Source organism: Anomaloglossus baeobatrachus, chromosome 2, assembly GCF_048569485.1.
Source record: "Anomaloglossus baeobatrachus isolate aAnoBae1 chromosome 2, aAnoBae1.hap1, whole genome shotgun sequence".
NCBI lineage: Eukaryota > Metazoa > Chordata > Amphibia > Anura > Aromobatidae > Anomaloglossus > Anomaloglossus baeobatrachus.
Genome location: NC_134354.1, coordinates 459846697 through 459918785, shown reverse-complemented (window position 1 = coordinate 459918785; position 72089 = coordinate 459846697).

Here is a 72089-nt window from a genome sequence, read left to right as displayed (position 1 = left end):
CCTTACACATAGAGAAAATCTAATTCTTTAACAAGATTTCAAGGTATAAGAAGTATCCAAAATATTCCGTTTGTAAATGTTTAAAGTCACCACAGGGCAATAAAGCATTATACTGTTCACACTGAAATGAGTCGTCAAATTAGTCACTAAATGTGAGGGTCGAAAGGGGAGCGTTCTACTTGCAGAGAGTGCTAAGTCAGCCTAAGGAGACTTATAGGCCATGCAATGCTCCTCTGGTAACTTAAATATACAAACAGCCTCTTCAGAATGGAGAGGACTTTATTTCTAGCGCCACCTATTTGATGTAGTAATTCTAAAAGTCAATATTAACCCTTTAACAAGGCATACTTCAAGAAAGGATAAGAAGCCAAACTAGAAACTCCATTTGCAGTCATTTGTTTTGGGGTGGTTTTTGAAAAGCACCAATAGAAATAAAGTCTCATCTATTCTGAAGACTAGAGATGAGCGAACCGGCCGTGGTTCGGCTCGAGTTCGGTTCGTCGAACGGAGGTCTCGTTCGAGTTCAGTTCGGCGAACGTTCGACGAACCGAACTCGAACCGCATAGGAAACAATGGCAGGCAATCACAAACACATAAAAACACCTAGAAAACACCCTCAAAGGTGTCCAAAAGGTGACAAACAACTCACAACACAAACACATGGGAAAGTGACAAGGACATATACTCATGCGGAAACAAAAGAGCAGGACAAGGAAAAAGAGGAGGAGACACACATATAGGCATGGCACGCCCTTCTAAAATCAGGTAAAACACCACAAGGTGACTCCAAGCGGAGTTCTCTCTTTTTTCCAAAAATTGGGCCACACACACACACACCCACCCCTTCAGTGGCAGCACTTGTGCCCCAGTTGTACACTTCACAGCTAGATTTGCATCAAGCACATTCAAAAATACGCCATACTTAACCGTCCCCAGGATGACCCCGGGGTAGGTAGCAAAGTCTTTCCTGATCCCAGCTCTGTGCATCTTGGATCATTCTTAAAAACAATGTAAGCAAGGGTTACTCCAAGCGGAGTCTTCCTTTTTTCCAAAAATTGGGCCACACAGACACTCACCCCTTCAGTGGCAGCACTTGTGCCCCAGTTGTACACTTCACAGCTAGATTTGCATCAAGCACATTCAAAAATACGCCATACTTAACCGTCCCCAGGAGGACACCGGGGTAGGTAGCTAAGTCTTTCCTGATCCCAGCTCTGTTCATCTTGGCTCCTTTTAAAAAACACAGCAAGCAAGGGTTACTCCAAGCGGAGTCTCCCTTTTTTACAAAAATTGGGCCACACACACACCCACCCCTTCAGTTGCAGCACTTGTGCCCCAGTTGTACACTTCACAGCTAGATTTGCATCAAGCACATTCAAAAATACGCCATACTTAACCGTTCCCAGGATGACCCCGGGGTGGGTAGCAAAGTCTTTGCTGAACCATGACTTGTTCATCTTGGCTCCTTTTAAAAAACACAGCAAGCAAGGGTTACTCCAAGCGGAGTCTCCTTTTTTTTTCCAAAAATTGGGCCCCACACACACCCACCCATTCAGTGGCAGCACTTGTGCCCCAGTTGTACACTTCACAGCTAGATTTGCATCAAGCACATTCAAAAATACGCCATACTTAACCGTTCCCAAGATGACCCCGGGGTGGGTAGCAAAGTCTTTGCTGAACCATGACTTGTTCATCTTGGTTCCTTTTAAAAAACAATGTAAGCAAGGGTTACTCCAAGCGGAGTCTCCCTTTTTTCCAAAAATTGGGCCCCACACACACCCACCCATTCAGTGGCAGCACTTGTGCCCCAGTTGTACACTTCACAGCTAGATTTGCATCAAGCACATTCAAAAATACGACATACTTAACCGTTCCCAGGATGACCCCGGGGTTGGTAGCAAAGTCTTTGCTGAACCATGACTTGTTCATCTTGGCTCCTTTTAAAAAACAATGTAAGCAAGGGTTACTCCAAGTGGAGTCTCCCTTTTTTCCAAAAATTGGGCCGCACACACACCCACCCCTTCAGTGGCAGCACTTGTGCCCCAGTTTTACACTTCACAGCTAGATTTGCATCAAGCACATTCAAAAATACGCCATACTTAACCGTTCCCAGGATGACCCCGGGGTAGGTAGCAAAGTCTTTGCTGAACCATGACTTGTTCATCTTGGCTCCTTTTAAAAAACAATATAAGCAAGGGTTACTCCAAGCGGAGTCTCCCTTTTTTCCAAAAATCGGGCCGCACACACACCCACCCCTTCAGTGGCAGCACTTGTGCCCCAGTTTTACACTTCACAGCTAGATTTGCATCAAGCACATTCAAAAATACGCCATACTTAACCGTTCCCAGGATGACCCCGGGGTAGGTAGCAAAGTCTTTGCTGAACCATGACTTGTTCATCTTGGCTCCTTTTAAAAAACAATGTAAACAAGGGTTACTATAAGCGGAGTCTCCCTTTTTTCCAAAAATTGGGCCCCACACACACCCACCCATTCAGTGGCAGCACTTGTGCCCCAGTTGTACACTTCACAGCTAGATTTGCATCAAGCACATTCAAAAATACGCCATACTTAACCGTTCCCAGGATGACCCCGGGGTAGGTAGCAAAGTCTTTTCTGAACCATGACTTGTTCATCTTGGCTCCTTTTAAAAAACAATGTAAGCAAGGGTTACTCCAAGCGGAGTCTCCCTTTTTTCCAAAAATTGGGCCCCACACACACCCACCCATTCAGTGGCAGCAGTTGTGCCCCAGTTGTTCACTTCACAGGTACATTTGCATCAAGCACATTCAAAAATAGGCCATACTTAACCGTTCCCAGGATGTCCCCGTGGTAGGTAGCAAAGTCTTTGCTGAACCATGACTTGTTCATCTGGGCTCCTTTTAAAAAACACAGCAAGCAAGGGTTACTCCAAGCGGAGTCTCCCTTTTTTCCAAAAATTGGGCCACACACACACACCCACCCCTTCAGTGGCAGCACTTGTGCCCCAGTTGTTCACTTCACAGGTACATTTGCATCAAGCACATTCAAAAATACGCCATACTTAACCGTCCCCAGGATGACCCCGGGGTAGGTAGCAAAGTCTTTGCTGAACCATGACTTGTTCATTTTGGCTCCTTTTAAAAAACACAGCAAGCAAGGGTTACTCCAAGCGGAGTCTCCCTTTTTTTCCAAAAATTGGGCCACACACACACACCCACCCCTTCAGTGGCAGCACTTGTGCCCCAGTTGTTCACTTCACAGGTACATTTGCATCAAGCACATTCAAAAATACGCCACACTTAACCGTCCCCAGGATGACCCCGGGGTAGGTAGCAAAGTCTTTGCTGAACCATGACTTGTTCATCTTGGCTCCTTTTAAAAAACACAGCAAGCAAGGGTTACTCCAAGCGGAGTCTCCCTTTTTTCCAAAAATTGGGCAGCACACACACCCACCCCTTCAGTGGCAGCACTTGTGCCCCAGTTGTACACTTCACAGCTAGATTTGCATCAAGCACATTAAAAAATACGCCATACTTAACCGTTCCCAGGATGACCCCGGGGTAGGTAGCAAAGTCTTTGCTGAACCATGACTTGTTCATCTTGGCTCCTTTTAAAAAACAATATAAGCAAGGGTTACTCCAAGCGGAGTCTCCCTTTTTTCCAAAAATTGGGCCCCACACACACCCACCCATTCAGTGGCAGCAGTTGTGCCCCAGTTGTTCACTTCACAGGTACATTTGCATCAAGCACATTCAAAAATAGGCCATACTTAACCGTTCCCAGGATGACCCCGTGGTAGGTAGCAAAGTCTTTGCTGAACCATGACTTGTTCATCTTGGCTCCTTTTAAAAAACACAGCAAGCAAGGGTTACTCCAAGCGGAGTCTCCCTTTTTTCCAAAAATTGGGCCACACACACACACCCACCCCTTCAGTGGCAGCACTTGTGCCCCAGTTGTTCACTTCACAGGTACATTTGCATCAAGCACATTCAAAAATACGCCATACTTAACCGTCCCCAGGATGACCCCGGGGTAGGTAGCAAAGTCTTTGCTGAACCATGACTTGTTCATCTTGGCTCCTTTTAAAAAACACAGCAAGCAAGGGTTACTCCAAGCGGAGTCTCCCTTTTTTTCCAAAAATTGGGCCACACAGACACCCCATCAGTGGCAGCACTTGTGCCCTAGTTGCAAACAGGATGTTTTGATTTGCATCAAGCACATTCCAAATCCACAAGCATTTGCTCTCCCCAGGAAGACACAGGGGTAGTAAATTCCTTGTGAATCCATGACTTGTTCATTTTGATGAACGTTAGTCTGTCCACATTGTCACTGGACAGACGCGTGCGCTTATCTGTCAGCACACACCCAGCAGCACTGAAGACACGTTCAGAGACAACGCTGGCAGCTGGACATGACAAAATCTCCAAGGCGTAAGTTGAGAGCTCTGCCCATTTTTTAAGATTTGAAGCCCAAAATGAGCAAGGCTCCATTTGCAAAGTCATGGCATCGATGTTCATTTGGAGATACTCCTGTATCATCCTCTCCAGCCGTTGACTATGTGTAAGACTTGTTGTCTCTGGTGGCCTTGCAAAGGACGGTCTAAAAAAATTATGAAAAGATTCCATAAAATTGCTGTTACCAGCACCAGATACGGTGCTACTGGTACGGGTAGACTGTTGAAGATGACGAGACTGTCCCATGTTTGTCAAGTTACAACTGGGAGATTCACTCCCTGCACCTGCATGGTTGTTTGGTGGAAAAGCCGAGCTAAGATCGAGTAACAGCTTCTGCTGATACTCCTTCATAAGTGCGTCCCTTTCTATGGCTGGAATTATGTCACAAAATTTGGACTTGTACCAGGGATCTAATAGTGTGGCAAGCCAGTAGTCATCATCACTTCTAATTTTGACAATACAAGGGTCATGTTGGAGGTAGTACAGCAAGAAGGCGCTCATGTGTCTTGCGCAGCCATGCGGACCAAGTCCACGCTGTGTTTGTGGCATAGAGGTGCTAACCGTTCTTTCTTCCTCTGACATCTCCCCCCAACCTCTTTCAACTGAAATTTGACCAAGGTCTCCCTCATCCGCTGAGTCTTCCATGTCCATGGACAGTTCGTCCTCCATTTCTTCGTGTTCTCCTGCACCTTCCTCAACATTTCGCCTGCTACCATGCGCCCTTGTTGATCCCTGTCCCCCATGGCCCCATGCCTGCCGCGTTGGTGATGATGAACATCTGGACCTTGGTGATGTTGCTGTGTCTTGCACATATGAATCCTCCTGTAGTTCCTCCCCTTCCTGTTGTCCCACCCCCTGACTCCGAATAGTGTTTAGCGTGTGCTCCAGCATGTAAATGACTGGAATTGTCATGCTGATAATGGCATTGTCAGCGCTAAACATATTTGTCGCCATGTCAAAACTGTGCAGAAGGGTGCATAGGTCCTTTATCTGAGACCACTCCATCAGGGTGATCTGCCCCACCTCTGCATCTCGTTGGCCCAGGCTATACGTCATGACGTATTGCACCAGGGCTCGGCGGTGCTGCCACAGTCGCTGTAACATGTGGAGAGTCGAATTCCAGCGTGTCGCCACATCGCATTTCAGGCAATGAACCGGCAGGCCGAAAGACTTCTGGAGCAATGCAAGTCGCTCAGCTGCGGCGGTTGAACGGCGGAAGTGAGCAGACAGTTTTCGTGCCCTGGTCAGAAGGCCATCTAGGCCGGGATAGTGTGTTAAAAATTGCTGGACAACAAGGTTCAACACGTGAGCCATACAAGGCACGTGTGTCACCTTGCCCAGGCGAAGGGCCGTACCCAGGTTTGCAGCATTGTCGCACATGGCCTTACCAGGCTGCAGGTTGAGTGGAGACAACCATTTATTAAACTCAGTCTCCAGAGCTGCCCACAACTCAGCCGCTGTGTGACTCCTATTTCCAAGACATGTCAAGCTAAAGACCGCCTGATACCGTTGCGCTCTGCTGCCAGCATAGTAATGAGGGGTGCGTGATTCCTTCTGCGCAGTGAGAATGCTGGTGGCCTGACCAGGCAGGTTTGGGGCAGAGGTGGAGGACCCAGATGAGGTGGAGGAGGCAGAAGCAGTGGCGGAACTTTGACAGACAGAGGATTGACAAACAAGTCGTGGGGACGGCAAGACTTGTGCAGCAGACCCTTCACCATCTATCACCATAGTTACCCAGTGCCCAGTCAGCGACATGTAACGTCCCTGTCCATGCTTACTGGTCCAAGTATCGGTGGTGAAATGCACCCGTTCACACACAGAGTTTCTCAAGGAAGCGGTGATGTTGTGTGCGACATGCTGGTGTAGTGCGGGCACACCTTTCTTAGAGAAGTAGTGGCGACTGGGCATCTGGTACTGGGGCACAGCGACAGACATAAGGTCTCTAAAACCCTGTGTGTCCACCAGGCGGAAAGCAGCATTTCGGTAGCGAAGAGCTTACAGAGGGATAAAGTCAACGTCTTAGCTTTGTCATGGGTCGCAGGAAATGGCCTTTTATTTGTCCACATCTGAGGGACAGAGATCTGGCTGCTGTGTGTAGACGGTGTTGAGTAGGGTGTCCCTGGAAAAATGCAGGTTTGTGAGGAAAGTGCAGGCGTAGACATGATGTCGCCTTCATCCAACGTTGGTGCTATCGATGTCTGAGAGAGCTGTACACACTCACTTGTTTCCCCTTCCAAACCAACTGACGACCTACCAAGCAAACTGCCTGTTGTGGTTACAGTGGTGGAAGTTGTGCGTGGAAAACCAGGTGTGACAGCTGTCCCCACAGTCCTAGAAGATGAAGAGCGCGCGGATGCACTGGAAGGGGCAGGCGGTGGATGGTTCGCTCGGCTAGTCCGCATTGCAGCACGGTGAGCTTCCCACTGGGACATATGATATTTATTCATGTGACGATTCATGGAAGAAGTTGTCAAACTGCTGAGGTTTTGCCCTCTACTAACAGAATCACGACAAATTTTACAGATCACATAATTTCGGCGATCTTTTGCTATGTCAAAAAAGGACCAAGCTAGGCAAGGCTTAGAGGGTATGCGACCTGCTGAGCCCCCCCCGACTAGTGCTCAGAGGCAAAGTGGTGGCTGAGGATGCAGTTGTAGACGTGCTACCAGTGCTCCGACTCTGTCCAGGAAAGCGCAAGGTAACTTTGTCGTCAGTTGCATCCTCCTCCACCGCCTCTGTTGACCTCCTCGAGTGCCTGACTGTGGGTTGACAGTAGGTGGGATCTAGAACTTCCTCATCAATTGTTGTGTTTGCACTCCCCTCACCCTCAGACCGAGCCTCTTTTTGCCCTGACCGAATAATTAAGTTATCATCCCAATCTGGTATCTGCGTCTCATCGTCATCAGTATGTTCCTCATTGTCTATAACAACAGGTGTTACAGTTTGTGAAAAAGGGTCAACATTATGCTCAGAAACTTGGTCCTCACGGCCTGAATCAGAGTCACAAAGGTTCTGGGCATCACTGCAGACCATTTCCTGGCCTGTACTCACTGTAGCTTGGGAGCAGACTTCTGATTCCCAGGCTATAGTGTGACTGAACAGCTCTGCAGACTCAGCCATCTCAGTTCCACCATACTGTGCAGGGCTGATGGAGACTTCAGAGCTGGGAGAATGCAAGTGTGATTGGGCTGACAACTCAGAGGACTGGTGTTTTTTGGATGCAGTAGTTGAGGTGGCGGAGAGGGCACTTGTTGGACCACTTGAGATCCATTCAAGCATTTTCCTTTTTTGGCCATCATCTACCTTTGTTCCAGTTGTTCGTGTCCGTAAAAAAGGGAGCACATCGGATTGTCCACGGTAAGTAGTAGACATCTTACTTTTGCTGGAAGATGGTCTATCTTCAGCAGATGTTAATGGAGCTTTGCCACCTTCCCCACGGACAAACCCTTTTTTTCCTTTTAAAACACGCCTCTTCCCCTTTCCACCAGCATCTGTCATTTTGCCACTCATTTTGATTGCGACAAGATTGTGCACTTAAAATGTGGTAGTAAAAATTGAGAGGTGGTGTAGATTTCAGCGGTGGTCTAGCTTTATTAACAGCAGAATAAACAACAATAATTATCCCAGACAATGCAACTACGGCCCTTAAACTGGCAGCATAGTTTGCTAGTATAATGGCTTAGTAACAATGAGTTTGAGTGTGCAATGCAGGCAGACGTGCTGAAAATATCTTTGCACTAGTGGGACAATACAGAAGTCCAACAGCCACGTTTAGGATGCCACTAAGTTTCCTCAGTGTTTGCTAGTATAATGGCTTAGTAACAAATGAGTTTGAGTGTGCAATGCAGGCAGACGTGCTGCAAATATCTTTGCACTAGTGGGACAATACAGAAGTCCAACAGCCACTTTTAGGATGCCACTAAGTTTCCTCAGTGTTTGCTAGTATAATGGCTTAGTAACAATGAGTTGGAGTGTGCAATGCAGGCAGACGTGCTGCAAATATCTTTGCACTAGTGGGACAATACAGAAGTCCAACAGCCACTTTTAGGATGCCACTAAGTTTCCTCAGTGTTTGCTAGTATAATGGCTTAGTAACAATGAGTTTGAGTGTGCAATGCAGGCAGACGTGCTGCAAATATCTTTGCACTAGTGGGACAATACAGAAGTCCAACAGTCACTTTTAGGATGCCACTAAGTTTCTTCAGTATTTGCTAGTATAATGGCTTAGTAACAATGAGTTTGAGTGTGCAATGCAGGCAGACGTGCTGCAAATATCTTTGCACTAGTGGGACAATACAGAAGTCCAACAGCCACGTTTAGGGTGCCACTAAGTTTCCTCAGTGCTTGCTAGTATAATGGCTTAGTAACAATGAGTTTGAGTGGGCAAAGGGCAGGAGGGTACAGTGGCAGGGTTGTGGGTCTGGGTACAGGAAAGGAAGCCTCCCTTTCTATCCCTCCTAATGGGGAAATGCAGCGAGGAAATCCCTGACCTTAGCTACACAGACGCTGTCATCTTGTGTAGCTGTTAAAATCTGTTTTCACGGCCCTGACTGTCACCTATGGCTCTGACCCTGCTGGTATTAGCCCTTAAAAGGACTAATAGAAACTTCTATCCCTATTCTGTACAGCGCTGTGTATGGAGCGTACACAGCAGTATCGGAGACAGGAGCTACGCCAGCGGTGACTGACACCCAGACGCAGAAGAGATAATGGCGTCTGGACGGGCAGATACTCCTTTTTATAATGCAGAGACATGTGACATGGACATCCTATCACACATGCCGTTGCTTCTCTGGCTAAAAGTCCACTTAGCTGTGTGTGTGTCGCCATTATCCAAACAGCAGTGATCTGAATGCGCTGTTCCCGCACACTATACACTGAAATTTCATAATAGTGTGAGTTACAGAGTGACTTACACTATTACAGCGGAAAGCCAGCTAGTAATTAGCTTGTCTTTTTGCTGCTAGAACCGTTCTCGAACGTATCTAGAACTATCGAGCTTTAGCAAAAAGCTCGGGTTCTAGTTCGATCTAGAACAGCCCCCAAAATTACTAGAGCCGCGAACTGGAGAACCGCGAACCGCGCTCAACTCTACTGAAGACGGCATTAGCATATTTAAATTTCCAGAGAAGCATTGTATGACCTATCAGTCTCCTTGGCATTCTCCACAAGGAAAAATGTTCCCCTTTAGATTTTTAGTAGTGTTGAGCGAGTAATTAACTATTCGTACTCGCTTTGCTGTTAGAGAGTACTGTCCGCTACTCGCATATTCGTTACAAGTAGCGGGCACAATGTAAGTCAATGGGAAATACTCGCTAAGTAACGAGTAACCCAAAACCCGTACTTTTCGTGCAAGTAGCAAATAGTACGGCTTTTGGGTTACTCATTACTTAGCGAGTATTTCCCTTTGACTTTGACGAATATGCGAGCAGCGGACAGTACTCGCTAAAAGCATAGTGAGTACGAATAGTTAACTACTCGCTGAAGACTAATTTTTAGTTAAAGTTCTACTACTTAGCCAAATCAGATCTCCTGCTTTTCATGTAGGAAATACAACAGTCTGAAACACATTTGGAATTGGAATTTCTAGCTCGGCTTCCTATCTTAAGTTACATCACAAGGTTTGTTAATTGGTCGATATTGACTTGTAGGAATACTACATCTGATAGGTTGCATTAAAAAATGTGAGTAATTTTTCAATAAGCAGAGCGAGAGGCGCTTATAGCCACTTTTGTGTTCTAGTTTATTGATGATAATATCCCTGAAGAACGGGTTCTACTCTCGACATATCTATAGTTGCCTATAAACGTTTCTAAAATTGGACTAATGAAACCAGACAATTCCATTAAAGGTCAAAACCATGATCTATGGTATCTTTATAACTACTAAAATGGCAAAACCTTTTAACATAATGGTGGTCCCATAATTATTACAAATTGGTGGTATTTTATGATTCAAATAGTATAGTAAACAGCATAATTGGCCCTATATTTTACTTTTCATATAAAACAATTACACATACATTGTAGTTAAACACAACATAAACATTTACACTGCAAGGCTACTTAGTTATTGAGAAAGAATCTTCATACATTGATGGCTTATATTTATTCTTTCATGTTTCAATGAAAGTCATAAGAGTTAAACTAGATTTTTCAAAATAATCAATTTAATTGATAATGATAATAGTTAACTTAAATTATTTATTCTTAAACTAAGTCCTCTTGGTGACCCAAGTCTCTGTTACATAAAATTTCAAGTTAAGGCATGTGGTTTTCACATGAATTTTTATGCAATTAAACCAGATAGTTATATCACAAAAAATAGTTCATAAAAAACATTTCCCATGTGTCTACTTTACACCAGCACAATTTTTGGAAACTATTTTTGTTGTTTTTAAGTTAGAAGGGTTAACAGTCTATCAGCAATTTGTTCTTTTTCCATAGACTCTGTAAATATAACAAGACTGCTCCAGTCGTCCTATCCTTTCTACCATCATTTTAAAGCCCCGGATTTGGGTCTCCACATCTGGCCAAATATCCAAGATCAATTATGGGCCTGAACCAGGGTGTTTTTTAACCAGGTTGAACCCTCCGTCTGCCAATCACTATTTGTGATGTTACTTCCTTTTGATGTCATGACATACAGAGCCGGTGGTTTAGTCAATGCCTTGGGTGACTCATGTTGTAACATTCCGACATTTTGAGGTCACATAATGCATTGTAGAAAGCTAGTTGGCAAGAGAAATGCTGGCAAATGATGACCTAGAAGAAGATGTCAGTTGCCACACTTGAAGAAGACACCGAAACTGCCGGGAGAGATTGAATAACCAATCAGAGAGCTGCTGCAGCAAAACCAGTGAGCAATGAGGTGAGTATACTTTTTTTTCACTGACCCATAAAGATGCAGCAGAATTGAACTAGCTGCCATTTTGAGGGGTTCATTTGAAACTAATGGCAAACCAATTCATATTCGGGCAAATACTAATTCTTTGTTAAAATCAAGCTCCATTATTATTTAATCATTTAGATCCTCTGATTATTCTCCACGTATCTGACCCCATTAATGGTGGATATAAGAATGTCAATCTAAGGCCTTGCTCTTATTTTTGACATAAGAGTTGACTATTTCCAAGTAAATGCTATGACATTACAAATAAACTTTCATGAAACAACCATACTTTATACATCAGGATGCAATTACTGTATTGCTGTTTCAGATATTCCTAGTTTTTATAGAATATTGTAAGTCATAAATGTTTTAAGTGTGGTACGAATAGAAATGTTCAATGGAAAATATAAAAGTGGATAAACAGAATAATCTTCACTCTGGCTATTAAATTTGTCAACGTGTAGGACTTGTGTAAGGAACACAGTATGGGATTAGGAGTAATCTCTAAATTCCATAACTGACCATTTTTATACCATTCACCTATTGATTTTTCCCTTTACAAAGAATATGAAAATAAACATAAAAACATCCAGCTTTGTGAAATCTTTTTTGTTTCCTCTCTAGAGACCCCCGGTAGAAGCATTGCAGCAGTATTTATTTTTTATTGCGTTTAACAAATACCATATAAGCTGTATAAATCTACTGTTTGTAAAGAGAAAAATAAGACTTCTCTCGGGGACATTATTTTTCTTTTGTTGAGAGAAATATCAATACACAAATATATTAAAAAATAGAAAACACCTCAGCGAGGATGCTTGACTGGAGTGTAATCATATATACATATTAACAGGCCCCAAGCCTCCCCTAGTTTCATAACCATTACTCTTTCGAAGACTTTCCAGAGATTTTTGAAAACTGTACTTGTTCCAATTGGCCTCATGTATCAAAACTGCCTCAAAATGCACTTTATATTTTTTCAGTAAGGCTTGGAAAAAAAACTCTAGACTCTAATTGTCACCTCTTCCACATGGTTATTATTTTTGCTATGTATTGGTGTCTACCAGCCCTTTGCTTTCTCTCTCTTGACCCTCTTTCTTCTCTGTGTATTGTGTACTGTATATTTGGATTTATCAAACAAGTCTCCTGATGTAAAACACCAGGGGACCATATGCAGTGCAATGAAGCCCTAAATTGTTAAAATAGAATTTTGTATTGAAAATAATTGTAAAATATTACATAGAATGGCATAACCATGGCTAGTAGCTGCAGGGGCCAGAACCAAACATTGTATTAGTAATATTATCAGCGCAATAATTCTAGATATAATGATAGTGTTAAAGGTCCATAGTAAAAAGACTAAATAGCAAACAAAGAGGGGCCTTAAAATAAAGAAACCACTCATAGTGAAAAGTGACCAAGCCTGGTATGCTTATAATATAGTACAAGCCATTAGAGTCTGGTATTAAATATCAAATAAGGTGTAATGAGCCAACCTGATTAGCGTGCTACGCTGAGACGCTGTCATGTGCTGTCCAAATCCACACACCCAGATTTCTACTAAAGCGTCAGACTGCTCACATTGCAAAGTCTGACAGGCAACCTTAAGTGCTCAGCTCGGCTGAATGTTGACTGAGTTATTTCACTGCTCTCAGCCATGCAGGAGTTAATCCTTTTTGGAGCAGTGTGCTACTTTTCTGAGAGCCAGGTTGCTGATTACTTTCCATAGCTGGTCTCCTCCTAAGACTGGGGAGTATAGTAGGATACTACAGAAGATAGCTTCTTCTTAGCTTTTGCGACATCCTGGTGTTCATGGAGAACCTCCATTGGATGACTAGTGATTTGTTGTCTGTGCTGTATGCAAGTTCCTTGGTGTGACTTTCTCCTTCCCCTTTGGTTTGTCCCCTCCGGTGTTTTTATGTCTCCCCACTGTGGATATTTGCGGTGTGCCTGAGTTTCAGTTTTACCCCCTTGTCTTTACCTTGTGGGAGGCTTAATACTTTGTGTCCTGCTCACCCTGGGGTCGTTAATGCGAGGGTCTTAGGTCAGGGCCTGGTAGGAGATAGGGCCAGGTCGGTGACCTGGAGCTCCCTTCATTTAAGTGAGGGTGAGTGCATGGTTCCCAGTCTTAGGGCCAGCATAGGTCATTCTATGTCCCATAGACACTGGTGACAGATGTGTGTTTCACCCTGCTTTCTCATGGGGATGTGTAACGGATGCTCCAATTAGATAATGTGATTAAAATTTAAGGATGTAGGAAACCTGTTTCTATGACATGACTGCTCTTCACTATAAAGGTGCATGGCTGGCTGGCAGATATGGGAGGATGTAATATGCGCTTCCCTATTCTGGATCATGGTGCACAAGTGATGGGTGGGCACTATGGCAACTCAGTACCTCTGTGACCTCGCATGTGCCTGCATTGCACAGTATCGTACAGAGCAAAGGGTTTCCCGGCCACCAGCTAGACATATGCACAGTGAAAAGAAGATGTTGGGTTACCTGCATAGCTGGACAAGAAGGAGGGTCTAATAGTGAACCCGATGCATAGCTAGATGATAGAAAAGAGTGTCTGATAGTTAACCCCATACGACTTAGTGGAGGGTGTAATGGGATAACAATATTGGGTGTATTAACAGCATCTGTTGGCGAGTTATAAGATCTAAATGGATGTTTAACAATGATAATAAAGAAGAAGAGTTACATAAAGGACATGGAAGAAAGCAGATGTTAAATGTTAAAAGTTGTGAACATTCATAACGGTGTAGATATCAAAATCATATACATAATACTTACCATTAATAATTATCATAGGTTAAGAAAAAAAGGAAATGAGGGAAGAATTAATGCGTGTTCCAAACTGAATTATGTATAATGGCATATAGATAAAAAATGAATATGTAATGTATGATCAAAAATATTAAAGGTAGAGAGACTCAGACAAAGTGGGTGATGGGGAAGAGAAATGAAGAAGGAATAAATGAGGTGAAATAAATGGGAGAGTTGATGGGTGATAAAAGGGGAAAGTATGCGATTGCGACAAAAGGTATACAACATCAAACAACATGTAAAGGAAGCGTTGTATATGACGCACTCCAGGGCTTTGAAGTAGTTGGTCCCGGGCGGTATATTACTGGGGAAGTTCACTGGGTGGCCGTTGCCCGGTTTCGTGACCCTGGGGGTCGTTTAAAAGGGGGATTTGTACAAGGGAAAAATAAAAATAAAATGATTTTCATGACACCACTTGCGGTATGCGGCTTTATGGGGAAAGCCGCCACTGCAAAGTCTCTCACTGCTGGGGCTGGTGGTATTGGGCAGCTTAGGTACAACGGCTCTCCTCCCCAGGGGAGAATGATGGTGGTTGTAGTTTATAGGTGCAGAGGTGTAGGAAGAATTCAGACAACACAGGGGCTGTGGTTTAACTTGTGCTTTACTCACGAGTTTGGAGTTGCTGCAACCCGGTTTGTGCTGGTCTTTACCAATCCGGTATTCTCTTTGTTCCAGTGCCAGTATAGTAAACTGGTATATTTTACTTCCATGCACCTGTAGTAGTTGGTGGGTCCCCATGGCTTGGAGCATTTTTGGGTTCCCTCCGGTTTCACAGTCCTGCCCTGTATGGCAGGCAGCTTGAACTTCTCTTGGGACGGACCTCTGTCCCCGTTCCCAGGTTCCCTCTTTGCTGCTGTGCCCCGGACACTGATGTCGGTAAGGTTCTTGATGGTCCCCTCACCGGGCAGACTGTTATCAGGTGAGCCTGAAGTGTCTTCCTGAACTAGGGATCTGTACCCCGTCGGTGTGCGGTCCAGTGAGTACTTGCTCCGTACTCTCCCTGGCAACCGTACTCCCTTTTACTCAGTAGTCACTTCACACTTTCCTGTCAGTGTACTGACTTCTGACAGAACGTCTTACTCACTTCACGTCTACTGACTGAATATCTGGCAAAATGTCTATTTCCCATCACTCCACTGACTAGCCCCTGCTCCTCCCAGGTTTCTGACTAGTGGATTGGATAAGTTCCCACCAATAGGTAGCCATCCATTAGTTCTGTCTCTAGCCTGTCACCCAATCTGGGGAAAAGGAAAAGGGGGTGGAGTTCTGTGTGTGTTGTGGTGTTTACCAGCACTGGTCTTCCATGAATCCGGGATTAGTTGTAGTACCCTGTGGCTCCTGACACTCAGGGGCGCCACATATACACAAGGTACACAAGCCAAGGGTTTACAAAAATGACCTGACGTACGAGCAAAATGCTCACACATCAGGGAATACGGCTTAGACAGGGGATGTGCTGCCGATAACATGAATTTTATATGGTAATTATAGTATTGATTTTTCTGTTTCCATCATACTTAATCAGCCTATGTAAAGAGGCCGCTAAATGAACACCAAAAAACTTGCATATAGATCGCTACCTGTTGTTCAATGAAAATGGGACAATAAAGAAGTGTTTGATTTTGCTACATAGCATCTATACGTAAAGTATAAAGCGGGAATGGCAAGAAAAAAGAGAAAAACAGCCAGCACCAAAATTCTCAAGAATAAAAAAACTTTTCTTTGTTTCTTCATTTTAAAAAAGAGTGTGCAAAAGAGGAATAAAAAGCATGCCAGTACCCTTACATGTTTCCGACCTCACAGGGTCCTTAGTCATATGCATAATTCTTGAGAGTTTTGGTGCTGGCTGTTTTTCCCTTTTTACTTGCCATTGTCCGGAAGTGATCTCCGTTTTCAGGCCATGCATCAGTGGAGCTGTGGACAAACTAAGGGGTAGGCTGAATTCAATTTTTTTCCTTTTATAAAGCGGGAATGCAGACTTGAAAAAAAAGTGTACCTTACTATCTGTTCCACTGTGCGATTAATAGATAATTAAATAAGCTGGACATTTTATTTTATTTTTTATTGCTCGAAGAGTAACCAATTAGTATTCTTGAGTGGCAGGCAATAGGTACTGTATTAATGTGAACAGGAGCAGGGCAAAGGCTGCAGTAGGACTCCTAACATCAGGGATCAGAGAAACCACTGATCTCTGTTGTTTCACACTTTAAATGTCAGAATTAGAACTAAGCATATTCTGTGATGATGCAGGTTTCTGTAAAAATCTATACAAAAAATATATAACTTGTTTAAACTTTGTTTCTTAAAGCACAATGCAATGATTTATTTACGCTTGGAGTGGTTTCTCTTATGTATGTGTTCCCTGCCTGTGTTATAAGCCAGTGTCTTCTGCTGTTCTTGGCACCACTTTGGTCCTGTTCTATGTGTTGTAACTAGCCAAGTTTCTGGGTGGACCAGAAGTCACATCTCAATGTAACCCTAAAAGAGCCAGATCAAGGCTCTCATAGACTTATATTGAAAACCTGATTTAACATCCAGTCATACAGGAGGGTGCTTTAAGGTAGACTATAAAGATAAACTAGTGATAGCCTCATAAAGCAAAGATGGGGCATTCTTAAGCTGGCTTTACACACTACAATATATCTTACGATGTGTCGGCGTGGTCACGTCGTAAGTGACGCACATCCGGCATTGTAAGGTACTTTGTAGTGTGTGACAGGTACGTGCGATTGCGATTGAACGAAAATCCGTTCATCACATACACATCGTTCATTCCTCATGAATTGAAGGTGCGGTTGTGCAATGCTCCCGAGGCAGCACACATCGCAGTGTGTGACACCCCAGGAACATTGAACAGATCTTACCTGCGTCCCACGGCTCCAGCCGCCAATGCGTAAGGAAAGAGGTAGGCGGGATGTTTACGTCCCGCTCATCTCTGCCCCTCCGCTTCTATTGGCCGGCTGCCACGTGACGTCGATGTGACGCCGAACGTCCCTCCCACTCCAGGAAGTGGACGTTCGCCACCCACATCGAAGTCGTATTGACGGGTAAGTGCATGTGACGGGGGTTAATCGTTTGTGCGGCACGTTCAACAAATTGAACGTGCCACACATACGATGGGGGCGTTGCAAATCGCATACGATATCGTAAGCGAAATTGCAACGTGTAAAGCTGGCTTTATGGAAAAAAATAAGCCTTTCCAAAATAAGCTTATAAGGGACTGGACATTGCATGTGAGGACAGCCTTGTTTTTATTCATATTCTTATCATCCATTGGCAACTAAAATGTAGATAAACACAGCATGGTGAAAAAAATAGTAGAATAAAACTTGACTTTTAAAAGTCTACTGTTAAGTGCAAGTGCTAAAGTGCTAGTTTAAAAAGACAGAGGACCAGTTCAAGCTGTTTTTATTAAACACTTTTAAACATGTCCTCCTGGAGAACAACAATTATACACTCCAGTTAGTCAATTAGATAGATCTAAAGGGAAAACTTTTCTCCTTGCGGAGACTGAAAAACAAATCTGGCTGACGGTGAGGAGTCTTATAGCTGCAATGCACCTCTGAGAAATAGTCTGTCTCTTTAGGGAGGAAGGAGACAAACTCTAGTGCCACCTATTGGAAGTAGGTGGCACTAGAATTCATCTCCTTCCTCCCTGAAGAGACAATTTCAATTAGATAGAGTCATCTAAACACTGGAGTAGAAAAAACAGTATTCCCCTACTCCATTTAAGGAGCATAGGAAGATCATAGATGCAATAGTATTAAATGCATATAGTTCAGAGGAGACTGCTATCTCTTTAAAATAGATTCACCTGACAGTGATCCTGGAACCTATACATCACCCTTAACCAAGTACGGGGAAAAATAGTAATGAAAATGGCAGTGGTTAGATATTTCTACTTAAATATGCATTCCCCATACATGGTCAGTTTTTGGCTAGCCAATATTGGAGGCAGGAAACAATCTCACCAGAATGAAGGACGATTAATCAAGATGTAGAAGCATCCAGTCCTGGTGATGTCATATATTTCTCCATATTGTCACCTATTTTAGGGGTGTAGATCTCCCTTGTTGCCCCATTTGCTACTGCCCTTACAAGGGCAGTCCACAACTAGCCCTAAAGGATACCATGCTCTGTTCCGTAATGTGTCCCGGGAATTGAAACAATGAGGCTGAAAAGACAAAAGGTGCAAGCCTAGTGTCTTATCCTGATGGGAACCAGTATAAGGGGGTGCAGGGAATCACTCACCTGGGTGTTCAAGTCACAACTCCGATGAAACGTTTGTTAACACAAAAATCAGCTGCTGCAGACCCACGAGGTGAGACATCAATCAGAACATTGCCATTGTTAGATCCTGAAGAAGGAGCATGCTAGCTCCAAAATGCGTAGAACTAGAACAATAAAATCTGCTGAATACATCACTTGTTCTCCCGAATCCATCTGGCAGCGTGGTATGACAACCTATTTCTCCTCTTCCACTGATTGACCTTAATGCGTCTCGACATGGTTCTTCATAAATGATTCATCAGGGGACAATAGGCAAAAAAGGAATTACCCCAATTGCAGTTTACTAGAAGCTAAGATGTAACCAACAAAGATTGTGGTGGCAATTTGCATTTTATCTTGCTATAGATCAGTGTAATTTTCTTTTCTATTGGACAGAAAATATATCACTAAAATGGTATGGCTAGTTACCCTTTAACATATTAGCATGCATATTTCTGTTCAGTAACACAACACTTGTATTCAAGAATAAAATATTGATTTGAAGGTCAGGTAACATCTTTAGTTAATGAATCTTAATTACACACATTGCCGTCCATTTTGATTGTCATATTACCTTTTGTAGTTCACGTTATTAGATCTTCAGAGTAATCCCAAAGTTTACATACAGAATGAGCAGCGATACGAGCATATAAAGTTTTATAGCTACTGCTGCAACTTTTAAACTCTGAATTAGCCTCTGTACTCTTTGGCGACAGCTCACATAAAGATTCAATTTCTGCTTTACTGTGATACATTTATTTATATCAGCATTACATCAACAGAATTTCAGTTATAATAGTAAATTAGTGTTCAGAGCAATGCAAGAGACTCAAAAAGATTGTATGTTCGATTACAATGTATGAGAGAGGAATGCCAAATACTTTGGGTCAGCTTTAGATCCAGCACCGGGAGCAGGACGAATAATTAAAGACCAGCCTATGATATGAGGATAAAGAGAGTATGGGAATAGAATATCACAAGGGTAATAAAGGTACTGGCGACTTCGAAATAACATCTGATTTAAAAAAGAAGTGAGGCAGCTGGGCTTTCACAGATAACACCATGGATAGAGAATAAAAACTAGAACCATTAGTAAGGAGTAAAGACAAACATAAAATGAGAACTTTGAAAACAGTCAATAAATGATTGGAAAACGTCACATTTCCCAATTCTTCTGATGTTCACCCACTGTTGGCTTTGTGATAAAAAGATCAAAGATGAAATTCTAGGAAACCCAAATCTCACTAGCTAGTACAGTACATTGAAATAGAAATGAGCTTGGCCAAAGCACATTTGAAACATAAAGGATATAATCGGAATTGAAGGCATTGGATGAAACAAAGAAGCTTTTCACAATAGTCATGTATGTCAACCATCCCCGTACTTCAGAAGAAGATGACTTAATTAAGACAAATATGGTTCTTTTTCCTATGTAATAGTACATAGCTCACTTATGTTGTAGAGCCTCAATTTATAACTACACTACGAAGGTCTATTATTTTTTACTACTCCATCTCTGGGGCAGTAATTGTTTCAGAAAACATCACATTTATGCTAATTCAGCTGCTACCATCAAACTGAAATATCCATGTTGTTTTGGAAACGTTTTAGCAGATTTGGAAATGTGTGTTGTGTTGATGACAAAATCCTGTAAATTCATCTATAAATACGAGTCACACAAGCCAACCTTCCTTTCACCATTATCAAAAATGGCAATTTATAAACCAGATTATCACTGTTCTTCAAATGTGTAATCATTAATTATAGGAGATATGTTATCTTTAATATGGTCTACAAATCTCTGGAAACTGTCAACAAGCATAACAATAAGAAAAAAAAATATATAAAAATGATAGTCATGGCTGAAAGTGTTGGCACCCTTGATAGAGGAAACATCGCTCCCAGAAAATAATTGTAATTGCAAGTTTTGTTGTACACCTATTTATTTCCAAAACTCAAAAAAAGTGGATGAAAAAAATTATTGGCACCTTTCCAAAAATGTGGGTACACAACTTTCTTTCAGGCCCCCTTCAAATGCACGTGTCTCCGGTACATGTTAGGTCCATGCCCGCATGTACTGGAGACACGTGCACACGTAAACCCATTAAAATCAAAGGGTTTATGTGCACGCACGTGTGCAGCCATTGGCCCGTGCCACCGTGTGGAGCATACGTGTGCCCGTGTGCTCCACATGGATGCATGTCCGTTTTTCTCCGGCAGCACGGGTGTCACACGGCCCGCATATGGACCACACGGATGTAGTGTGGATGCAGTCCCGTGTGACACGCGCCGGGGAAGCACACGTGTCAGAGAAAAAAATAAGAAATCTTTACTCATCTTCTCCAGCCCTCCTGTCTCTGCCGCTGCTTTCACTTGCTGCTGACCGCCGCTCATTATGCTCATTTAATATTCACTTCACTGCGGCGGAAGCTGCAGCAGCGGGGAGTCGGCAGGACCAGAGACCGAAGATCAGCACCACAGACAACGACGACAGGGACAGGTGAGTTGAAAGTTCTCGTTCTCCGTGTGTTATCACGGAGAACACACGTAGTGCCATAAACACGGCACATGGAGGGGAAAACGCACCTTTGACACCTCCGTGAAACACATGCGTGATTTTCACGGACGTGTGAAGGGGGCCTCAGACAGATGTTGCTTATTAAAACTCACCTCTGGCAAGTAACAGGTGTGGGCAATATGAAAATTGCACTTGAAACCAGATAAAAAGAGAGAAATTGACTCAGTCTTTGCAAAGTGTCTGTGTATGCCACATTATGCATGGAGAACCATAATTGCTGAAAAACATCAACAATCTTATGGTTCAGAGTTACAAATAGAAATGTTGAGATCTTGATGTTCCTTTGCCCATGGTGGGTAACATAATTAAAAAGTTTACAACCAATGGTTCTGTAGCTAATCTCCCTGGATGTGGTGATGGGAAAAAAATAATGAAAGGTTGCAATGCAGGATAGTCTGGATGTCCGGATGGTGGATAAGCAGCCCCAATTAAGTTCCAAAAAAAGTCAAGCTATCCTGCAGGCTCAGAGTGCATCAATGTCAGTGCAAACTATCCATTGACCTAGACATAAACATATTAAAATCTAGACTGCAGTTTGCCAAAATGTACATAAGTAAGCCAAAATCCTTCTGGAAAAGTGTTTTTTGGACAGATGAAACCAAGATAGGGCTTTTTTTCTAAACCACATCACTTCACTGTTTACCAAAAACAGAATGGGGCCTACCAGTAAAGGAGCACATCACGTACAGTCAAATACAGTGGAGGTTCAAAGATGTTTTGGAGTTGTGTTGCTGCCTCTAATACCGAGTGTTTTGACTGTGTGCAAGGCACCATGAAATTTGAAGATTACCAAAGGATTTTGGGTCACAATCTAGTGCAGAATATCAGAAAGCTAGGTTTGCGTCATAGGTCATGGATCTTCCAGCAGGTCAATGACCCCCAATCCTATTTTAATAAGCGCCCAGAAATGGATAGAAGCAAAGTGCTGGAGAGTTCTGAAGTTGTCAGCAATGAGTCCGGATCTAAATCCCATTGAGCACCTATTAAGAGATCTTAAAATTGCTGTTGGGAGAAGGCACCCTTCAAATATCAGAGACCCGGAGCAGTTTTCAAAAGAACAGTGATCCAAAATTCCAGTTGAGAAAAACTTCAATATCTAGAACAATTTCAATGGTGCCAACACTCTTGGCCATGACTGTATATATTAACTTCTCAAGACAGTTTTTAGTTTTTGCATTCACTTTTTTCTATTCTTACTCCAAGTCATTGTACATGGTCACTGGTGAAATTTTGTTTCTCTGAGGTTGTCAGCCATAGGGATGTGAACCTGGGGAAATGCTACAACATGTTAGATGTTGAGAGGGTTAATTGGCCATGATAAGGACCAGGTTTGTGAATAGCTCAAATGTTGGGTGGTATGGCTGTTCACATATCTCCACCCAAGGGTGTGGTCCAGGAGGTAAAATGAAGGTCTCTGGATTCACTCAGGGTCTGTGTATGGAGGTGAGCAGACCTCCTAGAGCTGTATTCATACTTATGGAACTCAACCTTTTCCTTGGCGGGTAGTCCCCGCATTGTATGGAATGTTAAGCGCTGTCTGTTTTCTTTATGCCGAACAGGCTGTGTTAGTTTGTTTTATTTTTATTCTGGATTATGAAGTCTTATTAACCCCTTATGCCCCTGGGCGTTTTGCGTTTTTCTGGGGATGTTTTTCCTCTTTCTTCCGAGAGCCGTAGCTTTTTTTATCTTTTCATCAATCTTGCCATATAAGGGCTTGTTTTTTGTGGGATGAGTTGTAGTTTTAAATGAAACCATAAGTTTTACCATATAGTGTACTAGAAAACAGGAAAATTCCAAGTGTGGAAAAACTGCAAAAAAAGTGTAATCGCACAATAGTTTTTGGGATATTTTATTCACCATGTTCATTATATGGTATAACTGATGTGTCGCTGTGATGCCTGAGGTTGGTGCGAGTTTGTATATACCAAACATGAATAGGTTTACTTATATCTAAGGGGTTAAAAAAATTCACAGGTTTGTCCAAAAAAAGTGGAGCACGTTTTGGGCTATTTTCCGAAACCCTTAGTGTTCTCACTTGTCTGGATTTATGGCTCACTGATGACTTATTTTTTGCATCTCGAACTGATGTTTTTAACGGTACCATTTTTGCGCAGATGCTACTTTTTGATCGCCTATTATTGCATTTTTCGCAAAATTTGTGTTGACCAAAAACGTAATTTTGGCGTTTGGAATTTTTTTTATACTCTATGTCATTTACTGATTAGATTAATTGATGTTATATTTTGATAGATTGGGCATTTCTGAATGCGGCGATACCAAATATGTGTATATTTTTTTTTAACCCTTCAGTTTTCAATGGGGAGAAAGGGGGTTGATTTGAACTTTTAATGCATATGCAGTATCAACTATGGAAAAAAGTTTAAAAAACACAGATGGTGTTTTTTTCTACTGGCCATTACTGATCTCAGAAAAAATATGAGTGGGAGTGGGCTGCCCACTGTGAGCTCAAGACCTGCAACCCACCAAGAGTCTGACTGGTTGGCCAGATGGCCTGTTCGGGCCTGTATGTAGTGTTTGATTTCTTTCAGAAAAGGCAGTAATAATGTAAATTTAATAGTCTATGTTTATGATCATTGTTTTATGTCCTTTGTGTTACTTTTCCCAATTTCACCCTTTTCAGACAAATTTATTGGTATACATCAGTAATACTGAACCATAGTAAAACAGCATGTAACAGTTTTTCATCAGATTCAGTACTCCTTCAGCATATGTTCAGTTTTCTATATGGCTTTGCATTTATTGGTATCATCCAGTGATAGGCAAAGATAATTTTAGTAGACTAAGCAAGCAAAAAAACAATGTCTGTGACTCCATAAAGAAAGTGCATGCGGTGGAATTAAGGTTTTCCATAAACCCTAAGGACTGTGGGGAATACTTTTTTATCTGATAGGTTGATTTTGTTAGACAATTTATAATTGCTATCCAGCCAGTAAATGTTGCTACTGTGACATCCCAGGGCTGTGGGGTACTCGGTCCCGGGTGTATGTGACACTCAGAGGGAGTCGTGGTTGAGGCCGATGCCCGGTTCCATGACCCTGGGGGTTGGTCCGATAAAAATGGGTTAAAAATAAAAGGGGAAATAAAATTAAAAGTGAAAGAGTTCTCGACTACGCCACTTGCGGTGTGTGGCCAGGTTATTTGGGGCCGCTGCTGCAGGGTCCTGTTGGGGCTGATGGAGTGCTGCAGCTTAGGTGTTTGAGGCCTCCATAAGCAGGGAGAGGCCCCAGCAGTGAGTGATGGGGATTGTAACCATCTGTGTGACTGCATGGGGTGATAATATACAGTACACACCAGTATTGCAGTTTCAACTTGCCTTGCCTCTACTGGTGGTACTGGAACCCGCTGGTGCCAGTTCCAGGTGTCCCTGCTCCCCTTGTTCTCCATGCCAGCTGTGACCTGGGTTGACTGTCCTCCGTGCACACTTGTGGTTGGACTCCCGTGGCCTGGAGTTACTTAAGAGTCCCTTCTCTTCAGTCTGGGTCCTTATTCAGGCAGCCGCCTGGATTATTTAAGGGGTTCAGTCCCCGGTCTCCTCTTCACTGCTTGTGCTTTGGACTTTTTGGGTTGGTGATGGACCCTGGAGATCTTCTTGCACGGCAGAGTTAACAGCTGACCATAAAGTGTCCCACTGTCCTGGGTCTGCACCCTGCCTAGTGCTGAGTCCTGTGAGCCTTGGTTCCAGACTTCCACAGGCGTCCCGTGGTTCCTGGAGTCTTTCACTTCCACAGATAACCTATGGTGCCTGGAGTCCTGGTTCTGTACTCAACAGTCCCTCACTCCTTTTACAGCACTCCAGTGTTGCTTCAGGTCTTTTCTGTACTTTTTGCTCTTTTTTCCTCACAACTCCTCTACTTCACTTCTCTCTCCTTCACTTTCCTCCACTAGACTACTACTCTCTTCAGTCTCCCTTGAACTCAACTCACTACTTCCTCCCGCCAACTTCCCAACTGACCACTGGCCCCTCCCCCTCGTTGGGTCTCTCCCTACAGATTGGGTGGCTACTATCCAGTCAGTGCTCTTCCCTTTTACCTGTTGATAGGCAGTCTTCCAGTCTGGTGTTGGGGTTGTGTATGTGGCCTTGGGTCGCTGGTGTACTGGCCGGGACGGATATTCCGGGGTTTGGGTTTCTACTGGTTATATTTGTGGCACCTGGTACCGAAGAGGTGCTACACTACTAATGATTTAACACTAAGAGGTTGGGGAAATTGGGTGTTCCCCAATTTATTGAGGGTAACTAGTTGCATCATTATTAAAGGTTATTAAACCCATTTATGTTTTTTGTATTTTATTTTATTTATTTTTTTTATTTATTTTTGAATGAGAATTAAGAAAGTGCCTATTCTACCTGGTCAGTGATTTAGATTTTTTTTGTGGATTTATTTAAAGGTGACTAGCAATGATTATATTATTTCCATTTGGCAAAAATTGACCCATTTTTGTTCAGTAGAGAATTATAGCCATAAAAGTAAATGCAGCTTAAATACACATTAATTACTGAATTAATCCACATAAAATACTAAGGATTATTTCATATAGCAGTATTTAAATCAATATTTTTGTATATGTACATACATATTATTCATGCATTCAAATGTACGGAGAATGTCTGATGTAGAGTCCCTGACAAAAGTTCTGTCTCTTATCCATGTTATGTAAATAAAAGCTTATAACCTGACTTTAAATTCATCCATTGGTTTTATAAATTACTCTTTTGAAAGCTGAAACCCTCCCAAATTTGGTTTAGGTTATGAAAATAAAGTTGCTGCAAAGCTGAAATATTGATCATTTAATGAACATAGAAAGGTCAGATTTTGGCAAGACAAAAGTTTTGTTGGCTACCAAAAGTAATGTGAAATTCAGTGAAATTCAAACAAATAATTAACGTCTAATACAAAGATATGTTGCATAACATTGGTGAAGGAAGTTGTGGTGCTATTAGAGCCATATTTAATATTTTGTGTGACTTCCATGAGCTTGAAGGACTGCATCCATGCGATTCAACAATGATTCATACAATTTATTGATGACGTCATAAGGAATAGAAAAAAATGCAGTCTTACATGCCTCCCAGAGTTCATCTAGATTCTTTGGTTTTGTCTTCCAAGCTTCCTCTTTCATCCTACCCCAAACATGCTCAATGATGTTCATGTCTGGTGACTGGGCTAGCCAGTCCTTGAGCACCTTGATCTTCTTTACCAGGAGTAACTTTGTTGCAGAGATGGATGTATGCGATGGAGCACCATCCTGCTGCAGAATTTGACCCCTTTTATGATTGGGAATGTAAGAGGTAGCTAATACTTCTTGATATTTTAGGCTATTCATATTGCCTTCCACCTTGGAAATGTTTTGCACACCCCCATACTAAATGTAACCCCGCTTTTCCACTGTACATCTGTTTAGCAGGTTGTGGGACTTGGCAAATGCCACATGGTTATTTAATTGCCTTTTGTTTAGTGCTGGATTCTGGGCACTGATTCGACCATGAAGGCAATTTTGAGACAGAATCCTACAGAATCCTACAAACTGTTCTAGTTGACACAGGGACTTGAGGTTAGCAGGCCTGTTGGAGCTCTGCTGCAGTGGAAGAGGGGCTGGCTTTGGATTTTCTAACCAACAAACGTTCCTCCTGAGCAGTTGTTTTGCGGGGTCTGCCGGACCTGGGCTTGTCAAAAACATCTCCAGTCTCTTCAAATCTTTTTCTAATTCTTTGTACTAGACGCTGAGACACATTAAAGGTGCCAGCCACCTCTGCAGTGAATCTGTTCTTCAGCTTCTTGATAATTAAGGCTTTGGTCGCAGGGTGGATTTTTGGCATGTTATCAGAGGTCAAGTTGCAGTCCAACTGAAGGTCTGGGGTCCTGGGTTTCTTTTTATACCCACACACTAATTAACCGATCATTTAGTGAGCACAGGTGAGGATGTAAACTAGGATTGGGTGCATTATATGACAAGGCGACAAAACTTTTGTCTTGATAAAATCTGCCCTTTCTGTGTTTATTAAATGATCAATATTTCAGCTTTGCAGCATCTTTATTTTCATAACCTAAACCAAATTTGGGAGGGTTTCAGCTTTTAAAAGAGTAATTTATGAAACCAATGGATGAATTTAAAGTCAGGTTATAAGCTTTTATTTACATAACATGGATAAGTGACAGAACTTTTGTCAGGGACTGTACAGATGCATCAGTAATCCATCATTATTTACATTCAGATTTGCATGCATTGATATTATGTTGTACATTGTATTGTCCAAAACATAAATGCGTTTGCCCAACAATTAATGCAAGTACTGACAACAATGATAGAATGCTGATGTATCCTGAATCATTATGCTTTCATGTTGGAAATCCTTATATGTCATACCCATGTCCGTTTTTGACATTTATTTGACATGCTTTTTTACATTCACAAATATAAACGTTTAAATGTATAAATCTTAGAAATGGATCGATTAAATGTGGACATCATACTGTTATCATACTGACAAGTTCATTAGGTTTCATACATGAGTCTTACATAAAAAAACAACAAAATTTTAGTGAGTGTTACACTTTATTTTTTACACAGACACCATGGTTCCCATTCTCAAATTGAGAAACAATTACAATGTCTATTTAGCAAGCAGTCCAAAAATTATCACCTTTTAGAGAACAAGAACATGTTAGATGTTTTCAAAGTGGAAAAAACATTGGTTTCTCAAACACTTTCCCAAAAAATTGCCCTGTATTGGGAGCTGTTTTATGTTTATATAAATCTGTTTTCTGTTTCTATATAGTACACTTCCTAGCAGCAGTACAGTATAGCTATAAAACACAATAGGCAGCCAGGAGGAGATGTGTGGAAGGCATGGCTTGGCAGTGGCAGTGAACACATTATGGTAACAAAATGCCTGGTGGCCAAGTAGATGTCTAGCAGTATAGGTCCAGTAATGGCAGAATGGCGGCACCTATACAATATAGCACTATAAAACACCATGTCTTACTAGATTATGAGTGGCTGACATGGCCGTACAGTGACATTGGCTAAAGTCCAAGGCAGAAAAAAGGGACATGGCAGATAAGGAGATGTCTTTTAAGTGTAGGGCCAGCAATGTCAGCCCCAGCAGTAGCAATACTACAATATAGGTGACATGATGGACAAGGAGTAGATGTCCGGCTGATATTGTGCCTGCAGCAGAGCAATATAGAAGACAGACAACAGACAAAAAGACAGATAGTATAGCCAAGGAAATCATTAGCATCAGCCTAGGGTGAATTGAAGTCTGCACTGATCAATGCCTGATTTACTTTGACAAATATTGTTTTCCATGCTTACCGAGGAAAACCTGATACTCATGAGTGTGAGCTCCACTGAAACTCCTCACGGACAGAACTCTGGAGGCTGGACATGGCAGTATACTCATAGCAAACTGGGACAGTTCTTGTTATTGTTCCTATCTTCTAACCAACCATGGGTAGGGGACTCAGAGTATCTGCTGGAAAAAGGACACAGTACAGGTATGACTGAACTTTGTTCTCAGGCGGTGTGACTCTATTATCTGATGTGTATCAGGTTGGTGTAGTGGACATCTGGTCCATCATGTCATATATACTTTAATCGATGTTGGTACTTTCTTGGTTGCTTATTGTAGCTGTAGTGCTGACATAAGTGGAGTGTTGACTCTGCAAGGAGTGGAGAATGGTCTACTGGTCGGCAGGATTCTGCTCTATGAAAACATCACCAAGCAGGGAACACATTTTCTCCTGGTAATATACCATTTTGGGCTTAATTTTGGAAGGCAGAAAAAATTCAGCCATTTTGAATTTATAGTGAGTAGCCACAAATATGGTTGTTTGACAATCATCCCTTTGCTTGATGGTGTGGATAGCATACATACAGAAATGCTTGCCAGCATGACCAAGAGCTACGTTGGTTCATTTTCATCATCCCTCTGCAACGTTTGGTTTTAATAGCCAACATCATCATCATCATCATCATCATCATCATCATCATCATCATCATCATCATCATAATAATTTTCACTCAACTGCCAGTCTTATCCCCTGCCAACAATTTTGCCCCTTGTGTCCCACCCTGTGGCAGCAAGTAGAGTTGAACAGATCTTTTGAAATTGAAATCTGACAATTTTGACAATTTAACCCCAAAATTTGATTAACTAGAAATAAACTCATGCAAATCCTCTCAATACTAGAAAGCTTGTATTTGCTCAGAAAATATACATGGGGAGATGAGAGAGAGGACCATGCTTACTATAAGAACATGTGAGAGGGGGAAGACACCAACTGACCATAAAAGCAACGACTCTACAGAAGAGAGACTTACGCTGGCGTCACACGGGATGATCTATCATGCGATCACATGAGCGATCGCACTCCCCCCCATCGTTTGTGCATCACAGGCAATTAGTTGCCCGTAGCGCACAAAGTCGTTAACTCCCTGTCACACGTACTTACCTCCCGGACGATGTCGCTGCGGGCGGCAAACATCCTCTTCCTGAAGAGGGAGGGACGTTCGGTGTCACAGCGACGTCACACAGCAGCCGGCCAATAGAAGCGGAGGGGCGGAGATGAGCGGGACGTAACATCCCGCCCACCTCCTTCCTTCCGCGCTGCCGGCAGGACGCGGGTAAGCTGTGTTCGTCGTTCCCGGGGTGTCACACGAAGCGATGTGTGCTGCCACGGGAACGACGAACAACCGGCGCGCAGAAGGAGGACCGACATTTTGAAAATGAACGATGTGTCAACGAGCAACGATAAGGTGAGTATTTTTGCTCGTTCACCATCGTTCGTAGCTGTCACACGCTACGATATGTCTAACGTTGCCGAATTCGAACTTGATTTTCTGTGGATAGAACTGCTCATCTCTACCAGATATTTTCTGTTGAGGCTGAATGCACACAATTCTTTGCCAAAAGGCAGTATAATGCCGGTAATTTGGCATTGGTTGTGGTGAAATTGGACATGTGAGAGTTCAGTTTCCACAGAAACAAATGCCTACACACGCTTCTTGGGTGCACAGAAAGCTAACTGACAACACGATGGAGAGGGAAAATGAAGAATATGGAAAGCAGTAGATGAGGATGTTGTTATGGTTTATGACAACAAGACATTACTTGAGTAATGGTTACTAGAAAGACTAGCACAAAGAGAAGGAGGACAGCTTGAGCCTTTTGTATTTGCTGGCCACATTGCTTTACCTACATGAGCAAGTGTTGCCATTTCATGCGCTGATAGAGTGTCGTATTTCCTAGTCTATTTGTGCCATGATGTAAACAGGTTATTTTTAATCAACACAGCCTGCTCAATGTAATAGATTGGTCCTCTGGAAACATGGTGATAAATTCTCCTACTCGAGATTACCGCACTTAGGAATATGGCCGGCCTTCTAGGTGCGACCTATCACATCAGGCGCCGGCCACCAGACTGCAATGGGAGCGATAACAAATCAGGTGAAAATTACTTTGTGCAATGTTTCCTGTCCCTAGTCTATGATTTCCTTAACTGTGGGGAGATGCATTGAGCTGCCCAACGAAAAGGAAGTTGAGTTCTGTACATTGCATCATCCTCACTCAGAGCAGAGCTGTCCCTAGTGTCGACTTAAGAGAGGCATAGGCAGAAGTCACAGGACGGTGAAAAGCAGAGATCAGGAAGGTAAGATGACAAAACTGTGATTGGCCCAGCATGACAGATCTAGCACAAAAGGTACCCCAGTGTGTACCCCAGTGTATGGTGGCCAGTTAGAGCTTTTACAAAAGAATCTCAGATAATTTGGTAAAGGTGAATTTTTTAATTGTGGTCCAAAATGAAAAAAAAAAAAAATGTACTGCATGTGAAGTTTCAGTCTCAATGACCTTTCTCAAACGTACACTGACAGATGCGATGTAAGAGACGCAGTGCTGGGTGATAGTTGCTGTAACTGACAGCATTAGAGGATTAAGCAATGCAGATTAGATGAACCATGTAAATGTATAACTCTTTCAGATCTCAGAATATGGGGACAGAAAATTGATATTTTTTTTATTATAAAAAAGCATTTTTACCATATGAAAGCAGCAAAACATAAAATAAACAATATCAATCTGGTATTGCTGTAATTGCACCGACCCGAGGAATGAAGTTGTCTTTTAACTAATACTACATTGAGAACCACGAAAAGTGAAAACAAGAACTATTCTTATACTGCTATTTGTTCACTCTTCCTCCCATATATCCAGGGGTGGGATTCAGCCAATTCTGTCCGGTTCTGGAGAACCGGTTGTTAAAATAGCAGCCGGTTCCCAGAACCGGCAAGAAACAGCTCTGGAGATCCGGTTCCCTGCTGTATTCATTTGTGTTAGTGTCTCTTTAAGACTCTAGCACAAATGAATCTGCATACCTCCGTGCCGCACTTCCTGGTTCTGTGCAGCCTGTTGGCTCTGACCCGGCGTGCAGTGACGCGCTGACGCTGCAGGCACAGGTCACGGCAGTGAGAGGAGGGAGCTCCTTCTCCTGCCGTCTGTCAGCGTCACTTTGACTGCAGAGAGCCGCGGAGGAGGACGGGAGACACAGGAGAGGCTGGTGCTGCTTGGATCAGGTAAGCTGCTCAGTGAGCCGAAGCTGCAGGGAGAGGGGCCGCATAAGATGGGAACTGTTACTATATGTGGCTATATGGGGAGAGGAGGCCATAATAGGATGGGATCTGCAGGGGGAGAGGAGGCCATAATAGGATGGGATCTGCAGGGGGAGAGGAGGGCATAATAGGATGGGATCTGCAGGGGGAGAAGAGGCCATAATAGGATGGGATCTGCAGGGGTATAAGAGGCCATAATAGGATGGGATCTGCAGGGGGAGAAGAGGCCATAATAGGATGGGATCTGCAGGGGGAGAGGAGGCCATAATAGGATGGGATCTGCAGGGGGAGATGAGGCCATAATAGGATGGGATTTGCATGGGGAGAAGAGGCCATAATAGGATGGGATCTGCAGGAGGAGAGGAGGCCATAATAGGATGGGATTTGCAGGGGGAGAGGAGGCCATATTAGGATGGGATCTGCAGGGGGAGAAGAGGCCATAATAGGATGGGATCTGCAGGGGGAGAAGAGGCCATAATAGGATGGGATCTGCAGTGGGAGAGGAGACCATAATTGGATGGGATCTGCAGGGGGAAAGAGGCCATAATGGGATGGGATCTGCAGGGGGAAAGAGGCCATAATGGGATGGGATCTGCAGGGGAAAGAGGCCATAATGGGATGGGATCTGCAGGGGGAAAGAGGCCATAATGGGATGGGATCTGCAGGGGAAAGAGGCCATAATGGGATGGGATCTGCAGGGGAAAGAGGCCATAATGGGATGGGATCTGCAGGGGGGGAGAGACCACATGGGATGAGATCTGTATGGGGAAAGTTGTCCGTTCCAATTTAGCAATAATTTTTAGTAATAATTTTTAAAAACTGTAGAAAAACCATTTAATACAATATGACTGACAGTGACGGGAACAACTTGTACTGGACAGGAGAGTGACGGTAGAGGAGGGGAAGAAGGGGAAAGAGATGATACTTTAAATTACATGTATTTTTGGTTGAGGAAAGTGCGTGAAAATGGGTGTGGCTAACAAAGTGGGTGTGGTTACAGAATGGGTGTGGTTTTGAAATGGGCGGGGTTTACAGAGAACCTGTTGTTAAAAATTTGAATCCCACCCCTGCATATATCGTAATAAGCCTCAGTCCACATTTATCCTGTGCTCTCTGCTGAGCACTTAGTCTGGGTTTTCGGGTAGATCCCAAAATCCCAAAAATCATGGCTCAGACAAAAACCTTAATAAAACCACTCACTATAATGAGGCCGATGGATAAACTTCAGACTCCATATGGTCTCTGTTCCGGTCATATCCCATCATTTTAGGAGTCTTTTTAGCATAGTGTAGATGACCACAGGTCTATGCACGCCTAAAAAGATGGACACCAGGGAAACAGGTGCCAAAGTGTCTCTATCTGCCTCATTATAGTAAGTGATTCTGTGGGGAATTCCCTCTGAATCGCATTTTGTGAGATTTACTTTTAAACCCTGTTGTAAGTCCTCAGTGTAGAACACAAGAATGTGATCCAATCTAACCCAAAATGTTACCAATCAAAACCCTAACTTATCTGGCACAAATCCAGCCCTCACTCAGGTATGTCAAGAAGTTCACTTTAACCTCTTCACAACATTCGCCATACATGAACGGTGCAAACCTTAAGTGGGAGTATGCTATTGACACACAGGTTCAGCACGTACTCTACCTGGCAGAATCCTTACAACATGTGATGCGTAGTACGAGTGTCACAAGAGTACCACAACAGAGTGTGGTCCCTTTTATTTCTTGGGTCAGGAGATTGCAGCACAGGGCTACATACACTATTGCTTAGGTTACTACTGATGGTTGTGCAGAATCTCCTTTATACTGTGCTGCTAAGTTTAAGTAGCTGTGCTAATCTTCTAATTACCTCTGCTTTAAAGACTCGTCTCCCAGTCCAGGTTATTGCCAGTGATAGCTTCTGCTAAGTTTGCCTTTACAGTGAATCTTTGAGCTGTGGACAAGGAAGTCACTCTTAGATCCACTGCTGGGGTTTACTGTTTGAAAGATGTGTTACAGTGTTACCTTTCTTTTTGATTTGCCTCACTGATCCATTCCTCATTACTCCTTCCCCTCTTGTCGTTTGGGGTGCCTTGCATGACTGATGTTTATTTTGGCCTTGTCTGTCTTATCCACTCTGTGTCTTTAACCTAGAGCGGAACTAGCTTTCCCATTGTCATGCTCACTAGAAAGGGCTTTGTCAAGGGAAAGACAGGGATAGGTACGTGATCGCTGCATGGGGTGAAAAAACCTGTCTAGGGATGTGTCACGCTCCCCGTGTCCCAGCACCACTCCTTACCCACTGATCCAATCCATGTGTCCACCAGTCATGGCTGCCGCTCCCGCTCCTGCTCCCCTGAGTCCTGCTCCTGGTCTCAGGAGTCTGACTTTGAGTATTGGCCTCAGGATTCTGTATAGGACCGGGCCGCGCCCACTCTCCTGGTCTTATAGGCCCAGCACACCTGCAGCAGGAAATGTCATGAGGCTGTGCTGGGTATATAAGACTTGCCTTTCCATAGGGGCGTGGCCTGATCAACGTGTCCTTTAGCTTGTCTTTAGAGCTAGATGCTCAGGTCCCCTTGTGCTCTCTCCTGTGACTGTTTGTCTGTTGCTACCGGGTACCTGTGCCTGTTTCCTGCATTATCCCATAGAACTCCGTGATCCTGCTGACCCGGTTATAACCGTCCCGGCCACGTCAGTGCTCCGGCTGCCGTGTACTCTGCCACCTGGTGGTGTACTCGGTCCAGTGGATCCACCTCCTGGGCTTACCAGTCCTCCCGGTCCTGACAGATTGATCAGGCCATGGATCCCGCTGGAGCACAAACATCTGAGCTGGCCGAACTACGCCAGGAACTGGTGCAACAGCGTGACACCTTACACCGCATACTAAAGTTCCTGACGTCTGTGGACCACCGGTTGTACACATTACAGACTGCCGCCTCGTCTCGGTCCACGCAGCAAACGGTGTCCGGATCTGAACCTGCTGTCTCCGCAACCTCGCAACTTCGCCTCGCTGCTCCGCCTCGCTATGCTGGGGACCCCAAGAACTGCCGGGGGTTTTTGAACCAGTGCTCCCTGCATTTTAAGTTACTTCCTCATTTGTTTGTCTCAGACCAGGCTAAAGTGGCATTCCTGATGTCACACTTGGAAGGCGAAGCTCTAGCCTGGATTAACCCCCTGTGGGAGAATGAGGATCCAGTGACCACTAACATCCGGGAATTCTTGCACGCTTTCCGAAGTACATTCGATGAACCCGGACGTACCACCACAGTGACTTCTTCGCTCCTCCGGCTACGCCAAGGGACCCTGACCGTCGGCCAATACGCCATCCAGTTCCGCACGCTCGCCTCTGAGCTGGGCTGGAACAATGAGGCCTTGACGGCGGCCTTTTGGGAAGGACTCTCTGGCCGCGTCAAAGACGAGCTTGCTGGCCGTGACGTTCCACGCACCTTGGACGCCTTAATATCTTTAGCCACCCGGATTGACCTCCGTTTCCAGGAGCGAACCAAAGAGGTATTCCGGGAGAAGCTACCACCCCGTCACGCCTTGTCCCCGCAGAGGCCTACCGCTCCTTTGCCCCTGCCCTCCTGTGACATGTTCCCGGAACCCATGCAAATAGACCGGCTGAGCCAAGCCGAGCAACGCCGCGCAGAGCGACTCGCCCGGGGCCTGTGTTTCTACTGCGGAAGCGGTTCTCATCTGCTCCGCTCTTGCCCGGAGAGACCAGGTAGACCCCAAGTCCAAGGGATGGTGGGAACCGCCACCCTTGGTACCGGAATTCCTTCAGTCCCGGTTACACAGACTGTCCAGGTCACGACCGAGAAGACCCAGTTCACGGCGGAGGCTCACATTGATTCGGGAGCAGCGGCTAATTTCATCCGACAAGCTACCGTGGATCGTTATCGGATACCGGTCATCCCGCTTGCAAAACCCCTCTGGTTCGCCTCCGTGGACGGAAAACAATTATACGAACCTGTCCGGTACACCACCGAACCCGTGAGACTTTGTATTGGTACCCAGCACACTGAGACTATTGCGTTCTACGTCATCCCGAGAATGACTCCTGCGCTCCTGCTGGGTCTGCCCTGGCTGCGACTACATGACCCTGACATCAGTTGGCGCTCTGGGGCAATCTCTCGCTGGAGTCCCTCGTGCCATGATACCTGCCTACAGCCTGTTCCTCGGTCCCTGTCACCTGACCCTATCATGGCACAAGAAGAGGAGAATCTGACGCAATCCAGCGTTGTACCACAGCCCCTGGCACCTGACCCTATCATGGCACAAGAACAGGGGAATATTACGCAGTCCTGCGGTGTACCACAGCTCCTGGCACTTGTGCCTGTGGTGCCACCAGAACCGGAAGTGACGACGCTCTCCAGCGTCGTTCCACCGTCCCTGACGATTGAGACTCTGATGCCAACGGCTGCCGGGGATGAGTCCCTGTCCTGTGTCCGGTCCGAGACGCCCGGGCCGGTTGTCCACGCTGCCAGTCCTGTTTCTGACGGTCCTCCTCTTCTCGTTGCCCCCGTTGCCACTGCTGGGAGATCGGCTAAGCGCCGTGCAGCTAAGAAGGCGGTACGGGGTCAGCGGTCCTTCCCCGCCTTTGCGTTGGGTCCCGATCCGGTGTCTCGATCCGGGGTGCCCCTGGGGTTCTGTGCTCGGAGGGGGGGGCTTAGAGGGGGGGGTACTGTCACGCTCCCCGTGTCCCAGCACCACTCCTTACCCACTGATCCAATCCATGTGTCCACCAGTCATGGCTGCCGCTCCCGCTCCTGCTCCCCTGAGTCCTGCTCCTGGTCTCAGGAGTCTGACTTTGAGTATTGGCCTCAGGATTCTGTATAGGACCGGGCCGCGCCCACTCTCCTGGTCTTATAGGCCCAGCACACCTGCAGCAGGAAATGTCATGAGGCTGTGCTGGGTATATAAGACTTGCCTTTCCATAGGGGCGTGGCCTGATCAACGTGTCCTTTAGCTTGTCTTTAGAGCTAGATGCTCAGGTCCCCTTGTGCTCTCTCCTGTGACTGTTTGTCTGTTGCTACCGGGTACCTGTGCCTGTTTCCTGCATTATCCCATAGAACTCCGTGATCCTGCTGACCCGGTTATAACCGTCCCGGCCACGTCAGTGCTCCGGCTGCCGTGTACTCTGCCACCTGGTGGTGTACTCGGTCCAGTGGATCCACCTCCTGGGCTTACCAGTCCTCCCTGCCCTGACAGGATGTCTGTAATGCTTTTAGAAGTGGCACATGCCTTCAGAACAACAGATGTTTGATGCACAACAAAAACACACCACTACAACACCACAAACAAGGGAGATACCAGGAATACGATAACAATGGTGGGCCCTGGCACTAGTTAGAGGGTAGATGGGACACCTTCTGCCCTTACCTGCTGCTGTACCTTGCACTCCTAACCAGACCCTATACAGGTTCCACACCTGTTGCTGAGCAGGAACCTGAAGCCCTTTAAAGACCCTACAATAGTCCTGACTAGTGAGTGGGAAGGTAAGACTCCCTACACCCACCACTGCACTAATACAACACGAGGGTAGGTCAGACAAACAGGAGAATAACAACCAAAATAATGAAGATAAGACTTGAGGATGAATCCACAGCATTTCCTTCCACCAAGGCAGCCATAATACAAATGGTTTTGTATAATCAGCAAAGAATGCTGGAAAACCCTACTATCTAAACAAAAAGTGGCATGGCTTCAAAGCAGCTGCAGCTGACATGCACTGTTGGCAGCAAAACTGACATTAAAGGGTGCTCTACACGCTGCGACATCGATACCAATATATCGTCGGGGTCACGTCATTAGTGACGCACATCCGGCGCCAGTAGCGACATCGCTGCGTGTGACACCAAGGAGCGACGATCAACAATCGCAAAATCGTTCAAAAACGGTGATCGTTGACACGTCGCTCCTTTCCTTAATATCGTTGCTGCCACAGGTACGATGTTGTTCGTCGTTCCTGCAGTACCACACATCGCTATGTGTGACACCGCAGGAACGACGAACATCTCCTTACCTGAGTCCACCAGAAATGCGGAAGGAAGGAGGTGGGCGGGATGTTACGTCCCACTCATCTCCGCCCCTCCGCTTCTATTGGTCGGCCGCTTAGTGACGCCGCAGTGACGTCGCTATGTCGCTGAACGCACCTCCCTCTTGAAGGAGGGATTGTTCGATGGTCACAGCGATGTCGCTGATAAGGAATGTGCGTGTGACGCTGCCGTAGTGATGGTGTTCGCTACGGCAGCGATCACCAAATGTTGCAAGAGCGACGGGGGTGGGTGCTATCGCGCACAACATCGCTAGCTATCGCTAGCGATGTCGCAACGTGTAAAGCACCCTTAACTGTTTAAGCATCAAGAGAAACAAAACAACATTTAAATGTAGAGTCCCAGATAGGAATAAGACATGACTGTGACAATGTATAATTAACAGAAAATCCAACAACACCATTATACTTATTACCAATGGCCACATAACTAAATATGCCAATGGAAGCACACTAACCCTGTGATTATGTCCCAAAAATGGAGAACCAGGAGTATATTATGTACACTACAGTTCAAACGTTTGGGGTCACCCAGACAATTTTGTCTTTTCTATGAAAAATCATACTTTTATTTATTAAATGAGTTGCATAATGAATAGAAAATATAGTCCAGACATTGACTAGGTTAGAAATAATGATTTTTACTTGAAATATTAATTTTCTCCTTCAAACTGCTTTCATCAAAAAATGCTCCCTTTGCAGCAATTCCAGCTTTGCAGACCTTTAGCATTCTAGCTGTTAATTTGATGAGGTAATCTGGAGATATTTCACCCCATGCTTCCAAAAGCCTCTCTCACAAGTTGGATTAGCTTGATGGGCACAAAGAATACCAGCTTCCTGCTTCTTCTTTAAATAGTGTATGCATAATTTAGAGGTGTGCTTTGGATCATTGTCCTGTTGTAGGATGAAATTGGCTCCAATCAAGTGCTGTCCACAGGGTTTGGCATGGCGATGCAAAATGGAGTGATAGCCTTCCTTATTCAAAATCACTTTTACCTTGTACAAATTTCCCACTTTACCAGCAACCTCAGACCATCACATTACCTCCACTATGCTTGACAGATTGCGTCAGGCACGCTTCCATCATCTTTTCAGTTGTTCTGCATTTCGCAAATGTTCTTCTATGTCATCCAAACACCTCAAACTTCAATTCATCTGTCCATAACACTTTTTTCCAATCTTCCTCTGTCCAATGTCTGTGTTCTTTTGCCCATATTAATCTTTTGCTTTTATTAGCCAGTCTCAGATATGGCTTTTTCTTTGCCACTCTGCCCTGAAGACCAGCATACCGGAGTCGGCTCTTCACTATAGACGTTGACACTGGCGTTTTGCGTGTACTATTTAATGAAGCTGCCAGTTGAGGACCTGTGAGGCGTCGATTTCTCACTAGAGACTCTAATGTACTTGTCTTGTTGCTCAGTTGTGCAGCGGGGACTCCCAATTCTCTTTCTACTCTGGTTAAAGCCTGTGTGTGCTCTCCTCTGAAGGGAGTAGTAGACACCATTGTAGGAAATCTTCAGTTTCTTGGCAATTTCTCGCATGGAATAGCCTTTATTTCTAAGAACAAGAATATACTGTCGAGTTTCACATGAAAGTTCTCTTTTTTAGGCCATTTCGAGAGTTTAATGGAACCAATAAATGTAATGCTCCAGATTCTCAACTAGCTCAAAGAAGGTCAGTTTTATAGCTTCTCTAATCAGAAAAACTGTTTTAAGCTGTACTAACATACTTGCACAAGGGTTTTCAAGGGATTTCTAAACATCCATTAGCCTTCTAACACAGTTAGCAAAAATAATGTACCATTAGAACACTGGAGTGGTGATTGTTGGAAATGGGCCTCTCTACACCTATGTAGATATTGCATTCAAAACCAGACGTTTGCAGCTACAATAGTCATTTACCACATTAACAATGTATAGATTGTATTTCTGTTTAATTTAATGTTAGCTTCATTGAAAAAAATGCGCTTTTCTTTCAAAAATAAGGAAATATCTAAGTGACCCTAAACTTTTTAACTGTAGTGTATATATAGTGCATGTGCTTTAAGTCATAGGGGCTCCTTTATGCCAATGTCCAATATTAAACCAACACTATGCTCAAGATAAGATTTTTTTTTCACTTTTTTAAGGATATATTATTATCTCAGAAGATAATAAATAAACTGCTTCCTCAGGGGATCTAATTTATGGGAATAGTGTTGGTTTAATATTTGGCATTGGCATAGAGATGCCCCTATGATTTAAAGCACATGCACTTTATATGGGATATATACTCTTATATGAAAACTTTGCCTCTGCCCTTGCACATGTCTATTGGTCTGCGATGATTATATTGAAGTATTTCCCACTTTGCCTTTTGATGTAATATACAACATCCTTTGTCCTATAATGAATTGTATCATAATGTTTACATGTGGTTTGATACATGTCATATGTCTTTTGATAAATGAATAAACAGTCTTGCAGAATATACTCCTGGTTCTCTGGTTTTGTGATGGCCGTGACAATTTCAGGGAGCTCAGGGTTACTTAAGGTAAGTGTCAGGAGTTGCCCCATCCCTATCCTTCCTTAGAGGCATTGCATCCTTCCTTCCATCTCATCTTGTGTTTACCTTGGTGGAGCACTACAACCTGAAGCTGCCCCAGAGTGGTACATGGTGACTATTGTCAGGCATGTCCACCCTCACCATCTGAGTCTCTAGTGAAGGCTGGGGAGACACTTAGTCATGCCCCTCTAAGGATAGACCAGGTTTTGGGAACAGTGGGCCTATTTCCCTCTCTCCCCTCCATCACCATCAAAGTGAGGATTCAGATGTATGCAGCCACAAAATGACTGAAGACTTTTTAACAAAAGACTACAAAACCCCTTTAATAATTTGCTGGCATAGGGGTGCATCATTCTAGGCACCCACCAGCTATCAGCTACCCTACAATAAGTTTGCAGAGCTCTAATGGTCTGCTATTACACTCGGGGTTCTGTTAAATACTCGCATGCCTGCCATCACAGAGCTGTCTTGAAATTCAGCCATGTCTGGGCTTCAAAGGAAATTTTTACTGTACACACTACAAGTGATCAGTATTCACAAGTTCCAAGCTTTAAGGGGGTCTAATTAATACAGTGAAAAGTTAAAAAAAACAAACAAAAAAAACAGTTTACAAAAAATTAAAATCACTTTTCTTTGTCCCATTACAAATATAGATATTAAAAAAGTAGACTTGTAATATCGCAACTTCCATGAAATTCTGATCTATCTAATATATAAAGCTGAATGTGTGTATGTGTGTATGTCCGGGATTGACATCTGCACCGTCGCAGCTACAGCGACAAAATTTTGCACAGTCACACGTCTGGACCCCGAGAGCGTCATAGGCTATGTTTTGAGGGGAAATTTTAACCCTGCGCTTTACAGTTATTCGCCAAAAAACCTGCCTCCATTAAAGCGAATGGAGCTGGGAGCCACAGTGCAGCCAGAACTTCAGAAGAATCTGCAGCCACGCCCTTATATGGAATGTTGGCGTGTCACAATGCAGCCAGGGAAAGAGACAGACACAGACAGGGAAAGAGGCAGACACAGACCGGGTAAGAAACAGACACAGACAGGGTAAGAGACAGACACAAAGAGACAGACACAGACAGGGAAAGAGGCAGACACAGACCGGGTAAAAAACAGACACAGACAGGGTAAGAGACAGACACAAAGAGACAGACACAGACAGGGAAAGAGGCAGACACAGACAGGGTAAGAAACATACACAAAGAGACAGACACAGACAAAGAGACAGACTGACAGGGAAAGAGACAGACTGACAGGGAAAGAGACAGAGACAGACGCAGGGAAAAAGAGACAGGGAAATAAAGGGAAAGAGACAGACAGGGTAAGAGACAGACAAAGACAGGTAAAGAGACAGACAAAGAGACAGACACAGGGAAAGAGACAGAGGGAAAGAGGGAAAGAGACAGACAGGGAAAGAGGAAAAGAGACAGACAGGGAAAGAGAGGGAAAGAGACAGACAGGGAAAGTGACCGAGATAGACAGACAGACAGGGAAAGAGATTGAGACAGACGGAGAAAGAGACAGAGACAGTCAGAGACAGACAGGGAAAGAGACAGACAAAGAGATAGAGAGAGAGACAGAGAGATATATACAGAGGGGGAGACAGACAGAGAATGGGAGAGAAACAGAGAGACAGTTACTATTTCCAGGCATTAATACATTCTATTTATACATTCTATCCCGGGAATGTTAATACATTCTATTTTATTAACAGCAGTTATTAACCCGGGTGAAGCCGGGTAGTACAGCTAGTCAATACATAAAGTTAAAGCACCACTACAGCTGGAATTATTTTGCAACACTGAAGTGTTGCTACTTATGTAAAGCCCGCTTTACACACTACAATATATCTTACGATGTGTCGGCGGGGTCACGTCGTAAGTGACGCACATCCGGCATTGTAAGGTACATTGTAGTGTGTAACAGCTATGTGCGATTGCGAATGAACGGTAAAACGTTCATCGCACGCACGTCGTTCATTCCTCATGAATTGAACGTCAGGTTGTTCATCGTACCCGGGGTAGCACACATCGCAGTGTGTGACACCCCGGGAACGATGAACAGATCTTACCTTCGTCCTGCGGCTCCAGGCCAGCAATGCGAAAGGAAGGAGGTGGGCGGGATGTTTACGTCTCGCTCATCTCCGCCCCTCCACTTCTATTGGCCGGCTGCCGCGTGACGTCGATGTGACACCGAACGTCCCTCCCACTCCAGGAAGTGGACGTTCGCCGCCCACATTGAGGGCGTATGGACGGGTAAGTATGTGTGACGGGGGTTAATTGTTTGTGTGGCACATTCAACAAAATTTAACTTGTCGCACATACGATGGGGGCAGTTACGATCGCATACGATATCGTATGCAGAATCGTAACATGTAAAGCAGGCTTAAGTTCTCTGCCCCTAGTATTATACTTACCAGCTGCCGTCTTCATCTTTTATCTGGTTGGTCTCCAGCAGTTTGTGACCCGCTGGATCACTCCAATCTATGAGAGCAAGAATGAGGCCAGAACAAGGCTCTCATAGACTTACTGTACCGCCCCCGGGCGAGCAGCTGGGCTGTTGCCACCGCTCGGATCTGGATCCGCGATGGCTTGAGTGGTCTCCAGACCCGGGGGTCGCGCGGCCACTTGATTAAAAGAAGGGGGAGAGATATTTTTTTCGGGACGCCACCCATGGTGCGTGGTAATCTGAGGGACCACCGCTGCCGTTGGGGAGCCCGGTGATGATGGTGCGGAAGCCTGATGTTTAACCCCTCCATGGGTAGGGGGTTTGTGTCCCAGGGCCCGTTGGTGATGGATGGTATTTGGGTGCTGTTGGGGAATAGGTGCAGGGGGTTTCCAATGTACTCACTCAGTCCCAGAATAACCACACCGACAGCTTGTAAACTAAAGTTCTGAGCACCACCGTAGTCTGCGAGGAGCACGCCTGGATCTGTTTCCCTGGTGTTGTTGTTGGTCTCTGGCCCTATCCCTGGCACCTTAGTCTCGACTGGACCCGTTGGTATGAAACTCTCTGGGTCCCGCTCACCAGTATGGCTAACGGAGTGAGCTTGCTCTCAGGGTTCACGCGTAGGATTTCTTTGGACTGTAGTGGGAAAGTCCTATCCCATCGGTGCGCTAGTACCTCGATTTTGGAGTGGGTTGGGGATGACACTTGAAGTCCTCAACCCCGTCAGGTAAATTACTGGAATGCGTGAAGCTACTTTCCAGCCTAGAGTCCACGTACCCCGTCGTGCCCTGACCCCTGCCCGGTGATAGCTCAAGGCCGCCGGCTGCCCTCCTCGGCAGTCCGTGCCCCTTGACACTGTCCCCTGCAACCGTATTCCAGCTCCTACCAGGCCCAGACCAACGTCTGCCACCTAGTATGCAAGAGCTCTCCTCTGTGGCCTCTTCTCACGAGAGCCACTTCACCTCCTCTCTCTTTCAGTCCGCCTCTCAACTCCCAACTGTCACTGTCCTCACTCTCTCCTCACCAACCCCCATGTGGGTGGCCCTATTCCCTTCAGGCCCCCCAATGGTGTGTCTGATAGGTTAAAGTGAGAAGTGTTTCTAGAATTTTGATTGGCTAAGCTGTTAGCAACCCCAAAGGACCAGGATCCATAACCAAGGAGGGTGGATACTGTGCAGAAGGGCAGATTGCACAGTACCCTGTGACGACCTGATAGGCCAGGGCGTCACATTACACTGAAAGGATGTGACTGTTACCTCTGACTTTGTTCTTGTGTGAATTTGCAAATACTATTCTTTTTATGTTTTATTTGGAGTAATGGCTTCTTCCTGGCAGAATAGCCTTTCAGTCCATGTTGATACAGTACTCTTTTCACTGTGGATAATGACACAAGCTTACCAGCTTCTGCCAGCATCTTCACAAAGTATTTTCCTTTTGTTCTTGGCTTGATATTCACGTGTTTGACCAAAGCACGTTCATCTCTGGTACAGAAAACCAGTCTCGTTCCTGAGCAGTATGATGACTGGACATTCCCATCTTATTTGCACTTGCATATAATTGTTTGCATCATCTTAAAGGGAATGATGGGAATAGCGCGATCAGCTGTATCCAGCATTGGCCGCGAGTAACCTCAGTGACAGCTCAGCTGATCACACTATTCCCTTTATTAGCTGCGTGGAGCTGACAGGAGCGGCGGTGTCTTCTGCAGCTCCAGTCACCTTCATGCAGCAGAGCTGGAAGCGACGCTGGACCATCCTGGATAACGCCGGACATGGAGGGCTTTTTCGGGCTTATAAAATTGGTGAACAAGGCAATTTGTTAGTGTTTTTTTTTCCAATAAAGGATTGTTCGGGTGTGTGTGTTTATTTACTGTAATTTACAGATTAATCATGGAAGGTATCTCGGGGAGACGCCTGACATGATTAATCTAGGACTTTATGGCAGCTATGGGCTGCCAAAAACTCCTTATTACCCCAAATTCCAATGCACCAGGGCAAATCGGGAAGAGCCGGGTACAGTCCCAGAACTGTCGCATATTATGTATGCGGCAATTCTGGGCGGCTGCTGACTGATATTGTTAGGCTGGGGGGCTCCCCATAATGTGGGGCTCCCCATCCTGAGAATACCAGCCTTCAGCCGTATGGCTTTATCTGGCTGGTATTAAAATTGGGGGGGGGACCACACACCGTTTTTTTTAATTATTTATTTATTTTACTGCACAGTATAGACATGCCCACCGGCTGCTGTGATTGGGTGAAGTGAGACACCTGTCACTCAGAGTTGGGGGCGTGTCTGACTGCAACCAGTCACAGGCGTCTGTGGGTAGGGAAAGCAGGAAATACGAGATTGATTAATGAGCGGCCGGCATATTCAAAGTAATTGTTGCCGCGTATTCTCTGCACAGCTGTGCCTCGCCGCGCTGGTGATCGGGGAGCGGTATGAGCCGGGGGAAGAAAAAAAAAACGAGCGCCAATGTAAGTATGACTGAGAACAGCAGAAAAAAATTAAGTATACTGAATTTAATTTAAAAAAAAATAAAAATAAGATCGCTAGTGTAAAAACACACACGCACGAAACGTGCTGAACACGGACATACTCCGTGTGCGGTCCGTGCAGGCAGGGACCCATAGGCTTTAGCGGGTCCGTGCCTGCGTTCTGCCGGCCAAAAACGGACATGTCGTCCGTGCAGAAAAGTGCACACACATACTTATCACACAGACACACGTTCTGTGTGATATTACGTGTGTGTGCCATCTACCATTGAATAACATGGGTCTCCGTGTGTACGTGTCTCCGGTACTTGCAAATACGTACCGCACACGTACAAAAAAATGTATGTGTGTTGCGGGTCTTAGATGCAGAAAAGGCGGACGGTTTCTACTTCTGTGTTGCCTATTGTGAAGCATTGATGGGGTGACATGAAGTTGTGAAAATTATTATTGGCTTTTCTGTGAATGACATATTCTAAATTTAAGGCACACTTTACCATCATGGCTACCACTGTAATCTATAATGACGTGCCATGCCATTTGTTTTGCACTTATAGAGACCATCAATTGTGTGCAGACCAATGACCCAAAACACACTAGCATGCTGTGAAAGGACTATATGACAGCACTGCAGCGCTGCACCATGGCAATCAGGAGGAGCCAGGTAAAGCATCAGAATTAGCGCATCTAATGGATGTGCCACTTCTGGGGAGGCTGTGAGCTGCTATGTTTAAGCTGGGAGGGGCCAAATTACCATGGGCCTTTCCAGCCTGATAAAACCATTCCCCAGCTACTTGCTTTACTATGGCTTCTTAACAAAAGCAGGTGGCCACCATGCTATTTTTTTTTAAAATGATTGAAATAAATAATTTAAAAAAACAGTGTGGGATCCCCTCTCTTTTTGATAACCGGCCAAGCTAAAGCAGGCAGCAGAAGGTTGCAGCCTGTAGCTGTCTGTTTTTCCTACTTTGGTTATCAAAAATAGGCGGCAGCCCACATCATTTTTTTTTTACATTTATTTATTGTTCACAGCAGCATACAGGCTACTTCTGCATGCAATAACGCATGTTGATTGGCTGCGCTCAAGCCTTTCAACAGACTTTATTAACATACAAACAGTACCTGAACAATGAACTCATCCACAGACTTTTTTTAAAAGTCCATGTTCGAGTTCCGGATGGACACCCAGGGTCGGGTACAAATCTAGAACTTTACAGTTTAGGTTCCCTCATCCCTACTCCCAGTGTACACACATTTGAGAAACCTTTCAATATTGGCATGTAGGGAATGTAGGGTCAAGCTGGCCAGGGACTAGTATTTTCTCTATCTTTGATACCTGGCTGGATTTTAAAATTACCAGGGATGATCGAATACCTCAAATATTTGGCTTCGCAAATATTTTCCAAATACAGTCATATGAAAAAGTTTGGGCACCCCTACTAATGTTAACCTTTTTCATTATAACAATTTGGTTTTTTTAACAGCTATTTCAGTTTCATATAGCTAATAACTGATGGACTGCGTAATATTTCTGGATTGAAATGAGGTTTATTGTACCAACAGAAAATGTGCAATCCGCATTTAAACTAAATTTGACCGGTGCAAAAGTATAGGCACCCTTATCAATTTCTTGATTTGAACACTCCTAACTACTTTTTACTTACTAAAGCACTAAATTGGTTTTGTAACCTCACTGAGCTTTGAACTTCATAGGCAGGTGCATCCAATAATGAGAAAAGGTATTTAAGGTGGCCACTTGAAAGTAGTTCTCCTATTTGAATCTCCTATGAAGAGTGGCATCATGGGTTCCTCAAAACAACTCTCAAATGATCTGAAAACAAAGATTATTTAACATAGTTGTTCAGGGGAAGGATACAAAAAATTGTCTCAGAGATTTAAACTGTCAGTTTCCACTGTGAGGAACATAGTAAGGAAATGGAAGAACACAGGTACAGTTCTTGTTAAGCCCAGAAGTGGCAGGCCAAGAAAAATATCAGAAAGGCAGAGCATAAGAATGGTTAGAACAGTCAAGGACAATCCACAGACCACCTCCAAAGACCTGCAGCTTCATCTTGCTGCAGATGGTGTCAATGTGCATCGGTCAACAATACAGCACACGTTGCACAAGGAGAAGCTGTATGGGAGAATGATGCGTAAGAAGCCGTTTCTGCAAGCACGCCACAAACAGAGTCGCCTGAGGTATGCAAAAGCACATTTGGACAAGCCAGTTACATTGTGGAAGAAGGTCCTGTGGACTGAGGAAACAAAGATTGAGTTGTTTGGTCATACAAAAAGGCGTTATGCATGGAGGCAAAAAAACACAGCATTCCAAGAAAAGTACTTGCTACCCACAGTAAAATTTGGTGGAGGTTCCATCATGTTTTGGGGCTTTGTGGCCAATTCCGGCACCGGGAATCTTGTTAAAGTTGAGGGTCACATGGATTCAACTCGGTATCAGCAGATTCTTGACAATAATGTGCAAGAATCAGTGACGAAGTTGAAGTTACGCAGGGGATGGATATTTCAGCAAGACAATGATCCAAAACACCGCTCCAAATCTACTCAGGCATTCATGCAGAGGAACAATTACAATGTTCTGGAATGGCCATCCCAGTCCCCAGACCTGAATATCACTGAACATCTGTGGGATGATTTGAAGCGGCTGTCCATGCTCGGCGACCTTCAAACTTAACTGAACTGGAATTGTTTTGTAAACAGGAATGGTCAAATATACCTTCATCCAGGATCCAGGAACTCATTAAAAGCTACAGAAAGCGACTAGAGGCTGTTATTTTTGCAAAAGCAGGATCTACAAAATATTAACGTCACTTTTATGTTGAGGTGCCCATACTTTTGCACCGTTCAAATTTTGTTTAAATGCGGATTGCACATTTTCTGTTAGTACATTAAACCTCGAATATTTGAGGTATTCGATCATCCCTAAAAATTATATTTTCTCTAAAATTACGGAGTATTTTAGAGAGGAATATACCTGTCTGCAGTCATGCTGCCAGGCTTGGATTTATGCTGCCCATGATTTGGCAATCAAGTAACAGAATCCTTTCTAAAAAATACTGGTATGTCCCCATAGAAGCTTTTATTATACAAGATTTTTTTTTATTAGTTGATCATATTTGCACCACGATAGAAGACTGTGCAAAAATCAGGTGCAGCTCAATTTTATAAGCTCACTACAAAAATATATGAACGCCTTCTATTATAAGCACTGATTAATATTTTCATCAACAGTTCTCCTCCAGAAAGTACACTCTGTAACGGAGGAGGACAATCAGTGAGCTAGAACAATGAAGAACTACTGCTTCATGTCAGACAGACACTTCCATTATCATTCTGTTTATAATTCTAAATGCATTAGTGTATGGGAAGGATGACTGAGAAGATGAGTATGGGGAACAATTGTGAAGAAAAGAATACTTGGTGAGATTTAAAGAAGCATTGCTCCTCGGAGACACTATAGTATTTTCACTGCAAAAATACATTAAGAGCATGTACACCATTTATACATTAAAGACAATGTATTATTATAATTGCAAAACAACAAATTAATTATACAAGTGTCTTATCTACATTGCCATGCTAGGCTGCTTTCTGAATAAAAATCGTTATTTAAGGTCATAAATGAATGGTAGGGAGGCAGATGGGGGTGGGGGGTGTCATTTTTGGGAGCAACTTTTTTTTTTATAACATTAACTGAGTCACATTTTATTGTGAAAAACATGTACAGCAATACTATGTGCATATTTTTTTCTTGATGGCTTTTTTATTTTACTTTTGCACAGTATAAAATATTTTTATCACTATTTTCAAAGGCCCTTAATAGGGATGATCGAATACTTCAATTATTCGGCTTTGCAAATATTTTCTGAATAGGTCACCGCTATTCGACGATTCACGAATTTTCGATGCGCAATGTAAGTCTATGGGAAACCCGAATAACAACTATTCGGAACTATTCGGGCTTCCCATAGACTTACATTGCCCATCGAATAGTCGAATAGCGGCGAGGTATTCGGAAAATATTCGCGAAGGCGAATAATCAAAGTATTCGATCCCTAGTCCTTAATTTTTTTTTTTGTGCCTATGCAACTGTTTTATGCAGGATGACTTGTAGTTTTCATTGGTTTGCTGGTCCAAATCAGATTGTTACTGATGTGGGCATATTCATTTTCTATAATATTTTCTCCAAAAGTAAAGAACAGTCTAAGAGAAAAGTTATTTTTTGTCCATACTTATCCTATGGGCCTTGAGCATGTCTTTATTGCTTCAAAAATACATTGTAACACTTCTGCATTATAATGTATCATGCATGTCAGTGTTACATGTACAGTGCCTTGAAAAATTCTTCAAACCTCAAGAACTTATCCACATTTTTTCATGCTACACCCACAATCTTAAATGTATTTTATTATTTGTTTATGTGATATACCAACACAAAGTAGCAAGTATTTGTAAGGTGTAAGAGAAATGATATATGGTTTTCTACATAGTTAAAAAAAAAAAAAAAATAGAAACTGTAATGTTTATTTGTACTTTTCGTCCCCTGAGTCAATTCTTTTTAGGACCGCCATTCACTACAATTACTGCTGCCAGTCTTTTGTGGAATGTCTCTACCAGCTTTGCACATCTAGAGGCGAAATTACTGCCCATTCTTCCTGCAAAAAGCGCTGTAGCTCAGTGAGGTTGGATGGAGGCATCTGTGAGCAGCAATTCTCAAGTCTTGCCACAGATTCTCAATGGGATTTAGGCTGGAATCACACTTATGCATGTAAAATCGGTCCGAGTTGCATGATAAAAAGTCGGACGATTTCAGTTCACTTTATGATCAGTGTGCAATGCAACTGCACTGCGATCCTGGGATTTTTCTCATGATTGCAGTGTGTGTGCAATGCGTGTTTGATGCGCATGGGATCCGTTTTTACTATGTCATCTGCCATTCAGCTCTGCTACATGGCCGCTGACAGCAGACACAGACAGAGCCATGTAGCAGAGTTGAATGGCCGCTGACAGCAGACACAGACAGAGCCGCACGATCAGAATGAAGTCGGATGAACTTTACCCGACTTCATTGTCATCCTGCTGCTCTGTCTGTGTGGCATGGCCCCTGATTTTCGGTCACCGGTGAAGGTCTCGCCGGTGACCGCAAATCCCCTGAGTGACCACAGTGATTTGCGCTATCAGCGGTCCCGTCACTGAGGTTACCCGCAGCCACAGCTGCCGTCCTCCTGCTGAGATCTGTGGCCGCGGGTAACCTGAGTGACGTCATCGCTGATAGCGTGACTCACTTCAGTCGCTGCAGGGAGCTCACAGAGAGCGGTTGTGGTCTGTGACTGCTCTCTGTCAGCTTCCGATGTAGCAGAGCTGACAGCGTCGAGGGACCTCTGTGGATTACATTGGACATGGAAGTGTATTTGGGGACTTGAATAAAGTAGTGAAAGAGGGTTGGTTTATTTTGTTATTTATTTCAAATATAGGATTTTTTGGTGTATGTCTTCATTTTCTTAAACTTACAGGTTAATCATGGAAGGTATCTCGGGGAGACGCCTGCCATGATTAATCTAGGACTTAGTGGCAGCTATGGGCTGCTGCCATTAACTCCTTATTACCTCAATTGCCACCGCACCAGGGCAATTTGGGATGGCCGGGTACAGTCCCGGGACTGTCACATCTAATGGATGCAGCTATTCCGGGCGGCTGCTGGCCCCATCCTGACAATACTAGCCTTCAGCTGTGTGGCTTTACCCTGGCTGGTATTCAAATTGGGGGGAACCGCACGCCGTATTTTTAAAATTATTTATTTATTTATTTATTTTACTGCATGATATAGACCCGCCCACCGGCAGCTGTGATTGGTTGCAGTGAGACAGCTGTCACTCATCATGGGGGGGTGTCTGACTGCAACCAATCATAGGCGCCGGTGGGCGGGTAAAGCAGGGAATACAAGATTGAATAATGAGCGGCCGGCTTTTTCAAAAGAGGAGAAGCCACCGAAGCAGTGTGAAGGGCGTGCAGTGCCACGCTGGTGATCGGGGATCGGTGAGTATGAGAGAGGGGGGGAAAGGAATAGACCGACATGGACAGAGAGAGAGAGAGACTGACAGAGAGATACCGACCAACAGACCGACCGTCAGAGAGAGAATAGAGACCGAGAGGGAGAGACCGACTGACAGACTCACTCATTTCCAGTGTTTTGTGAAACATGCGATAAATGTATTTATAAAAATGAATGTCACTAGGATGGTGTGAGTGCCGGTCCGTGTGACATCCGTTTATTCACCCGCTCCCATAGAGTTGCATTGGAGAGACTCGCGCGTGAAACTCTCCAAAACACAGAATGCTGCGATTTATTTCTCAGTCCGATTTGGACTGAGAAAAAAATAGCAGATGGGAGCTGCCTCATTGATTAACATGTGTCCGAGTGCAATGCAAGAATTTCTCGCATTGCACTACTGCGAGAAAATCGCAAGTGAGAAGCCGGCCTTAGGTCTGGACTATGACAGTGCCATTCACACACATGCATATGCTTTGATCTTAAGCATTCCCTTTTTGGCTATGGCAGAAAGTTTAGGGTTGTTGTCCTTCTGGAAAATGAATCTACACCGCTGTCTCAAGTCCTTTGGAGACTCTAACAGGTTTTCCTCCACGATTTCCTCTTCCATCTTCCCATCAACTCTGAGTAGCTTCTCTGCCCCTGCTAAAGAAAAGCGTCCCCACAGTGAAGAGGCAAAACAGGCATCCCAGTAGCATCTACTACAGAAATGTTTAACAGTTAAGGATACATTCTATAGCAATGTATCTCCCTATTTTACATTTCACAGGAATATTAAAATTATAGAGAATGTTAAAAAAACGGATGTTGCAAAAATATTTTTTTTCAAAATGGACAAGAAAGTTGTGTTTGCACACTGATTTTGCAATGGAACGCTGCTGGATCACTTCTAATGGATGATTACTGATTATGTGTATTTAGCCTAAAATTGAGGCCGATTTGTCCTCTGTGCAGCTCCTCTGGCTTCTTCTTTACATCTACATTATACACAATATCCTCCTCTTCTATCTTTATTCTGTGAACAGTTTTACAGCTTTTGGTAGGCCTCTGACATCACATCATAACATGCATTCAGCATATGTACACTACATCCTGACATGCATCCCCTATATGTGCCCACCATCCTAACATGCATCCAGCATATGTACACAACATCCTGACATGCATCACCTATATGTGCCAAACAGCTTGACATGCATCCCACATATGTACACTACATCCTGACATGCATCCCTTATATGTGCCCAACATCTTGACATGCATCCCACATATGTACACAACATCCTGACATGCATCCCCTATATGTACCCACCATCCTAACAAGCATCCAGCATATGTACACAACATCCTGACATGCATCCCCTATATGTACCGGCCATCCTAACAGCCATCCAGCATATGTACACAACATCCTGACATGCATCCCCTATATGTGCCCACCATCCTGACATGCATCCTCCATATCTACACAACATCCTGACATGCATCCCTTATATATGCCCACCATCCGAACATGCATCTTCCATATGTACACAACGTCCTGACATGCATCCCCTATATGTGCCCACCATTCTGACATGCATCCTCCATATGTACACAACATCCTCACCTGCATCCCCAGTATGTGCCCAACATGTTGACATGCATCCCACATATGTACACAACATCCTGACATGCATCCCTTATATGTGTCCAACATCTTGACATGCATCCCCTATACGGGCCCACCATCCTGACATGCATCCCCCATTTCTACACAACATCCTGACATGCATCCCCCACATATACACTACACTTGTTCTGTATACTGGGTGTAATTTTCAGTATCTATATTATTATCTACATATACACTGAAATTCAAACTTAGAGAACAATACACAATTTCCTAAATGTTAAGGTCATTGTGTAGTCCTATGTGATTATATCCTAACATGAGTAAACTAGGAGTATTTTAAACTTATTTCATAAATTAAATTTATTGTTAAGCACATAATAAAAATGTAAATGAGATAAATAGAAAAGAACACTGACCAAAATTAGAGAACACTCTCAGATACCTACAAGTGATTGGTGTTAATCTGGCACTTTGTGCTAATTTCCTTAATTTTCTGACAAATCCTATGTAACTGGCAGCCTAACTTTCCAGTTTTCACTGACTTTGCAAAAATGGTGTGCTGTTCAAAAAATGACTGAAACCCATCAGCAGCAGGTTGTCCAGATGAAGGCCAAAGGTGACCCTATCAGCCATAGCAAGAGAAGTTAGTCATTCCAAATGTGTGATTTTGAGAATATTACATCTTTACAAGATCAAAAACTTTTTCAATTTCCCCAAGAATGCTATTCTCCCTCAAAAGACAAATGCAAGAGACGACAAGATAATGTGGAGACTTTCCATGGGTAATCGTTTCAACACTGCAGCTGGCTTGCTCATCAGTTCAGCACTGAACAGGGTAAGGCTGTGTGCACACGTTGCGTTTGCTCATGCGTTTACGCAGCGTTTTAAACTGCAACGTAAATGCATGTGTTGTGCGTTCCTAGCAAAGTCTATGAGAATTAAGAAAATTCTATGCGCACGTTGCATTTTAAAACGCAGCATTTTGGAGGCCAATTTTTTTACAAAATCGATGAGTTCTAAAAAGCAACATGTCCCTTCTTTTGTGCGTTTTGGATGCTTTTCCCTGTCTGTCTGTGGGAGAGCAAGCATCCAGAATGCATCCAATCTGCATTCAAAATGCATCCAAAACGCAACGTTTTGGATGCGTTTTGAAATGCACATGCAGTGACAAAATGCTACAGATTATTTGTCAAGCCAGAACGCAACGTGCACACATACTCTAAGGATCTGTCTCATCAAACAGTGTCACAACGTTTAAGAGCATTTGGACTGAAAACCCACTCTGCAGTGACCAAACCTCTCATTAGCATAAAGAATAAATAGGCTAGACTTACCTTTGGTGAGGAGCATGTTGTGTGGACAGAGGAAAAGGGGTCCACAGTTCATTTTAGTGATGAAAGCAAGTATAATTTATTTTGGTCTGATGGGAAACATTATTTGCGTTGACAAACAGGGGAAAAACTGAACCCAAAGTGTGTTAAGAAGTTACTGAAACATGGTGGAGGAAGTGTCATGATTTTGGTAATGTTTTCTGCAGCAGGAGTTGGACCTTTCATGCAGCTTCTTGGCAGAGTGAATGCAAGTGTGTATCAGAACCTTCTTTAACAACACGTGGTTCCTTACTAGCATTCCTCACTTAATCAACCAGTAATTTTTATGCAGGACAAGGCCCACAGTCACACAGCAAAATGGGTAAAGCAGTTCCTTGAAACAAAAAAAAAAATTGAAACAATAAAATGGCCATCCCAGAGTCCTGATCTAAACTCATTTCAAAACCACTGAAAAATCCTTGGTGAAAAAGTTATGGCCAAGAAAACCACAACAGTCAAAGAACTGGGGAAGAGACCGGAAGAAGAGTGGACCTAATTCACACCAGAGCAGTGAGAGACTAGTGATGTCCTGTAGCCATAGATGTGCTGAAGTCATTCAAAGCAAAGGTCTGTACACTCTCAACTGATTGGTGACTATTGTTTCCTTCAGAAAATGTACTTCTAATCTTTCTCTGTGCTACAGTCATTGTTGTTCTCTCATTATGATCATCATCTTTTGGGCAAAATAAAGGTTTTATGTGATAAACTTTGGATTTTTTATAAAACACTGTTCTAGTGGCATGGTGAACCACTTACAAAAAACCTTCAAATCTTGATCAATGTAGATTACATTATTTCTCAAAAAAGCAAGTGATCTCACATTGTTCTCTAATTTTTATCTCCAGTGTACACTGCACAGAACTACTCCCCTGTTCTGTATTCTGTGTGTAATTCTCATAATCTGCCTCTTATTCTGTATTTCTTAGGTGATTTGGCCTTTATAATGTGAGTGGTCTTTTCCATTGGGGGTAGTATTAAGAGGCGTAACAAATGTAAAAATTTAATCTGACCATGAATTTGGGTCAGTTGTTCAGAAACAATTGAATAGTAGGTTAGACACCAGGGGCTCTTTACCCCTTAGCGCCCCTCTGCAGTGGAATTGGACAGGAGTTATCTGCTTCTGATCATGCTGTAACATGTGGACAATGGGTTTTACAAGGCAATAAACCTAAAGAAGTTTTGTTTTAGAGAAGAAATTGTAATGGCATTAACCAAAAATGAGATTGTATACTTATTTATGTGCATATTATTCTCCTTACATACCATGAATGAGGACCCACATGGTTGATTTTCAATTTGTGTCTTCTCATGTTTCTACCACCCTTATTAATAAGTTTAGACTTCTAAAATTACTAACACGTCAGGTGTTTAAAATAGTTTCCATCATAAAGTATTGGTAGTAAGAATACCCTGCTGATTATGCGGAATAAGGATGTAGCATATTGTCATCTAAATACTTTATGGACTGGAAACAATGACACAATCTCAGGATTTCTCCTAGAACTGCTTTATCGGTTAGATGAAGAATATTGGAATGCAGTAAAGAAGCATGATGTGAATCTATATTTTAGGAATAATGAAGAGCATACGACATCAGGGAATACAGAATGAGCTGCAGGACTTCTAGCACTTGCACAACTTGAGACTCGTATTGACAGAGATGTAACGATCAGGGAGAGTTAGACACCAGAATCAAGAAAGAGAAACACATAGAACTCAGATATACAAGAGCATTAGAGAGACATCACTCAAGTATCAACTATGGTTTGTAAGTGAGACAATCCAAAAGGGAATAGAGTCAGATTGCCGTCTCAGCTAATGGGACTGAACACTGCTATTATTTTCCATCCACCTTTTATCTGGTGCTAGTAAACGGAGCTGCATGGGGGAGCCTAAGGGAATCATTGGCAATGCTTTCATTCTTCGTTTATTTGCTGTGTGTGTGTAAAGTGAAATATAAAACAGGTTAACGGCTTTATGTCATACTGTAGGCAGCAATTTTCATGTATAAAGAAAAATAGAAGCAGTGCCTTAAAGCATTTGCACAGGCTGACACAAAGCTGGAGACTATAAAATATGCACTGGCTATTTTAGAGACATGGTTTTCCAATCTATAGCGTTCAAAATATATGTACAAAAGTAGTAAAAACGACTTGCTACATGTGTGGCTAAGGGCAACTGCAATGATTAGCTCAGGGGTGGAAATAAATTATTGACTGCATTTACCGCTTTGCTCTGATTCCTTAGCGTCTTTAGAGGATAAGCAGGCCACAGTCCATTTCTGTAATTATATCATTGCCTATAATTTAATCTACAATAATAGTAAATGCACATACCTACATCTATGTACTGTGTGTATGTGTATGTAATATTGAAATTTCAATTTTGAGATGTTTGAGAGGTACGGTATATGTGGCACCCTGGAAGTTCATCAGCCACAGTGATATAACCCCTGTAACCTGTAGTGGTACCAAGTCTGGAGGTAGTTGTAATACCCCATTGCATTCACACACAGCCTGATCCCTGACCAGAGGGGGAGCATGAGTACCTATGTTCAAGGGGTGTCTCCTCCTTCGGCGTGAGGGGGTGAAGGGAAAAGAGAGAGGATGCACGGAGAAGGAGCTCTGGGGCTTTTGTGGGTTGCGAGAAGCTCACCCCAGGGCAATGCCAAAAGCAGGATACCAGCGCCCTGAGTCGTCCAGGGATTACAGACTCTGGGGACAGAAGCTGGGGACTGACAGATTACAGATCTGCTGGTCATTTGTGTAGACCCAGTAGCACAGCACTATAGAAGAGTCCAGAGTTGTGGGTACTAGTCCAGCACCACTTGCAAGGCTTGATTGCATATTTGTATGGGCCCCAGGAAGATGGTGAGGGTTGAAGTGGTGCAATGGGGAGCAGGGCTGGGACACCGGCAGTAACTGGATGACACGAGTTGGTAGTTTCCTCTTTATCTTTACTGGTTGGGTGTTATGGTCCAGGTTTACAGTGGTCTGGTCAGCCCAGAAGCAGCGTGGATCTCTCCTTGCCTGGCAGGTTGGAGGCCTTCCTTAATGCGCTCTTGGTGGGAGTCACTGCGGCCTGGAGCACCAGAGCGTGCCCGTCTCTCTCTTTACTTGAAGATTACTGTCTCCTGTGACGGGCAACGGAACTGGTTATGGGACCCTCTTGTATTACTGCGAGCCCGGTTCTATAATGCTGCTGCGTCTTGGAACTATGGTGGGCCAGGAATGTAAAATATCTTGCCCTCCGGGTTTTGCTACTGGGCCGTTAGCACCCAGTACCTGAGGACCCCAGTGTCCCGTCCTAGCGCTCAGTCCTGGATAGCTCACATAGAAGCTCTCAAACAGCGACCGCTCTTTCTCCTCGCCGACACTGTTCTGCCTCACTTCCTGCCTTTTTACTCTAATCCTTCCCTCAGGTCAGCCTGTATTGAAAGACTCCCTTCAAAACAGGTTATGAGCTCCCCATGCTGGCCTGGAGTAGGATATGTTGCATGTAATGTTCCTGACAAGGAGAGGTCCCACTCTGCATCCAAGCATAGCATTGATCCCGGGAAGGAGAACAACGCCACTGTGGTTCCCGTGACCACTGGGGTGCCACATATACATCTCTCAAAATTTCAATTTCAACACCAAGACAAAAAAGCCATATAATTATGGACATCCCAAGATTGATAGATGTGTTAACTATGTGCAAATCAAGATTTTCAAAACATTTAATGTGTTCAGTTTTGAGTATGAGTGACATTTGCAGAAATGAAATAGATGCACTTACTGTACATGCTGTTAATGACTATCTGAGGATGTTCTACCACACTGAATGCACTTTGGTATGCAAATTGTCAAGATCAGCTCCTGCCAGCTCTCTTTACAATTGTAGACTAAAGGTCCAGTCACACTAAGCAACTTACCAGCGATCCCAACAACGATAGGGATCGCTGGTAAGTTGCTAGGAGGTTGCTGGTGAGATGTCACACTGCGACGCTCCAGCGATCCCACCAGCAACCTGACCTGGCAGGGATCGCTGGAGCGTCGCTACACAAGTTGCTGGTGAGCTCACCAGCAACCAGTGACAAGCCCCCAGCGCTGCGTGGAAGATGCTGCGCTTGGTAACTAAGGTAAATATCGGGTAACCAACCCGATATTTACCTTGGTTACCACCGCACGGAGCTACACGTGCAGAGAGCAGGGAGCAGCGCACACTGAGCGCTGGCTCCCTGCTCTCCTAGTTACAGCACACATCGGGTTAATTACCCGATGTGTGCTGCAGCTAAATGTGCACAGAGCAGGGAGCAGCGCACAATGCTTAGCGCTGGCTCCTTGCTCTCCTAGTTACAGCACACATCTGGTTAATTACCCGATGTGTGCTGCAGCTAAAAGTGCACAGAGCAGGAGCCGGCACTGACAGTGAGAGCGGCGGAGGCTGGTAACAAAGGTAAATATCGGGTAACCAAGGACAGGGCTTCTTGGTTACCCGATGTTTACATTGGTTACCAGCCTCCGCAGAAGCCGGCTCCTGCTGCCTGCACATTTAGTTGTTGCTGTCTCGCTGTCACACACAGTGATCTGTGCTTCACAGCGGGACAGCAACAACTAAAAAATGGCCCAGGACATTCAGCAACAACCAACGACCTCACAGCAGGGGCCAGGTTGTTGCTGGATGTCACACACAGCAACATCGCTAGCAACGTCACAAAAGTTGTTCGTTAGCAGCGATGTTGCTAGCGATGTTGCTTAGTGTGACGGGGCCTTTATGAAGCTCCAGATGTGCATGATGGGAGACAAGTCCGGAGACTCTGCAGGCCATGATAGTAATACTATTTATTCATTTATTTAGCGCAGTTAATTTGACAGCGCTTTACATACAATGGCAACACTGTCCCCATTGGGGCTCAATATCTAGGTTCCCTATGAGTATGTTTTTGGAGTGTGTGAGGAAACCCACGCAAACACGGGGATAACATACAAACTCCTTGCAGATGTTGTCCTTGGTGGATTTGAACCCAGGACCCCAGTGCTGCAAGACTGCAGTGCTAACCACTGAGCCACTGTGCGAGGATATTTAGGCCACATAGGATGTTCACCCTACCTCAGGCAACATGAAGATTGGCAAGGTCATGTTAAAAAAATAGTTCCTGGGACAGTTTGGAGAAATGGCAGTAATATTGGTTCTGCGATTAATCTTCTCTGCACTGTATATGAAATTGTTTACAAAAAACATCAAATGTGTTTGCCTCGAAGAGGCTAAAGGGTGCTTTACACGCTGCGATATCGCTAGCAATTGCTAGCGATGTCGCGAGCGATGGCACCCGCCTCCTTTGCTCGTGCGACATGTGGTGATCACTGCCGTAGCGAACAATATCGCTACGGCAGCGTCACACGCACATTCCTGTTCAGCAACATCGCTGTTGCTGCCGAACAATCCCTCCTTCAAGGGGGAGGTGCGTTCACAGCGGCGTCACAAAACGGACACCGAATAGAAGGGGAGGGGAGGAGATGAGCGGCCGGAACATGCCGCCCACCTGCTTCCTTCCTTCTTTCTGATGGACGCAGGTAGGATGATGTTTGTTGTTCCTGCGGTGTCACACTCAGCGATGTGTGGTGCTGCAGGAACGACGAACAACCTGTGGAATGAAACACCAACAACATCATGATTTGGAGCGACGTGTCAACGATCAACGATTTTTGCCGTTTTTGCAATCGTTGATTGTCGCTCCTAGCTGTCACACGCTGCGATGTCGCTAACGACGCCGGATGTGCATCACAAACACCGTGACCATGACGATATATCGTTAGCGATGTCGCAGCATATAAAGCACTCTTTAGAGTCAGAAATCCAGTTACAGATTTTTCATTGACTTACTAAAACTTCATAGCTTCAAAGACAGTATTAGAAGCTGGAAGGCACATCTGTCATCTACATCAATGAGTCTCACTTTTGTCTTAGGGGTACTTTGCACACTACGACATCGCAAGCCGATGCTGCGATGCCGAGCGCGATAGTCTCCGCCCCCGTCGCAGCTGTGATATCATTGTGATAGCTGCCGTAGCGAATATTATCGCTACAGCTGCTTCACATGCACTCACCTGTCGTGCGACGTCGCTCTGGCCGGCGAACCGCCTCCTTATTAAGGGGGCGGGTCGTGCGGCATCACTGCGATGTCACATGGCAGGCGGCCAATAGGGGCGGAGATGAGCGGGATGTAAACATTCCGCCCACCTCCTTCCTTCCGCATAGCCGACGGTGAGCTGCGGTGACGCAGGTAGGAGATGTTCCTCGCTCCTGCGACTTCACACACAGCGATGTGTGCTGCCGCGGGAGCAAGGAACAACATCGGACCATCGCATCAGTGCAATTATGGAATTCGGCGAAGCGCAATTATGGAATTCGGCGACGTTACACCGATGATACGATTATGACGATTTTGCGCTCGTTAATCATATCATCTAGGATGTACACACTACGATGTCGAGAGCGACGCAGGAAGTGCGTCACTTTCGACATGACCCCACCGACATCGCACCTGCGATGTCATAGTGTACAAAGTACCCCTAAGACGCAATGGTAGTCAAGGTTTGGTATAATGACTACATGGTCAATACCATGAAAAGGCCTTCATGAGTGATTGTCACACTGGTCATGCTCCTGGAATTATGGTGCAGGGTGTCACAATGGACAGATCCCTCTACTCTTCATTCCAGGTACAATAACAACTATTTTATCATTAATTTAGCTTCAAAACCAGTGGTAGGCCATTTTTCCAATTAGTCTGATGAGTCATTTTTGTACATTACAATGCCAGGCCATATGCTGTTTGTGCTACCTTGAGCAGTCTGCGTGTCCTAAACATGTTACCATGGTGCACAGTATTTCTGGACTAGTTCCCATCACATACATCTGGGACATCATTGGTCAACAATTGCAAAGGGAGCTGTCATTTCTTAATCTTGATGATTAATGTGCCCAAGTCCAGAACATTCCTCAGACAACTGTTAATAACCTCTTTGACAGCATGCTGAAAATGCGTGTATTTCAGTCCGTGGCTCTCATACTTGATACTACATAAATCAAGATGTTTTAAAAAAAGGTTTCCATTTTTTATCAATTGCATATAACTTTCTTTTGATCCTGTGATTTCTGTAATTCCATGAATTTTGCATCTTGGTGTTGCAATTTCAGTGTTCAGGGGTGTATTGAATTTAAGTTGAATTTTATGCTCACTGCTTTTATACACATTGCAGCAGATTGCATCAGCAATGGAAGGCTTGTGTGAGCTCAGCTGTGACCACGTGGCTTTCCCCATAATGCTTTGCTGCTATCACATCACAAGGTAGATTGCAACCATTCAGGAGCAACTTTCATAGCCTGTGTAAAACCTCAGGCAGGTAATGTAGTAGCCATTTTAGGCTGATTTAAGATAGTGAGAGGGCAATAGAGACTGAAGAAAAAGCCCTAAAACATTGGAGAAATGCTCCAGAAAGTATTTTGTTGTACAACTGCGGCAGTGAAGAAGATGAGTTTAGTAGACTGTAAATATTATAGAGATTCATATAGCATCAGTTCCACACTCTATGTGATTGATTAGTGATATGGTGAAGTTGGCAATTACAGTTTTTTCCTTCTTTTTTATGTGTGAGAAAGCAGGCTGCAAGTCAGAACAATGTTTTGTTTGGTTCTAATAGATGTTTCAATTCTGGGGTGGCTGCAAACTGCTATTTTTAGGCTGGGAAGGGCCAAATAAAAATGGGCCTTTCCTGCCTGATGGTACCAGTCTACAGCTTTCTGCTTTACCTTGGCTGCTTATTAAAAATGTGGGCGACTCGATGTAGTTTTTTAAATTATTTATAAATAAACGGCGTGGGGTCCCCTCTATTTTTGACAACCAGCCAAGGTATAGAAGACATGACTGTTTATCAAAATGGGAGAGAGACACAATTTTTTTAATTCCCAACAGCAACTTGGGAGTCAGAGGGACATCCAGGCATCTTCCCAATGCTATTCCCATGACATTTGAGTAGTGTTTCTATCTATTTCAGTGATTGTCTAGCCTCCCCAGCCCTCCTAAGGATGTCTGCCAGACAAATGCTCAAGTTTCCTATATATTCCATTATTCTCATCACTCAATTCTGAGTGTCGGACCTGCTCGATTTGACTAATGAGTAGAGATGAGCGAACCGGTCCCGGTTCGGCTCGAGGCCGGCTCGCCGAACGGAGGTCCCGTTCGAGTTCGGCTCGTCGAACGTTCGATGAACCGAACTCAAACTGCATAGGAAACAATGGCAGGCAATCACAAACACATAAAAACACCTAGAAAACACCCTCAAAGGTGTCCAAAAGGTGACAAACAACTCAAACACATGGGAAAGTGACAAGGACATATACTCATGCGAAAACAAAACAGCTGGACAAGGAAAAAGAGGAGGACACACAGATATATGAGTATATGCAAGGAAACATTGATTCCATTATTGTGCAACTTGAGCCCTGCTCATTTTAGGCTTCCAATCTTGATAAATTGCCTGAGCTCGCCACGTACGCCTTGGGGATCTTGTCGTGTCCTGCAGCCAGCGTTCTCTCGGAACCTGTCTTCAGTGCTGCTGGGGGTCTGCTGGCAGATAAGCACACGTGTCTGTCCACTGACAATGTGGACATGGCTCTCAGAGGACTTTTCTTCCCCTGGGTCAGCCAGGGGATGGGAAAGGCACGCGTATTTTTGAGAGTGCTTCATGCAAAGCATCTTTTTCTTTTTCAAAAGTTGGGTCAAGTGATGCCAGTCAAGTGGGGTGTGTGTGGCCCAATTAGTGGCAACGAGGGAGAATGTGGTTGGAGTCCCCTCGCTGTGTTTCTAAAAGAACCAAAATGAACAAATCATGGCTCTCAGAGGACTTTTCTTCCCCTGGGTCAGCCAGAGGACGGGAAAGGCACGCGTATTTTTGAGAGTGCTTCATGCAAAGCATCTTTTTCTTTTTCAAAAGGGGGCTCAACCGATGCCAGTCAAGTGGGGTGTGTGTGGCCCAGTTAGTGGAAACGAGGGAGGCTGTGGTTGGAGTCCCCTCGCTGTGTTTCTAAAAGAACCAAGATGAACAAGTCATGGCTCTCAGAGGACTTTTCTTCCCCTGGGTCAGCCAGGGGACGGGAAAGGCACGCGTATTTTTGAGAGTGCTTCATGCAAAGCATCTGTTTCTTATTCAAAAGGGGGGTCAACTGATGCCAGTCAAGTGGGGTGTGTGTGGCCCAGTTAGTGGCAACGAGGGAGACTGTGGTTGGAGTCCCCTCGCTGTGTTTCTAAAAGAACCAAGATGAACAAGTCATGGCTCTCAGAGGACTTTTCTTCCCCTGGGTCAGCCAGGGGACGGGAAAGGCAGGCGTATTTTTGAGAGTGCTTCATGCAAAGCATCTGTTTCTTATTCAAAAGGGGGGTCAACCGATGCCAGTCAAGTGGGGTGTGTGTGGCCCAGTTAGTGGCAACGAGGGAGACTGTGGTTGGAGTCCCCTCGCTGTGTTTCTAAAAGAACCAAGATGAACAAGTCATGGCTCTCAGAGGACTTTTCTTCCCCTGGGTCAGCCAGGGGACGGGAAAGGCACGCGTATTTTTGAGAGTGCTTCATGCAAAGCATCTGTTTCTTATTCAAAAGGGGGGTCAACTGATGCCAGTCAAGTGGGGTGTGTGTGGCCCAGTTAGTGGCAACGAGGGAGACTGTGGTTGGAGTCCCCTCGCTGTGTTTCTAAAAGAACCAAGATGAACAAGTCATGGCTCTCAGAGGACTTTTCTTCCCCTGGGTCAGCCAGGGGACGGGAAAGGCACACGTATTTTTGAGAGTGCTTCATGCAAAGCATCTGTTTCTTATTCAAAAGGGGGGTCAACCGATGCCAGTCAAGTGGCGTGTGTGTGGCCCAGTTAGTGGCAACGAGGGAGACTGTGGTTGGAGTCCCCTCGCTGTGTTTCTAAAAGAACCAAGATGAACAAGTCATGGCTCTCAGAGGACTTTTCTTCCCCTGGGTCAGCCAGGGGACGGGAAAGGCACGCGTATTTTTGAGAGTGCTTCATGCAAAGCATCTGTTTCTTATTCAAAAGGGGGGTCAACTGATGCCAGTCAAGTGGGGTGTGTGTGGCCCAGTTAGTGGCAACGAGGGACACTGTGGTTGGAGTCCCCTCGCTGTGTTTCTAAAAGAACCAAGATGAACAAGTCATGGCTCTCAGAGGACTTTTCTTCCCCTGGGTCAGCCAGGGGACGGGAAAGGCACGCGTATTTTTGAGAGTGCTTCATGCAAAGCATCTGTTTCTTATTCAAAAGGGGGGTCAACTGATGCCGGTTAAGTGGGGTGTGTGTGGCCCAGTTAGTGGCAACGAGGGAGACTGTGGTTGGAGTCCCCTCGCTGTGTTTCTAAAAGAACCAAGATGAACAAGTCATGGCTCTCAGAGGACTTTTCTTCCCCTGGGTCAGCCAGGGGACGGGAAAGGCACGCGTATTTTTGAAAGTGCTTCATGCAAAGCATCTGTTTCTTATTCAAAAGGGGGGTCAACTGATGCCAGTCAAGTGGGGTGTGTGTGGCCCAGTTAGTGGCAACGAGGGAGACTGTGGTTGGAGTCCCCTCGCTGTGTTTCTAAAAGAACCAAGATGAACAAGTCATGGCTCTCAGAGGACTTTTCTTCCCCTGGGTCAGCCAGGGGACGGGAAAGGCACGCGTATTTTTGAGAGTGCTTCATGCAAAGCATCTTTTTCTTTTTCAAAAGGGGGCTCAACCGATGCCAGTCAAGTGGGGTGTGTGTGGCCAAATTAGTGGCAACGAGGGAGACTGTGGTTGGAGTCCCCTCGCTGTGTTTCTAAAAGAACCAAGATGAACAAGTCATGGCTCTCAGAGGACTTTTCTTCCCCTGGGTCAGCCAGGGGACGGGAAAGGCACGCGTATTTTTGAGAGTGCTTCATGCAAAGCATCTTTTTCTTTTTCAAAAGTGGGCTCAACCGATGCCAGTCAAGAGGGGTGTGTGTGGCCCAATTAGTGGCAACGAGGGAGACTGTGGTTGGAGTCCCCTCGCTGTGTTTCTAAAAGAACCAAGATGAACAAGTCATGGCTCTCAGAGGACTTTTCTTCCCCTGGGTCAGCCAGGGGACGGGAAAGGCACGCGTATTTTTGAGAGTGCTTCATGCAAAGCATCTGTTTCTTATTCAAAAGGGGGGTCAACCGATGCCAGTCAAGTGGGTTGTGTGTGTCCCAGTTAGTGGCAACGAGGGAGACTGTGGTTGGAGTCCCCTCGCTGTGTTTCTAAAAGAACCAAGATGAACAAGTCATGGCTCTCAGAGGACTTTTCTTCCCCTGGGTCAGCCAGGGGATGGGAAAGGCACGCGTATTTCTGAGAGTGCTTCATGCAAAGCATCTGTTTCTTATTCAAAAGGGGGGTCAACTGATGCCAGTCAAGTGGGGTGTGTGTGGCCCAGTTAGTGGCAACGAGGGAGACTGTGGTTGGAGTCCCCTCGCTGTGTTTCTAAAAGAACCAAGATGAACAAGTCATGGCTCTCAGAGGACGTTTCTTCCCCTGGGTCAGCCAGGGGACGGGAAAGGCACGCGTATTTTTGAGAGTGCTTCATGCAAAGCATCTGTTTCTTATTCAAAAGGGGGGTCAACTGATGCCAGTCAAGTGGGGTGTGTGTGGCCCAGTTAGTGGCAACGAGGGACACTGTGGTTGGAGTCCCCTCACTGTGTTTCTAAAAGAACCAAGATGAACAAGTCATGGCTCTCAGAGGACTTTTCTTCCCCTGGGTCAGCCAGGGGACGGGAAAGGCACGCGTATTTTTGAGAGTGCTTCATGCAAAGCATCTGTTTCTTATTCAAAAGGGGGGTCAACTGATGCCAGTCAAGTGGGGTGTGTGTGGCCCAGTTAGTGGCAACGAGGGAGACTGTGGTTGGAGTCCCCTCGCTGTGTTTCTAAAAGAACCAAGATGAACAAGTCATGGCTCTCAGAGGACTTTTCTTCCCCTGGGTCAGCCAGGGGACGGGAAAGGCACGTGTATTTTTGAGAGTGCTTTATGCAAAGCTTCTTTTTCTTTTTCAAAAGGGGGCTCAACTGATGCCAGTCAAGTGGGGTGTGTGTGGCCCAATTAGTGGCAACGAGGGAGACTGTGGTTGGAGTCCCCTCGCTGTGTTTCTAAAAGAACCAAGATGAACAAGTCATGGCTCTCAGAGGACTTTTCTTCCCCTGGGTCAGCCAGGGGACGGGAAAGGCACGCGTATTTTTGAGAGTGCTTCATGCAAAGCATCTGTTTCTTATTCAAAAGGGGGGTCAACCGATGCCAGTCAATTGGGGTGTGTGTGGCCCAGTTAGTGGCAACGAGGGAGACTGTGGTTGGAGTCCCCTCGCTGTGTTTCTAAAAGAACCAAGATGAACAAGTCATGGCTCTCAGAGGACTTTTCTTCCCCTGGGTCAGCCAGGGGACGGGAAAGGCAGGCGTATTTTTGAGAGTGCTTCATGCAAAGCATCTGTTTCTTATTCAAAAGGGGGGTCAACCGATGCCAGTCAAGTGGGGTGTGTGTGGCCCAGTTAGTGGCAACGAGGGAGACTGTGGTTGGAGTCCCCTCGCTGTGTTTCTAAAAGAACCAAGATGAACAAGTCATGGCTCTCAGAGGACTATTCTTCCCCTGGGTCAGCCAGGGGACGGGAAAGGCACGCGTATTTTTGAGAGTGCTTCATGCAAAGCATCTGTTTCTTATTCAAAAGGGGGGTCAACTGATGCCAGTCAAGTGGGGTGTGTGTGGCCCAGTTAGTGGCAACGAGGGAGACTGTGGTTGGAGTCCCCTCGCTGTGTTTCTAAAAGAACCAAGATGAACAAGTCATGGCTCTCAGAGGACTTTTCTTCCCCTGGGTCAGCCAGGGGACGGGAAAGGCACACGTATTTTTGAGAGTGCTTCATGCAAAGCATCTGTTTCTTATTCAAAAGGGGGGTCAACCGATGCCAGTCAAGTGGCGTGTGTGTGGCCCAGTTAGTGGCAACGAGGGAGACTGTGGTTGGAGTCCCCTCGCTGTGTTTCTAAAAGAACCAAGATGAACAAGTCATGGCTCTCAGAGGACTTTTCTTCCCCTGGGTCAGCCAGGGGACGGGAAAGGCACGCGTATTTTTGAGAGTGCTTCATGCAAAGCATCTGTTTCTTATTCAAAAGGGGGGTCAACTGATGCCAGTCAAGTGGGGTGTGTGTGGCCCAGTTAGTGGCAACGAGGGACACTGTGGTTGGAGTCCCCTCGCTGTGTTTCTAAAAGAACCAAGATGAACAAGTCATGGCTCTCAGAGGACTTTTCTTCCCCTGGGTCAGCCAGGGGACGGGAAAGGCACGCGTATTTTTGAGAGTGCTTCATGCAAAGCATCTGTTTCTTATTCAAAAGGGGGGTCAACTGATGCCGGTTAAGTGGGGTGTGTGTGGCCCAGTTAGTGGCAACGAGGGAGACTGTGGTTGGAGTCCCCTCGCTGTGTTTCTAAAAGAACCAAGATGAACAAGTCATGGCTCTCAGAGGACTTTTCTTCCCCTGGGTCAGCCAGGGGACGGGAAAGGCACGCGTATTTTTGAAAGTGCTTCATGCAAAGCATCTGTTTCTTATTCAAAAGGGGGGTCAACTGATGCCAGTCAAGTGGGGTGTGTGTGGCCCAGTTAGTGGCAACGAGGGAGACTGTGGTTGGAGTCCCCTCGCTGTGTTTCTAAAAGAACCAAGATGAACAAGTCATGGCTCTCAGAGGACTTTTCTTCCCCTGGGTCAGCCAGGGGACGGGAAAGGCACGCGTATTTTTGAGAGTGCTTCATGCAAAGCATCTTTTTCTTTTTCAAAAGGGGGCTCAACCGATGCCAGTCAAGTGGGGTGTGTGTGGCCAAATTAGTGGCAACGAGGGAGACTGTGGTTGGAGTCCCCTCGCTGTGTTTCTAAAAGAACCAAGATAAACAAGTCATGGCTCTCAGAGGACTTTTCTTCCCCTGGGTCAGCCAGGGGACGGGAAAGGCACGCGTATTTTTGAGAGTGCTTCATGCAAAGCATCTTTTTCTTTTTCAAAAGTGGGCTCAAACGATGCCAGTCAAGAGGGGTGTGTGTGGCCCAATTAGTGGCAACGAGGGAGACTGTGGTTGGAGTCCCCTCGCTGTGTTTCTAAAAGAACCAAGATGAACAAGTCATGGCTCTCAGAGGACTTTTCTTCCCCTGGGTCAGCCAGGGGACGGGAAAGGCACGCGTATTTTTGAGAGTGCTTCATGCAAAGCATCTGTTTCTTATTCAAAAGGGGGGTCAACCGATGCCAGTCAAGTGGGTTGTGTGTGTCCCAGTTAGTGGCAACGAGGGAGACTGTGGTTGGAGTCCCCTCGCTGTGTTTCTAAAAGAACCAAGATGAACAAGTCATGGCTCTCAGAGGACTTTTCTTCCCCTGGGTCAGCCAGGGGATGGGAAAGGCACGCGTATTTCTGAGAGTGCTTCATGCAAAGCATCTGTTTCTTATTCAAAAGGGGGGTCAACTGATGCCAGTCAAGTGGGGTGTGTGTGGCCCAGTTAGTGGCAACGAGGGAGACTGTGGTTGGAGTCCCCTCGCTGTGTTTCTAAAAGAACCAAGATGAACAAGTCATGGCTCTCAGAGGACTTTTCTTCCCCTGGGTCAGCCAGGGGACGGGAAAGGCACGCGTATTTTTGAGAGTGCTTCATGCAAAGCATCTGTTTCTTATTCAAAAGGGGGGTCAACTGATGCCAGTCAAGTGGGGTGTGTGTGGCCCAGTTAGTGGCAACGAGGGACACTGTGGTTGGAGTCCCCTCACTGTGTTTCTAAAAGAACCAAGATGAACAAGTCATGGCTCTCAGAGGACTTTTCTTCCCCTGGGTCAGCCAGGGGACGGGAAAGGCACGCGTATTTTTGAGAGTGCTTCATGCAAAGCATCTGTTTCTTATTCAAAAGGGGGGTCAACTGATGCCAGTCAAGTGGGGTGTGTGTGGCCCAGTTAGTGGCAACGAGGGAGACTGTGGTTGGAGTCCCCTCGCTGTGTTTCTAAAAGAACGAAGATGAACAAGTCATGGCTCTCAGAGGACTTTTCTTCCCCTGGGTCAGCCAGGGGACGGGAAAGGCACGTGTATTTTTGAGAGTGCTTTATGCAAAGCTTCTTTTTCTTTTTCAAAAGGGGGCTCAACTGATGCCAGTCAAGTGGGGTGTGTGTGGCCCAATTAGTGGCAACGAGGGAGACTGTGGTTGGAGTCCCCTCGCTGTGTTTCTAAAAGAACCAAGATGAACAAGTCATGGCTCTCAGAGGACTTTTCTTCCCCTGGGTCAGCCAGGGGACGGGAAAGGCACGCGTATTTTTGAGAGTGCTTCATGCAAAGCATCTGTTTCTTATTCAAAAGGGGGGTCAACCGATGCCAGTCAATTGGGGTGTGTGTGGCCCAGTTAGTGGCAACGAGGGAGACTGTGGTTGGAGTCCCCTCGCTGTGTTTCTAAAAGAACCAAGATGAACAAGTCATGGCTCTCAGAGGACTTTTCTTCCCCTGGGTCAGCCAGGGGACGGGAAAGGCACGCGTATTTTTGAGAGTGCTTCATGCAAAGCATCTGTTTCTTATTCAAAAGGGGGGTCAACTGATGCCAGTCAAGTGGGGTGTGTGTGGCCCAGTTAGTGGCAACGAGGGAGACTGTGGTTGGAGTCCTCTCGCTGTGTTTCTATAAGAACCAAGATGAACAAGTCATGGCTCTCAGAGGACTTTTCTTCCCCTGGATCAGCCAGGGGACAGGAAAGGCACGCGTATTTTTGAGAGTGCTTCATGCAAAGCATCTGTTTCTTATTCATAAGGGGGGTCAACTGATGCCAGTCAAGTGGGGTGTGTGTGGCCCAGTTAGTGGCAACGAGGGAGACTGTGGTTGGAGTCCCCTCGCTGTGTTTCTAAAAGAACCAAGATGAACAAGTCATGGCTCTCAGAGGACTTTTTTTCCCCTGGGTCAGCCAGGGGACGGGAAAGGCACGTGTATTTTTGAGAGTGCTTTATGCAAAGCTTCTTTTTCTTTTTCAAAAGCGGGCTCAACTGATGCCAGTCAAGTGGGGTGTGTGTGGCCCAATTAGTGGCAACGAGGGAGACTGTGGTTGGAGTCCCCTCGCTGTGTTTCTAAAAGAACCAAGATGAACAAGTCATGGCTCTCAGAGGACTTTTCTCCCCCTGGGTCAGCCAGGGGACGGGAAAGGCACGCGTATTTTTGAGAGTGCTTCATGCAAAGCATCTTTTTCTTTTTCAAAAGGGGGCTCAACCGATGCCAGTCAAGTGGGGTGTGTGTGGCCCAATTAGTGGCAACGAGGGAGACTGTGGTTGGAGTCCCCTCGCTGTGTTTCTAAAAGAACCAAGATGAACAAGTCATGGCTCTCAGAGGACTTTTCTTCCCCTGGGTCAGCCAGGGGACGGGAAAGGCACGCGTATTTTTGAGAGTGCTTCATGCAAAGCATCTGTTTCTTATTCAAAAGGGGGGTCAACCGATGCCAGTCAATTGGGGTGTGTGTGGCCCAGTTAGTGGCAACGAGGGAGACTGTGGTTGGAGTCCCCTCGCTGTGTTTCTAAAAGAACCAAGATGAACAAGTCATGGCTCTCAGAGGACTTTTCTTCCCCTGGGTCAGCCAGGGGACGGGAAAGGCACGCGTATTTTTGAGAGTGCTTCATGCAAAGCATCTGTTTCTTATTCAAAAGGGGGGTCAACTGATGCCAGTCAAGTGGGGTGTGTGTGGCCCAGTTAGTGGCAACGAGGGAGACTGTGGTTGGAGTCCTCTCGCTGTGTTTCTATAAGAACCAAGATGAACAAGTCATGGCTCTCAGAGGACTTTTCTTCCCCTGGATCAGCCAGGGGACAGGAAAGGCACGCGTATTTTTGAGAGTGCTTCCTGCAAAGCATCTGTTTCTTATTCAAAAGGGGGGTCAACTGATGCCAGTCAAGTGGGGTGTGTGTGGCCCAGTTAGTGGCAACGAGGGAGACTGTGGTTGGAGTCCCCTCGCTGTGTTTCTAAAAGAACCAAGATGAACAAGTCATGGCTCTCAGAGGACTTTTCTTCCCCTGGGTCAGCCAGGGGACGGGAAAGGCACGCGTATTTTTGAGAGTGCTTCATGCAAAGCATCTTTTTCTTTTTCAACAGGGGGCTCAACCGATGCCAGTCAAGTGGGGTGTGTGTGGCCCAATTAGTGGCAACGAGGGAGACTGTGGTTGGAGTCCCCTTACTGTGTTTTACATGCTTTTAGAAGGGCATGACATGGCTTAGAGGTTGACTTTCAGCATCTGGAAACTGTTGGCTACCAAAATGCTGCCTTTCCAACCTTTTTAACCGAGGATTTACGAGACCTTATGCCCATCGCAGTGCCCCAAGAGCCGATGCCCAGGCGCCACTCCTTCTCCAACAAAGGCGTGCACGCGCTAAACCAGCATGTCGCACTAAACATCACTGATTCCTTGAGAAACTCTGTGTGACAGGGTGCATTTCACCACAGATAATTGGCCCAGTAAGCATGGACAGGGGCGTTACATGTCGCTGACTGGGCAATGGGTTACTGTGGGGAGAGATGTAGAAGGGTCTGCTGTACAAGTCTTGCCGTCCCCACGAGTTGTTTCAATCCTTCTTCTGCATGTAGAAGTTAATACACTGCTTCTGCCTCTTCAACCTCGTGTGGGTCCTCCACCTTGGCGCAAACCCTGTGTGGTCAGGCCACCCTTCCTTGTAACTGCGCACAAGGAATACCACACACCTCCTTACTATGCTGGCAGCAGAGCTCAATGCCATCAGGCGGTCAAAGGTTTACTTTGAAATGTATGGGAAATGTGAGTCACACCGCTGAGAAGTTGTGGACGGTTAGCTCTGGAGACCGAGTTTCATCAATGGTTGTCTCCACTCAACCAGCAGCCAG